The sequence below is a fragment of the Marmota monax genome, unplaced genomic scaffold, assembly GCF_021218885.2.
Source record: "Marmota monax isolate L192 unplaced genomic scaffold, Marmota_monax_Labrador192_F-V1.1 WCK01_AAM20220418_F8-fsc00060, whole genome shotgun sequence".
Classification (NCBI taxonomy): Eukaryota; Metazoa; Chordata; class Mammalia; order Rodentia; family Sciuridae; genus Marmota; species Marmota monax.
Genome location: NW_026692826.1, coordinates 4,376,090 through 4,448,178, shown reverse-complemented (window position 1 = coordinate 4,448,178; position 72,089 = coordinate 4,376,090).

The following is a 72,089-nucleotide window of genomic DNA, read 5'->3' as shown; positions in this document are numbered from 1 at the left end:
CAACTCCACCCATGTCATAATGTGTGTCCTGTTTCCTAACATTACTCTTGGATACCACACAGCAGGTCCATGGAATTACAGTGGTACACCATGCCCCATGGAACGGTGACATCCGTTAAAGGTTCATGGAATCCCATGTTTCTGATGAGGCCTCCGAGTCCCTCATAATCTGGACTAGAATGGTTTCTCAGGTGGGCTTTGTTCTCACTTTGTTGTGGCACGAGTGTTCTATGCATTGGTATTTCCTCAGGTGCTTCCAATGAGTGGTACCAGTCATCGACTTGGCCATATCGACTCGTCTCCAAAGCTCACTTCAAGTATCATCTTATGAAGTGCTTTTAGCCTTGATTTCTTCCATGCCTCCCAGATTCTCCCCCACTACTCAGATCTGTAAAGTACCTTCTTCAATTCCTGGCAGGATACGGACCACATTTTGAGGCTGTTCCTTGCCTAAGTTTGCCAAGACCGAGAAGGAACTGTGACTTGACCCATTTACGAGTTAATCATTTTCCTTGCCGTTTCATGGATGTTGGCAGAAGACATGAGACTCAGTGGTGGGGGTAGCCAGAGCATCAGCACCCATGATTATATTCCAAGCCCCAATTTCTTCAAGGCAATGCCTGCAACAGTAAGCTCAACACCAGGAAAGGAACCCTGAATTCTGGAACCCAGATATTTTCTAAGGGACATTGGGCATGCCCAACCCTTGTCTTATAGGGAAATCTCTCTAACATGCAGAGCAGTAATCAGACTTTCCACTGGTTCCAAGAGAGACAGTAGCCCTGGTGTCTATGGATATTTAGTGTAAACACAGAGGAGGTCATGGTCCTAAGCAAAGACAGCGTCTCTACTCACAAGATCCACAAACAGGTGAGAGATTAATGAGGATCTTCTCCCAAGGAGCGGCTGTTGTCTCCTTTTCAGTGCACCCACGGGGTGGTCCTAATTTGCATTGGCCTGAAGAAAGATCCTTAGATGAGGATTCGAGGAGGAGGAGTTTGGGAGAGGTGATGCAGGAGACCACCAGTCTGGAAGTGAACAAGTGAGAAGAGGAGCAGAAAAAGCCAATAAAAGGTGAGTGATCCAACTGTATGCCACTGTAGATAAGGAGAAATTAATAATTAAGGAAAACCAGGGTGACTATGAATAATGAATAAAAGCCGCCTAATTATCCACCTCAGGAAGCAAGTGAGGTACTTATATAGCAACTCCCTCAATCACGATTTGAGAATTGGTGCATGATAATGTCTCAGATGCTCCTGCCTGACCTACTCAGAGACAGAATAGGATCCAGGAGCAAAATAAGAAACCCCACCTCCCACACCCATCAGATTGCAGGAAAGAGGGACTTATTGTGACATGTGTAAGGCCTGCTTAGTATCCGCTCCAAGAACAGAAATCATGTTTTATTCTTTAACACTCATTAACACTGAGTATATCATTGGCATTCAACAATTATTTTTCTTGATGCTGACTGGAAATTTTCAAGCACGTCTTGTGAAACAAGATATCAAAATGCAAAGATAGAGAAGAAAATACAAATTTGACCTTAATTTGACCTTTGAAAAAAGTTTTGTAATAAAGGCCATACGAAATTTGGTATGGAATTAGAAATAACTGAAATATTTAATTTTGCTATTTCACTTGTGGACCACAGAAAAAACTCAACTGCCACTCATGAGATTATAGGTCATTTTGCAAACGCTAGTGGAAACAAGCTTGTACTTTAAAGTTATTCAATCTTATCGTCTACATGCAGTTCGGAACTCAATGAGGCATGCTGCAGATAATGCCTGATTCATTTGCAAATATCATATCTAACACTAAAGCCTTTTACCTCTTGCTATCATTCATTCTGTAAATTAGAAAGTCTGAAGTAAAACACTTGACAGAAATAATATTTTGAATAATCTATTCCAAACAAAAGAATTATATTCTCAATGTGTGCCTTGCCATAGATTGGACCCTGATGCTTCTGTGGAGGTCAAAACTAGCTCTCATTTTGACATATGAAATTGTTTAAAATTGTCCTTATTCTCCCTGGCACTTAAAGAGTATTTCTGGGAAGATTTTGCCAAATGGATCAGGAGCTTTATGCATTAAGGAGCCATCTTCAGTTTAAATATCAATAAAATTATTGGCTGCACTGAGTTTTCTGATTCTTCTTTCAGAGGCTATGGAAATGTTGTTGAACCCCGATTCCTGCCCATTAGCGGCCCTGTCCAAAGCAACAGTAGGACAAGCCTTCAGCTGGGTTGGAATGCCATCAACCAAAGTTACATCATTATTATTATTATTATCATCATCATCATCATCATCATCGGTAGTAGCAGCAGGAGGAGGAGGAGGAGAACCATTCACAAATGTCTTGATTTTGCTTCTTGGCCACTTAGCCTCTCCTAAAACAATAGAGAAGCTAAGAAGCCCAATTGTTCCTAATTGTCTCAGTCTGGTGGTTAGAAGGGACACCGGGGTAAATGACTTTACTTCCCAAGAAGTGGGCTCTGTGTGGTGCTCCTGGCCTGGCGTCCTCCAGCTCTGCTCTGCTACCTCCATGTAAGGCGGTATGCTCAGGGGAGGTTTGCTTTCCTACTGTGAGTCAAACTTTAGTTTTCACTATTAAACTTTAAGTTTAATCTGAAGCGAAGAAAAGGAAGCACAATCCCAACCCATTAATCCTGGAAGACAAGCCTCTCCCTTGTTCCCTGTTGTGCTGTTCCGGAAGTCATCCGTCAGGGGCATTTAGGCTAGACTTCCTCCCTGCTCATCACCAGCCTCCCCAGGATCCCCTGAAAGTTCTCTGCATTTCCAAGTATCTATTTAGAAATATTAAAACTCTTGATAATTCTGTGTAGGGTACGACAACTTGCCTCATCAAATACTTTTTAGCATACAATGGAAATTCAGTTTACACACTTTATACTTACAATTCACTTGTAGTTATAAATTCAGATTTTTTGAACAGGAAATATCCAAAATATTTAAATAATTGTATATGGATAACAGGACATGTTTATAGATCTATAAACAAATATTTGTAAATATTGCCATTCCCTTCTGCATATAAATAATATAATTACATTAATCATCAATGAATGAAAACAATCAGCAAATCTCACCAAGGGCCTACCATACCCTAATATCCTTATCTGTATTTTAGATCAATATGATTTTTCTTCTTTATTTTAAATTCATCATTGAAACCAAGATATTTCTTAAGTGAAAGAGACAAAGAATAAGCTGAAAATTCTCAAAAGTATTTTTTCCGAGGGAAGAATAAGGAGTGTGGAAGGGAGATCTGAGGCTTTTGTTGATATGTGCAGGAAATCTGGAAACTGTAGGGCTAACATACCACCTGTGGAATACAGCTAGTGGACACAGCCAACACTGAACTCCAACATACACTTACCATAGTCAAGGGGTTAGGAGACAATGTGAAGTTCTGGAAAGTTTCCTTCCATCCTTTGTCTCCAGGTTTTTTCATACACAATAAAAACCCCAAAGTACTCAACCACAGAATATAACTGGACATGAGATGAGCAGCTTCTGCATCATCCACCAAAGCAGCAGCTGCTCTCCCTGGTAGCCAGTTCAGGCCAGTATCCACCACAGCAAAACATCAACTCAACCTTGTACCCTGGGTACGGCAGAGCTACAGGATGGGAGGACTGTGGCCCTAGGCAGGGCCCTTGTCAGTTGGGACCACCCACAGCCAGGCTGTTCCCTACACAAGCTGCATTTAGTGTTGCTCTGCTACACCAGCATGGGCATCACTCTTCCTGAAGCATCAAGTACCTGAACTCTGGACTTCCTTCACCTGTTTTTCCTTTGTTATGTCACTGATGTGCCATGCCTGTTGGTGTAGTTGGAGAAGGAGCTTTTTAAATCTAATCTGATTGTCTCTGTGCTACAACTTTTGTAAACAGTGTGCATGTATCTTCCGGGAAATGCAGAAATGCAGGCTCATGGTAGGGAGACTGCTTTTTGACTTTTTATATCTCACAAAAGCACGCACCACACTGGATGATGTATGTTCTTTGAGTGTAAATTTATGATACATTTTTCAAGGCATTCACTGTCAATCCAGCTACATTGCTATTTTGGACTGTTTTATAACTGCCATTTTTCTCAGTCTGACACTCCAGTGGGTACACACACACACACACACACACACACACAGTGGGGAAGCCTAAACACTAAAGAAATACAGACTATCAATCAAGCAACACTTACTGAGTACCTACAAGGAGCAAGTCACTTCTATAGGTGAGGATGTTAGAGAGAAGTAAAGCACAGTCCTGGTAGTGAAAGAAAGGGACTAGCACAAGTGTGCCCAACTGTACACACACAGAGACACAGTATTACTAGAAAGTACATGATAATTGCCACCAAGTTCAGATGAAAGGTTGTGTGGAAATGTAAGGTAAAATTGATACGAACATTGAAATACGCTCTCTGCTCTGTCGATACACCCCAGTATCCTCTTCACTCTGTTCTGATTCTGTTCCAGTTATCTCTGGCTCTGTTCCATATATCTGCACCCAATTCCTTAAATATACTCTTGGTTACTCTGGTCCCCATGTTATGGATTTTCATATATAAGAATTAAGAGTAACGAAGTCTTTTGCTTTGAATTTTTTAATTTTTTCCTTCCATAGTTTGATTTTTCCGACTCAAGCAGATGTGAACCCTAATAGTTTTGATATATACACAATCACACGTGCAGTGATAACTCATGTAAAATGTTATCAGGAAATCCAAAGTGCGATAGCCTAAAGGAGACTAGTGGTCCAGGGCGTCTTGTGATAGTTCTGCATTGCTGCCACACCTTCAGAAGTGTTTCTCATCACAAGGAATTGCAGAAAGACTTTTCAGAATTTGCTTATCTTGGACTTGCCTGGAGTTTGACAATAAAAAGCACTTGTACGAGATTTGAAACAGAGAAAAGATAGGGAGCCACTATTATCTGGAGGAAGTTACAGGCAGAAGTGTAGATGCTCATGGAATATCTAGTGTGGTCCAGGAGACCGCTGGGCAAGTGCAAGCTTCACTGTTGCAAACTGAGGTATTTGGTGGATTCCTAGAGCTTTGGTCAAACGGTCACCGTTTCTCAGCAAGTACTGAGAACCACCTGCTTCCCAGCTGCTGGCCGAGGTCTCTGAGCACTCCTGAACTTCCCTCTTGACCTCAGGTCTTCCCATTTCTGCCTCCATGGTGTGAGCCCCATTCCTTTCCTAGGCCTGCTATCCCCGGGATGCAGACAGTAGCTTATGCAGACACCTGCGGAACACTGATGCCTCAGGTGGGAATCCTCAGGTAAGGGAGATGATGATGAAAGGAAAGTGCTTGCTGTCGGGTTCCCCTTCACTGCAGAAAAACACTCAACAATGCAGGGCTTTAGCAGGGAGAGAGAAATCAAATGTGAGACTTCACCTAATGGGATATTATGGTTTGGATACTTCGTGTCCCCCAAAGACACCTTTGTTATAGGCTTGTGCAAGGCAGCAATGTTCAGAGGTGGAGCTCCTGGGGAGCAATGGGATGAAGCGGGCTGGGACCTCCTCAGTGGATTAGCTCAGCATAGCAGAGCAACTACTAGGAGGTAATGAAACTCCAGGAGGTGGGTGTGGTTGGAGGAAGTAGGCCACTGGGGGGGGCGTGCCCCAAAGGTATTTCTTGTCCCCAGGCCTCCTCTTTGCCTGTTCCCCCCTCCCTGCTGCCATAAAGTGAGCACCGTTGCTCCGCCCTGCCCTTCCACCATGATGCCGAGATGAGCCTCAGACCTGAAACATCGGAGCCCCCTGATCGTGGACTGAAACCCCACTGAACCCGATAACACTCACAATCCTTTCATCAAGCTGTTCTTCTCAGGTATTTTGGTCACAACAGACAGACAACTAAGGCCTGAGAGTAAAATACAAAGGTTGCCGTTTCCAGGACTCAAACCAGAAGTCAACTGGAGTGGTAGACAGAAGCACCGATTTGGCAGAGGCAAGGGAAACAGCCTGAGAGGAAAAAGAAAAACCAGAGAAAACACCCCTGGAAGATCACAGAGGATATGCACAAATCTAGGAAGAAGGCAGAAAATTAAAATAAAATTAATTAAAATTAAAATCAGGGGTAAGGGCAATCCACTCGGCTAAAGAAACGAGTTCACTTTGCAGAAACCAGAGTAAATATAGTCTCAGGTAGAAGAGTACCAAGTACCTGGCAGGGTTTTAAACAGCCGTGTGGCCGGTGGGGAAGGGAGAGCTTCCTGTCCAGGCTCCCGTGCTGAGGAGCTTCACCTCCAGGGTCAACATCTCAGCTTCCATTGAACTGCCCTCATTCCTTTCCTATTGTCTTCCTTACGTCATCTTTTAAAAATATCAAAGCCCGAGCTGTACTGTCATGGGATTCACCCAAACGTTGCAGTGAGCTGGGTTTTAAACACCCTCAGTGCAGAGGGAAGGGCGGAACTCACCATCATGGCAGGCATCTTAGACAACACAGCCTTCTCCAGACACACTGCACCCTTCCCTGCCACGCCTGGCCTGCCAAGCACACGCAGGACATCCAGGTTTATGAACCCTAGGATCCCCGGAACAGTATCCAATTAACCTTAAGTGAAAAGAACCTATGAAAAGGGAGAAAGCATTTCCAAATTGTACCTGATAAGGCATCAGCATAGAAACTATGTGAAGAACACCCACAGCCTGACCACAACACAAGAACCACAAAATCAAACAACCCAATTTGAAAACAAGAAAAATACTTGAATAGACATTTTTCTCCCTAAGGGAATGATATACAATTAGCCCACAAGATATGAAAAGATGCTCAGCATCACTAATCAGAATACTGAAAATCAAAATTATACTGAGATGTCACCTTATCCCCACTGGAAAGACTACTATGAAATAAGGAACACAAAGTACTGGTGAGGATGTGGAGACCCTGGGACTCATGCACTCTTGGGGGACTGTAACATGGTGAGACCACCATAGAGAACAATACGGAAGTTCCTCAAGAAGTCACAGATTGTGCTTCCCAGTACACAGCAACCTCACTTCTGAGCATGATCCAAAAGAATGAAAACTAGGATCTCAAGGAAGCATCTGCCCACTGGTGTTCATTGAAGCACTACTCACCATCTCTGCAAGGTGACAGCAGCCAGTACCTCCCTGGACAGATGAAGCTGTCAACAATGTGGCACATGCAATCAAAGGACTATTAGTCAGTCTTGCAAAAGAAGGGCCTCTTGCCATGTGCTGCATCATGGGAAAAAGAAAAAAAAAGATGTTGTGCCAAGTGACATCAACAAAGACAAACACCACATGATTCCACTCCCAGGAGGTCGAAAGTAGTCAAATTCAGATAAACAGAATGTCTAGGGATGATTACCAGTGACTGTCAGGGCGGAGATTAAAAATTTCTGTGAAACAGAACCAGATTCGTTTCACAATACAAATGTACTTACATTGCTGAACTGTACACTTAGAGCAGTTAAGATGACAACTTGTGTATTTTATGCTTTTACCACACTAAATGAAAGCAGATTAAAAGTTACCTCTAAGAGCATCCTAGGAAAGACTTTGTGCACAACAGGAACATAGCTCCTACCAGACTGGAAGGATGTGACACTCTGGTCACGTTTACTGAAGGTTATTCTTTTCTCTCCAAGCCATCATCAGTTCAAACATTGACCACAGACTTGCTGAGAACCTTCATTGTTCCTAGTGCTCAGTGCATAAAGATGGAGATCATACAGTCCTTACCATCCACTAAGTGAGCAGATAATTATAAATCCATAAATGCAGAGCAAATGAAAACAAGTCTAGGTGAGAAGTTCAGTGAAAAAGTGCACAGGTGACCTGATCAGGAGGTTTTTAACCGGCAGAGTACACAAGGAAGCGTTGGAGAGGACATAAAGCCAATGGAACTTACCAGGGAGATGGGAGGGAGGGCAGGGGATAAGGGATCCTAAAGCACCAACGAGGAACAAAACAGGCAGTGTGCTAGAAACCATGAGTCCTCCTGCACCGCTAGACTTGGCAGTGCAAGAGGGAGACGAGAAAAGAGAAGTTTGCAGCAAAAAGTAGGACAAGGTAATGAGGGACCTTGCAACTCATGCTTTGAAAGTTGGATTTTCCACTGTTAGTAGCAGAAATACTTTGGGAATTTACTTTAGAGTGGAGAGCTATAGGCTCATGTGATGTAGAGAATTGTAATATCTAATGTTTATTTGAGAAAAGCCACAGTGGTAAGAGGATGAATTATGGTCTGGGGAATGCAAGGCTATGAGAGAGAACAGTATCAATTGGAATAATATTTAATTATTCCTGATGAAGTATTTTTAAAAACCAATTTAAAGGAAATAGGCATGTAGCCCTGGAAGGGTTGGAGGGTTGAGAAACCTTTATAAAATAAAATTTACAGGATGTGATATTTAGTTTGGTGAATTGGATAAAGGAAACGAGAATGCTAGGGTGCCTCATTGGTTCCCTACTTCAGCTCCCTCCTCAGACAAAAGTAATATAGGAGAAATAACTTATAGAATGGGGATGAGGAAGTACCAGAGGTCAGAAAACAAGCAAATAATACATTGAGTTTTGGCACCTGATGGAGCTTCCTCTGGAGCATGCAGATAGATGCATGAGGCACTTGAGCACATTATTCTGGATCTTAAAGGTAAGACTGGGCCTGGGGATAAAGATTTGAGATTCATGTACCTAATAAGTGACATTCCCTGAGGAAGAGAGTAGAAAAAGTTGAAATGTACAGAAAAGCATATATCCTGAATATTTAGAATTTTAGAAAGGCCTAGTAAAGATCATAATAATGTATGAACAAAAGTTTATAACATTCTCAGTGTCATAAAATTATCTGGCTTAATGGAAACAATTCATTTGTAGAACTAGTGTGAATCTCTCCTCTGTATGTGGAAAAGGAGCCATGGATTGTATATAAATTTATTGGATAAAAGACAGGTGGAGGAAGGAAAGGGTGTTACTGGTGGTTGGTTTAAGATCTGGTGAGCACTGAAGGTTACGGGTATATCACTCATCATTCTGTATCTGGAATATCAATTGCCTTGGGCTCTTCCACCTCCTTCTGTCTGTGTTCAGCATATAGGCTCTTATTTATCTGATGTCTTACATGTTCCATTGGCTTTTAAACATTCAGCACATAAGCCTAACAGGGTTTATGAGTCTCGTCTTCTCTACTTAGCATAAATAGTTTTTAGTAGTTTCATTCACCCCACTTATTTTCCCTTCATTGCTAGCATAATTGTAGATACTAAATTAAAGAAAAAAAATTCACTAATATTTGGTTAAAATAATCAGGCATGTTATCCATAGGTCCTTGGAAGATTTGATTAGATTAAAAAATGAAAACTTCTGGTTTCAAATAAATCACATTTCATGTGTTTACTGTTCAAAGACTTACAGACCTTAATATCCTAATGCACTTTCTCTCAGAGTCCTCAGACATACAATGCTGAAAATACATGGTAAAATACTAACTGGCTACACTTCTGGTAAGCAAGTGTTTGCTCAATAAGATACTGTGAGTGAACTTCACACCCTGCCCCCCCCCATTTTTTCTTAAAAGAATGAGTAAAAATGGAGTCTAATGATATTTTTATTCATTAAACTAATAATATCACTAAATTATTCTATTGTCTTAAGAAAATATTTCTAAATAACTCAGAAGAGTTTAAACTACCACCATGTTTCCAGAAATATCTTCTCCAACAGTCATAATTTCCCCCTTGAAATCTCCTCCTGGCTTCAGTTTGCTGTGTGAACAGCCATTATTTCCTTATAAAATAAAAACATTCCTTGGAAGCCATATGGTTTCACACATTTATTAATTTGTATGGTACAAAACAGACCCAAAGAGCAACAATCTAAAATAACTTTTTTGTGAAGTCAAAGGATATCACCTCATTAGAGAAAGAAATGTAGAAAAATACAACAGTTCATGGTGTTCATGTTAACACTATTTACTATACCAGGCCTTGTGAAAATTGATAAAAATTCCAAGACATCAAATAAAAAAGTGTTATAGCATCCCCAAAGTGTATTCATTTATTCTTTTAGTATTATCCTGTTGATTCAAAATAGAGTAGGATTTTTTGTTCTCTTTTTCAACTATTATTTCATCAAATCAAGAAACTTAGAAAATTCTAGTTAAAATTGTGTGACCTCCTAAAGGTATATTCACAAACTTTAAAAGAATTGTATTTATCCAAAATAAAATATATCAACTCTTGTAGTAGTAGTAGTAGTAGTAGTAATAATAATAATAATAATAATAATAATAATAAAAGATAATTTGCTTTAAGTAATTTTGCCCCTTGTCAAAAATACACATGTTGATAACAGTTTAGGGGTCAGAGATGTCTTACAGCATGAATTCTAAAACTACGCTCAAGGAGAAAACCCAGAAGCCACCCAAGTAAAATCAATGAGGTGTGGCAACTAGAGATTGTGGGGATGTTATCATAAAATTGAAGTGACACAGGGACATAAATGATAAATATAAAGTGATAGACAACCAAGCCATCACAGAGCCATGTGGACATCAGTTACCTTCAGGACAGACATCGGTGACCTTCCCAGACCTTATAGTCCCGCCTTGAATACCAGACCCCAGGAAGTCTGAATAATCCAGATTTAGGCAGGGAAAGTACAGGGAACACTTCTCTCAAGTCCATCCAACACATGAAACACACAGACACACAACTATTTGTCTCCTGTTTTTCTAAGGCCTAGAGTCTCCTTGAGTAGTAAATATTCTAAATAAGTACTATTCATGGTGGGTGTGTGGCAGGGTGATTCTGCTTCTAAATTCCCTGCGTAATTTGGAAGTGCATAGTGATCAATTACCATTAATGGTCTTCTAACTTGCATTTCAAAATACAGACCTCAAAATATCCAGTAAGGGTGTGGTTTCATCATTTTATCTTTAGGTGTAGATGGAAAGACAATCCCTCCCCCCCATGTACAGCTATTTCAAATTGCTTAAAGAACCTTATAATATTGCATTACCAACAGAATAGGTGAGGCTCTGGGGACACAGATAAGCAATGCTCTTGTCTCCACAATACCACCAGCGAAGGGAAACATTCAGAACACAAGCTTTAGCATTTGTTTTCTACTTTAATGGTACACCTGCAAGGTCAGTTCTCCTAGGCATCTTTCACAGAGACAAGTGAAGAAGCAGCCACAGGCTGTGGATAAAGAATAAAAATCCCTTCAACTAAACATTTGGTTATAGAGAACTATTCTGCCAAGAATAGGAACTACGCTGCTAAACAGAGGGAACCATTGTGCATCTAGAGAGAAAATTCATGTAGTGTCTCAGATATAACCCTACTACCAGGCTCAAAGATAATTCATTTTCTAACATACAGAAGACTCAAAAGTAAATAGTATGAATGATCCTGGAAGAGGTAGGTGCCATGAAAGGAGATAAAAGAGAAGGAAAACAGGAACATAATCCTAAAAATTAAATTAAATTCTTAAAACGTGACTTAAAAAAAAGACTAGAAATAACCCAGAGCAGTTGAGAGTTAAAAGGACTGGCACAAGAGGCAAGGGGTATCCTAACCATACAGCCCAATCTCATATCATTTGAATCAATTAATAGCGAATGTGGAAATTGGAGGCTTTGTGGCCAGGAGGGAAATGTTGGAAAATGTCTTATTGATCCGCCCTGTGCTTCTCATCCAGAGGAGATTAATGCACTGACACTCCGGAGAGGAGGTGGCTGTGTTGTTTGGGTTGATTTTTGTCTGAACCCCATCTGAGGAGACTAAAAGGTAGAAGGTGGTTGGCAGCACCAGTGATTAACCGTCTGCCCTTCTGCTATAGTCTTGTCACTTTTTCAGATTTGTGTAAAAAAATGAGATTTATATACAGTCTAACTAATCTAACCACACATACACAAAGGCTGAACTCGCTTCGACAGGTAGCCATTTTAGGCTTTAATTTCTTTGTGATAATGTGAAGAATATAGAAGTTTATCATCAAGTTACAGATATCTGTTTCAATAAGTTGATTCAGTTTCTTTGGAGGAAAAAAAATTGAAACAGAACCTAGACAGACTCGGTAAATGGTCATAAAAGCCATTTTTAAGTCAGGTAAGGACAGAATGCCTCCTCTTTCTTTGAATTGCACCTGAAAAGAATTTTTTTCCTGAAGTAATGATGGAGACGTTAGACTTAATTCTTTCATGCTGCAGAATACAAAATCTGCCATCTACCAGCCAGACTTTAGATCCTACTTGATACAATTTGCATTAAGTGTAGAGGTTCACATTTCCCAGGCAAATGGTATCAAAACCTAATATAAAAAAGTTTTCTAGAGAGAAAGTGAAGTAGCATTGATATGGGAATTGATTTCCACCCACCACAAAGCAATGTCAAAACAATCAGCAAAGCCTGGATCCAACTAACTGAGGAGAGACTCTCTAATATGCTCTTAGTGAATGACAAAGAAAAGTTCAGTACTGAATGCTATTTTTAAACTAATGACATCTCTTTTTGTTATTTTGCCACTTATTTGGTGTAGAAAAATTTAGCAATCACCTATTTTACATGTATTTGTATTTTTATAATTTATTTTTAAGAAGAAATTTAGCAGCATAAATAGGTACTACTCTAAAAATTAAAGATCAAAGGCGGGGGGCATGGTGGCAAGAAGACCTCATTAATAGGGGCATGTTTCAATGTGATCTTTTAATTCTAAAAGAAAATCAAATTAAAGTCATTTGATATGCATATATATGGATATACTACAGTCTATAATTTTGACTTGAAAAATACAGAGATTACTTTCTACTTCTGTCTTTACATGATTTAAAGTAATTTCTGATGAAAATAAATAAATCTCATATTTTGTGGACCAGTAGGGTAATCAGCTCCGTGCCATCTGCCACTCCTGCCTTACGAGGGGTTGGACTCGGCTGTGTGCTCCACATAAGGTTCAAAACTGTGAGCCGGGACCTCCCTGGAACCCGGTTAGGGCAGACCTTGGAAATCAGTTCCCAGGGACACATGCCCCCTAGCTGGCAGGAGATGAAGTAGAAAGGAATTGATTTTACTTCTTTTCTGGGGAAGCTCTGAGGAGACATGAGAGCCCTGAAGCCACTTTTCTTTTTAGAATGAACATTGGGCAAGATAAAGCGAGATGACAAATTTGGAGACAGATGGCAAACAGAATCTGCCCAAAGCAAGCACAACCAACTAAGGTTTGATTCTTTAATGGTCCATTCTCTATGGGGAAAGGAAAGCTCCGAGATGGAAACTGTTTCCTGTGAGAACAACAGTCCATATTAAGAGGATGGTAATAGATTAGCAGCAGCCATTGAATTATACTTGAAATTTGAGATTTCTTGGCTTGACACTTGGGATTACTACTTGCTACACATCTTTTAGTGACATATCATTACATATTCTTTAAAAAAATTTTTTTTTAGTTGTTGATGGACCTTTATTTTTATTTATTTGTATGTGGTGCTGAGAATCAAACCCAGTGCCTCACGCAGGCTAGGCAAGCGCTCTACCACTGAGCCACAACCCCAGTCCCTCATTACATATTCTTTAAACACAAAGCAAGACTTGCATGTGAACTGCTTCCCCAAGAGAGGGGGAAACTGCATTAGCACAGCATGTGTAAGTTCTGCTGAGCTTCTCTCAGGTAAGGTGCTGCATAATATTAAGTCATTGCATGGAAGTGATTGGATCTTGGCAAATAGAGCATTTAATGATGTTTAAATAGGAGACAAGTGAGAATTTATAAACTAAGATTAAAATGTGCAGTATGTAAGTAAAATATGTAACAGTCTTCTCTGTAAACAAAACCAAACACAGTTTTGTTTTGTTTTTTATCCATAACTATAATGTCATTTGGAAAGTACCATGTTTCTCAGGGACCATCAATACCGGCACTACATCCATCTTTGTCGATGTCTTAGAAGAGTCATTAGTGAAATGTCACCTTCTGAATCTTTCACAACTTGTGTAGAAAAAGTTACTACATTTAAAAATAGCAACAACAATAAAAATAACACATGACAGAGCCTGAATTAGAACACTGCCATAAAAACCTCAATTATAGAAATCATCGTCACTACTGGTACCAGTATAGGATTGTTACTGAAACCTTACCTCAGTGATTATCTCTTCAATGAGATAATATCAGAAAATTTCCCAAGCATGAAGAATAAATTGGGAAACCAAATACAAGAGCCTTACAGGACACCAAATGTACAAAATTAACAATAGATCTATACCAAGGCACATTATAATAAAAACCCTTAGCATACAAAATAAGGATAGAATCTTAAAAGCCACAAGAGAGGAGTCAGATCACATATAGGTGGAGACCAATTAGTACCTCAGATTTTTCAACCAAGACCCTTAAAGCCAGGAGATCATGGAACAACAAATACCAAGCTCTGAAAGAAAATGGATGCCAACCAAGAATCTTATATTCAGCAAAATTAAGCTTTAGATGTGATGAAATAAAAATCTTCCATGATAAACAAAAGATTTTACAACTAAAAGCCTGCACTACAGAACATGCTCAGATAAAATATTCCAAGAGGAAGAAATGAAAAACAATGATGAAAATCTGCAGAGGGAGGTATCACACTAAAGGAAAAATTAATCAGAGGAGGAACCAAGTCAAGTTAAATACCAAAAATAAACAAAAATGGCTGGGAATACAAATCATGTCTCAATAATAACCCTGAATATTAATGGCCTAAACTCACCAATCAAAAGGCAGACTAGCAAATTGGATCCAAACAAAAAAAAAAAGACCCAACAATATGCTGCCTCCAAGAGATTCATCTCATAGGAAAAGGCCTCCACAAACTAAAGGTGAAGGGTTGAGAAAAATCATACCACTCACATGGACTGCAGAAATGAGCAGGGGTTTATCATCATCAAATAAAGTAGACTCCAAGCTAAAGTCAATTAAAAGGGATAAAGAAGGACACTACTACATTCTGCTCAAGAGAACCCTACACCAATAAGACTTAACAATTATAAATGCCCCAAACAATGGAGCAGCTATGTTTATCAAACAAACTCTCCAAGTTCAAGAGTCACACAGACAACAACACAATAATTTTGGGTGACTTTAACGCTGGATAGATCTTCCAAAAAAAAAAAAAAAAACTGAACAAAGAAACTATAGAACTCAATAATACAATCAATAACAGACTTGACATATATAGAATATTTCATCCTTAAAGTAGTGAATACAATTTCTCAGCAGCACATGAATCCTTCTCTAAAATAGACCATATATTATGCCACAAATCAACTCTTAGCAAATATTAAAAAGTAGAGATACTACTCTGCTTTCTATCAGATCACAATGGAGTGAAATTAGAAATCATTGATCAAATAATAAAAGCTACTCGAACACTTGGAGACAAAATAATATGCTACAGAATGAACAATGGGTTGTAAATGACATCAATGAGGAGATGAAAAAAATTTTTAGATATAAATGAGATCACAGATACAACATATTAAAATCTGTGTGTCACTATGAAGGCAATTCTAAGAGGAAAGTTCATTGCATGGAGTTCATTCCTTAAAATAAAAAGTCAACAAATAAATGACCTCACACTACATCTCAAAGCCTTAGAAAAATAAGAACAAATCTACAACCAAAAGCAGGAAAAGAAATCAATGAAATTGGAACAAAATAAACTGAAAAAATTGACAAAACAAAAAAGACTTTTTGAAAAAAATAAACAGACCCTTATCCATGCTAACCAAGAGGAGGAGAGAAAAAAACTCAAATTACTAAATAAGTGATGAAAAAGGAAATATTACAACAGACACTACAGAAATACAGAGGATAATTAGAAATTATTTTGAAAAACTGTACTCCAATAAAATAGAAAACACCAAAGACATCGACAAATTTCTAGAGTCATATGATTTGTCCAAACTGAATCAGGATGATATACACAATTTAAACAGATAATTTTCAAGTGATGAAATAGAAGATGCCATCAGAAGCCTCCCAACCAAGGAAAGCCCAGGACCTGACAAATACATAGCCGAGTTCTATGAGACCTTTAAAGAAGAACCAATACCAGATAATTGTAATTTTGTGGGTTAGTTGCTGTGTCTTCTATTCAGTACCATTGGTCTTCTGCTCTGTTTTGGTGTCAATACCATGCTGACTTTGTCACTACTGCTCTGTAGTACAGGTTAAGGTCTGATATAGTGATGCCACCTGCTTCACTCTTCCTCTAAGGATTGCTTTAGCTATTCTGGGTCTCTTATTTTTTCCAGATGAATTTCATGATTGCTTTTTCTTTATCTATGAGGAGTGCCATTGGGATTTTGATCGGATTTGCATTAAATCTGTATAGTGCTTTTGTAATATGGTCATTTTGATAGTATTAATTCTGCCTATCCAAGAGCAAGATAGGTCTTTCCATCTTCTCAGGCCTTCTTTGATTTCTTTCTTTAGGGTTTTGTCATTTTCATTGTATAGATCTTTCATCTCTTTTGTTGATTCCCAAGTGTATTATTTTTTTGAAGCTATTGTAAATGGGGTAGTTTTCCTCATTTCCCTCTCAGAGGATTTTTCACTGATATACAGAAATGCCTTTGATTTTTGGATGTTGATTTTATATCCTGCTACTAAAAACATTCATCGGAGAAAAGATACCATCTTCAACAAATGGTGCTGGGAAAACTGGAAATCCATATGCAACAAAATGAAATTAAACCCCTATCTCTCACCATGTAGAAAACTCAAAGTAGAACAAGGCCCTAGGAATTAAAACAGACTGTCTAATATAAGAAAAACTAGGCCCTAATCTTCATCATGTGGGATTAGGCCCCAACTTCTTTAATAAGACTCCTATTCAACAAATGGGATGGACTCAAACTAAAAAGTTACTTCTCAGCAAAATAAATAATCTGAGATAAATAGAAAGCCTATATATTGGGAGCAAATTTTTACCCCTCACACATCCTATAGAGCACTAAGCTTTTTGAGTTCTTTATATACACTAGAGATAAGTACAAAAAAAAAATTACCTAATCAATAAATGGTCCAAGGACCTCAACAGACTTCTCAGAAAAGGATATACAATCAACAAATATGAAAAAAAGTTCAACATCTGTAATAATTAGAGAAATGCAAATAAAACTGCTCTAAGATATCATCTCACTCCAGCCAGAATGGCAACTGTTATGCCAATAAGTGTTGGCGAGGATGTGAGGGGAAAAAGGTACAGTCATACATTGCTGATGAGAGTGCAAATTGGTGCAGCCAATCTGGAAAGCAGTATGGAGATTCCTTGGAAAATTGGGAATGGAACCACCATTTGACCCAGCTATCCCTCTCCTCGGACTATACCCAAAGGACTTAAAAACAGCATACTACAGGGACACAGCCACATCTATGTTTGTAGCAGCACAATTCACAATAGCTAAACTGTGGAGCCAATCTAAATGCTCTCCAGTAGATGAATGGATAAAGAATGTGGTATATATACACAATGGAATATTACTCAGCAATAAGAATAAAATCATGGTATTTTCAGGTAAATGAATGGAATTAGAGAAGATAATGCTAAGTGAAATTAGCCAATCCCCCAAACCAAACGCCAAATGATTTCTCTGATTTAAGGATGCTATCCATCATATGCTGCGGGAGGGAGGAAGGGAGGGGATGGGAAGATTAACTGAACTCTAGATAGGGCAAAGGGAAAAAGGTGAAGGAGGGGAAGGGAGGAGGCATAGGGCTAGGAAAGATGGTGGAATGTGATGGTCATCATTACCCTGAGTACATGTATGATGATACGAATGGTGTGGCTCTACTTTTCGTACAACCAGAGATGAAAAATTGTGCTCTATATGTGTAATATGACTTGTAATACATTCTGTTGTCATATATAACAAATTAAAAATAAAAAAGATAAAAATAAATTAATTTCATAGAATTTGTGAGTAGAATGTTAGTTACCACTGTTTGAGGAGAGCAGGAGGATGAGGGACAGATTGGTAGAGGTTGATCACTGGGTACTAGTCTAGAGTGAGATACGTTAAGAATTTTTGATGTGCTATCCACATAAAAGGGTGACACCACAGGATAACATTGTATATTTCAAAAAAAGTAAAAAGATTTTTTAATGTATTCACTATAAAGAAATGCTGAATGCTCAAGGTGATAGTTAAATGGTTAAAAAGGACAAATATGTCCATGTATGCATGATTCAAAACATTACATAACATAAATGTATCATAAAACACATTTTATGTTGTTAATTAAAAATAAAATTAATTTAAATGGAAAGGAAAAAAATAGCAACAATAAAAATAACACATGACAGAAAGAGCCTGCATTAGAACAGTGCCATAAAAACTTGCAATTACAGAAATCGTCATCACTACTGGCACTATTATATTATTGTTACTAAAAACCTACCTCAGATTCTCCTCCCCATTTGTAACTCTGAGAATACTGTGCCATAGCAAATGCAAACTAGAGATAACTGTCATGGGAACAAGACAATACCACATAACTTTCTAACTTTAATAATCTTTCTAACTGAAAGATTATTTTATCACTGTTTACAAGTAGGAATTTGATAAATAAATTTACAGAGGCTATCATTTGCCATAATTGTATACAATGGGACAATAAGGAGTGAGATTAGGTGTTGAATGACTTTGAGGCAACCTTAGCAAAGTCCAGATATCTGGATTTCCAAATGCCTTGGTGGCTAAATCACTTTACCTGCCAAATATGATGCTAAAGAGATTATTATATGCAATAAGGAGCTAACACCTCGTGTCAATTCCAAATACAGAATTCCCAGGTTGTACTAATTACAGATGGAAAACTAATTTAATTCTTAAAGAGTAATCTGCACTTTCAAAATATTTTCAATAATTGAATTTCAAATATGTGTTTTTCCTAAAAAGGCATGCCCAATTTCAAATATACTACATTACAGAGTCATAGTAACTAAAACAGCATGATACTGGCATCAAATCAGACATATACACCAGTGGAGCAAAATAGAAGACACGTAGACAAATATGCACAGCTAAAGTCACCTAATTCTTGACAAAGATGCCAAAAACATACATTGAAGAAAAGACAGCCTCTTTAACGAGTGGTTCTGGGAAGACTGGATATCCCCATGTAGAAGAAGGGGGACAAGATCCCTATCTCCACCCTGCATAAAAGTAGACTCAGAAGGGATCAACTAGCTATAAAACCAGAAACTTTGCAACTGTTAGAAGAAAAAATAGGGAAAATATTTCAGCATATATGCTCAGGCAAAATCTTCCTAAATAAAACCCTTACATCTCAGGAAATAAGAGGAACAATCAATAAATAGAATGGCATCAGATTAAAACTATTCTGCACAGCAAAGGAAGCAATTAAGAGAGTGAAGAGACAACCCACAGAAGGGGGAAAATCCTTGCCAACTACTCCTCTGACTGAGGGCCAATATCTAGAACATATAAAGAACTTAAAAAGCTCAACATTAAAAAGAAATCAATAAACAGACAAATGAACCGAACAGATACTTCTCCAAAGAAGTACAAATGGGCAACAATTCTATAAAATTTGATCATCTTTAGCCATCAGAGAAAAGCAAATAATGACACTGGAGTTCCATATCACTTTGATGAAAATGGTGATCCTCAAGAACAGAAATAACAAAAAATGCCAGCAAGGAGACAGGGCAAAGGGAACACACTGGTGGAAATGTAAATTGGTACAGCCACCATGGAAATAGTGTGAAGGTTCCTCAAAAAGCTAGAAATAGATGTAGCACATGAGTCACTTCAATCACTCCTTGGTATTTAGCCAAAAAGATTTAAATTCAGCATATTTTAGAAATACGTGCACACCCATACTTTCTGCAACCCAATTCACAGTAGCCAAGTATGGAATCATCCCAGGTGTCTATCAGCAGATGAAAGGATAAAGAATATACATATTATACAGATATCACATACAAATACATACAGCCGAGTTTTACTCAACTCTAAAGAATGGAGTGAAGCCATTTTCAGGAAAATGGATAGAAGGGCTGAAACATAATTTAAGCAAAATAAACCAGATTCAGAGACAACATGTTTTCTCTCAGGTGGAAGCTAGAGGGAATTTTAAAATGCAACAAAAACGAAAGGCAGCATGAATTAGAAGGAAACCATTAGGGGAGAGGAAGAGGACCAACGGAGGGAAGAGAAGGTCGGGAGATTGGGGGCGTGAAATTCATCAAATTATATTTTATGTGCCTAAATAGGCCACAATGAAACCCACCACTCTAAAATTAATAATACCAATAAAAAAGCATAAAGCAGGAGAGATGCTATCAGCTCCTATTGCTATTCAATATTTACTTTTAATATTTATAAATAAAATATATATTATGTTGTATATAATGAATCTTATTTTTTAAATTTTTATTGAATATGCTTCCTCTTAGTCTCCTTAGTCATTAATTTGGGGTACAGCTAAGTGGAGGCCTCACAAGACATTGCTTCTGTGTCCCTAGGAAGTTCACATAGCAGCAACCCAAATGCAAAGCTCATTATGAGTACAAGATTTGTTCAGTGGGTCTGGAGCACTACTGTGACAGGAATGAGAGAGTTCCTGGCCTCAAGACTATTAAAATCTCTTTGAAGCAAAGTGTAGCAAATACTAGGATGTTCTCTGGTTGTGACTTACCCTCCATGAGGATGGTATTCCTATTGCTGCTGTAACAAGTCACCACAAGTTTAACAGCTTGCATCAACACGAATTCATTCCCTTACAGTCTGGAACACAGACATCCAAAGCTGGTACTTCATAGAGACTGTGGGGAATCTACTTCAATGCCTTTTCCAGCATCTAGAAGCCACCTATAATCTGTGGTCATGGACCCTTGCTACACCTTCAATACAAATCACATCTCTATTCTCTGGCACTGGTCCACTCTTAAATCCTTCCTTTTTGATTCAGATCCTGTGACCTCCCTAAGAACTTGGGTTTACATTGGATCCACCCAGATATCCAAGATAAGCCTCTTACTTTGAGAACATTAACTGCATCTGAAAATCCCCCTTCCTTGTGAAATAACAAATCCTTAGATTTCAGCAATCAGGGTACAGACATGTTGGGGGAGGGGGGTGCATTATTCAACCTAGCAAAGATACTATGGATAATTTCCTGCATGTATCAAAACTTATGTAGCACATGAGTCACTTTAATCACTCCCTGGTATTTAGCCAAAAGAATTAAATTCAGCATATTTTAGAAATAGGTGCATACCCATATTTGGGGGGAATTTTCAGCAATTTGGGGAATTTTACCAAGACATTTTCTATATGCCAGTCCTGTGCATTTTATGTAATCTGTAGAAATTTGCCAATATTATATAAATGCAAGATTTCTGTAAAAAGAAACCAAATATAAGGTATATAATGGACTATACTATTCATAATGATAATGATTTGGGGCGAAATGATCCACATTAGCTCTTTGAATTTCACCAATGCTATACTCATTCTGGCATTCAACTGCAATAACATATTATTGAACTATATTACCAATCTTGGAAAAAAAATCTACGTGCATGTGCACATACATTTATATATCCTTTCTATCAAAGATAACTAGCGGTGAAACAGCAATAAATGCATTTGTGCTTGATTGGAATATTTAGTGTTTTAGCAGTTAGCAGGAATTCATAATTACTAGATTGATAAGATCCAGGTTTATGAATTTGCCATGGCTTGAAATTTATATAATTCCTTTATTATTGAGGTTGAGCATTGTAATTCTCTTGATAGCATAAATTAATGAAATACTGTAGAGCTCCAATTGATGGATTTCTCAGATTTCTTCATAAACCATTATTGCTATCTGCCTGCAGCAGCTTATAAACTTTGGGAGTTTTGTGGCGTCTTTCCCATCATGAGGCAGATGTTCTGAAATAATTTTCAATTAAATGTCGGTTTTGGTCGAGTCTAAGGTAGATTGGGGAGAGAGAATGGAAAGCAAGATGCAATGCCCTGCCTCCCTGTTAGCAGGCATCTTGCTTTGAATGAATGATTCTCGGATCCTGGAGGCATTTTCTTTTTTCACTGTCCCCCATGGGACACCAGCCCATGACACATGAGCATCTTCTACTAGAAAACAAGCGAATGTCTTTGGTCCGAGGCACTAAACTAGGTATCTTCACGTTTCTTTGTTCAACAAATATTTATTGAATATGTATGTGAAAAATTGTGCACAAGTTGCAAAGGATACAGAGAAAAATAAAATATTCTTTTTGGGGGGACAAATTCAGACCTATGATTGCAGCCCTACGTAATTCATGTTGTGAGAGATGTAAATAGGGCGGACTATGCAAGTACAGAAAGAGCATCTGAATTTAACTTTCGATCTTCTTGCAAATTGAGTTTTGAAGGACAAGCAGGAGCTCGGTAAGGAAGGGAACTGGAAAAGGCATTCCAGGAAGCAGGGCTGATGAAACAGCATGCACACATGGTCCCCGAATAATCCTGGACAGCCCCACAGAGGTGGAAGGAAGGGACCTTCAACAAGGAAGCAGCTGGAGAATAGTCTCAAAATGAAGAATAATAAGTCTTACTCTGAGCTACCTGGAGGAAGGGGATGGAAGCAGGGTACTTTCTTGGTCCTGAGTGTACATCAGAAAGTTATCTCTGGCATCAGGATGGGGGCTATGGCATGAGACTATCAGGTCTGCTCTAAACTTCTCCAGACTGAAGTACCCCGAAAGTCAGATTTGTAAAAAACTCTGTAGCAGAATTCCCTGGGACCTACCGCCTGCTGGGCTCCACCAATAAGAAGCACCACAGAAGGAGAGAGGGAGCAATCGAAGGTTACTGCCTGTGGTCCTCCCAGGTTCTTGCCTGGCTGGTCAGGGAGGCTGCGTCCCTCACCCTAGCTAGCACACCTGTTGGTGGCTCCTTCTAGGGGAACACAGCAGGATCCATGGTAGCTTCCTTGCAGGTTGCCTGTAACTGTTTAAATGCTTCCCCAACTAAACTGCTATAATTCTCTAGAAGAATGAGTGAACAGGCTTTCATTTTGCCCAAGTACTTACTGACAACCACTTTTATACTTAGAACACAAGTTGAATATCATTTCACATCTCTCACAGGTAAAGAGAACTCAACTCTAAGTTAATATAATTTGCAAAGGTTCCAACAGGTGGGAAAGCTGGGAATGCAGGGTCCTGCCTGCTCAGAGGCTGCCCCTTCTCATGCCCTCCCCACAGTGCATGGCATGGCTTCCTCAATGCCCAGGGCACCCTGGACTCGGGGGGTTGACTGACAGGTGCTGCCCCAACATCTCCAGCATTTTCACCCTTTGCAATGGGCACCGTGGTGGGTGTGTAAACTGATGTGATCTCCCACACGTATTGTCCGTTTCAACAAACCATGAGATGGTCACTGCCTCTTTAGCATCAGTGAGTAAGTGGGGGTCTGTGACACTTGCCCCAATTTGCCAAGACCCATGTTATGTATGTTTTTTATATTAAGATGGATTATTGTACTTGTGGCATGCATTACGTACATTTCTCCTTTAACTATTATTCTTCCAAGGAATTGTAAACCCCATGGAACAAAGTGGCTGTAATTTCTGTTCTATCGAATTTATATAAATTTCAGTGCAGAATTCCCCTTTTAGGAGGATGCTAAAATTACAAATACCAATGATACGACAGACATTCTTGCCCTTAATCAAAGTTCATAGCACAGGTGATATGTTTTCTTTTAAAAATAATTTAACTTGTCTACATGATTTTTTTTTTCACATCATACCCTGATATTGAAAAGGGCATTGACAACTTAGTAAAGGAAAAGAGATGTAAAATGCCAAAATGTTCTTCGCCCTAGCAGCTGATGTACCTATTGATCACTTTTTCAGGATCTCATTTACTCTTTCTCCTTATGTCACAGCTCCCGTCTCCTCTGTAGTTGACTTCTAATCTGAGCTCTCCATCAGGTCTTCAAAATATGACTTGAGAAAGTCACTGGCATACTGAATACCTTTACAACAGATACGACGACACCTAGTGGTCCCAAGAAAACAGCACGTCCTTGCTAGAAGCGAAGTAGATTCAATCAATATGCAGAACGGGGAAAATTGAAGGATTTCAATCCTAAAAACAGAAGTGCATGCATTTGCTCCCTATGGATTATGTCTCTCTTATTTAGCTTTACCATCCACAGGGGCAGGTTCTCACAAGTCTTCTATATGCTGACAGAATATATTGAACTTTCAGTATGGGAAAAAAAAAAAAAAAAGATGAGAATTCCATGAACAGGTTAATCTACTTTGGACTAATGAATGAGATATTTCTTAATAGTTCACTCAGTGTTGACGTTAAACATCAGAAAATTTCAAAGAGGCTCTTCACATTTTTGTTTTTCAAGTTCACAGCTGACAGAGCCAAAAGAAGTGCTGCACAGCCTTTCACTGTAATGTTTACAAATAAATAAGCACCACCCTTCTGTACTCCTCAGGGAATGTAAATGACAATGGACCTGAAATGCCAGAGTCTCCAGGATAGTAATTTAGGTGGTGTCAGTTGTTTAAATGATCCCAGTGCCACCACAGAGAGGACTGTTTAATTTCCTACCTGCCATATTCAAATGTCAGCTGTATTATAAGAGCTATTTAGGATGACCCCAAAATTTGATTCTGCTTTCTATTCCAAAAGTAGTTCGGTTCAAGGTACATGCAATATCCACTTTATTGCATTTTTAAGTAGAGAAGATACACATAATATTAAATTTTAGTTTTATCACATAGTCCTCATAGCAAATGGAGAAGTCATCTGACCTTTTGCTGTAGTATATTATTGGAAGTAAAAAAAAAAAAAATCATGGTTTCAGCTCAAAATGAAATTTCATTATGCAAACCCCAGTATGAAGAAAGGGGAAGGCATATTGGGAGCTGGATGTCCTGCAGGCTGACTGTGCCATCCAGCTATGTAGCCTTCTGAGAGAGTCCACACGAGCAATGGTACGGGGTCGGGGGTCTCTATTGTACCTGAAGTTTCTCCTGTGTCTACAATACTCGGTGAATGCTGTCAAACTCAATGAATGAGTTTATTTACCTGATTGGTTCTATAATTATAAAGTTTCCAAAAATCATGTTCTGATTTTCAGCTATTTATTTTCATTAATTATATTATCTTTCCAGATAATAAATCCACCAGGAATAGGACTACTCAAATTTCCTGGAAATACTAAAGCAGAATTTTATTCAATTTAAACATGAAACACAAAGACAACAAGACAGACTTCTGTAAGACCTGTCATACAGGGAAAAAAATAGTCTTCATCCACTTCTAAAATAGCTTCTTGTATGACATCACAATACAATTAGTTACACAGAGTCTTACTGCATATAAGGACAAATTGAGAGGAGGGGGACAGACACCAGTGATCCTTCACTGCACTGGAGCTCATGTAATGGTGAGCAGCAGAGTCCACTCCATCACATTTGTCCAGTTAATAACATACCTCCATTAATTTCCTGGATTCTCAAGGGAATTATATAACACACGTGACCAAACTTCTATATTAAAATCATCTAATGAAACAAAAACACTATTTTTGCATTATAACATATGCCCTCTAGGAAAAAGATGTGAACATGTTCTTTAGGAAGGGCCAACAATCCTCCAAACATCTAAGACAGCCAAAGTGCCCACCTGACCCCTTCAGTGCATTTCATTATAGCTCTCAATCAACAGAAATATCACAGAACCTGCACCAGAGCATGTGCCATATCATTTTAGAGCAGAAGTACACTGGAAGAAATTATGAATTACTTCATATGTAAACATAACTCTTATAAAAATAAGAGGCAAACTCTTGCTCTAAACTCACATCTCAGGATGAGCAATATAAGCAACTTTCCATATCATACTATAATTCAAATATAAATATTTAGAAGAATTGAATTAGTCCCTTTGCTCAAATGTTAAGTTCTAAAGAATAAAATCAGGTAAGTCTATGTATATTCATGTGTTTTAAAAAATGTCTTTCTCAGTATCACTTTAGTAGACATTAATATCTACTTACATGAACATAAAACAAATATATATGACCTAAAATAAATGATACTAAAAGGCTTTATTTCATTATTAATGACAATGTAAATAAAGTCAGAGTATATTATTCTTTAACAAAAAATCAAAATGCAAATATATCCTTATAACTTAAAGTGGCAGTTTATTATTTGTAATAAAGTTGCTAACAAACCTGCTAACCCTAAAGTAATATTAATGAATAAGACTCCAGGTTATGCATTATTCAATCCCAAATTATTTTTTCTGCTCTTTCTAGGTACCACAGTTTTTTCTTCAAAAATAGATCTGGTCAAAGTACCAAGATGTCCATTTTACAGCTGGTTCCAGTAATACCACAGCTTATTAAATAGAAAAGAGTTCTGAGAATGAATTTGTATTCACATCTTGTTTGACTAAAAGCAAATGTGGTAACATGTATTCAATATATTTGATCCACTTGTATTCAACACAAACCTATTTGTCTGAATCTACACAAAGAATACTTGCAAACTATCACTAGCAATTCAAATTCACTGAATAACACTTAAAAACTCTAATATTATATTGGAACTATTATAGAAAAAAGTACAGAATGAATAAAAATTATTTCAGTCTGCATTTTGAATCCCAAAGAACTTGTTAAGAATATTATCAAGTTACATAAAGGAACTACTTGTTTTACAAAAGCCTATTAAATTATTTGATGTTAAAACAACTGACAATCTTTGGTGACTTTTGAAACTATTGAAACAGGTGGATAAAATGCTGTAACTTTTTTATATTCTAGAAATGACTTAACCACTGAACTGTTAGCTACTCTCCAGCACAAGCCATTGTGTGTGCAAGTCCTCGGCTTCATTCCTGGTTTGAGATTCTGCCCTGTGGAACCCTGTAAGCCTCCTGTGTTCTGCCCACTGACCTACTCTTGGGCAAAGACAGCATTTTCTCTCTCTCTGGGACTATGTTTTATCTACAGAATGAGAATAATATCACACAGAATTAAGAAAAGTTACCGCCGATTAATTCATGACTCTAAAGCACTTTTTAGATATTTCACATTCCTCCTGGGGAATGCAGCCAGAGGCAATTTTACCTTTTCAAACAGTCTTACGTAAAGCCTCAAGAATTCTGAACATAGTCTTTTCTCTTTTATTCCTTCCCATCAACTATAATGACTGGTTGTTTCACATTTCTAAAATGCAAAATATTATATCAGAATTTTCTTCCCAGTTTTATAAAGGCAGAAGGTTTCCAGAAACCGAGATTGTTAGGATCATGTGAGATAATTGTCACTTACATATTAAGAGCTACCTTGTTCAAAAATAAAACGACATTGTCCTATGCAGGTGAGGCTTCCCACCTGCCTCTGCTGCCCGCTTCCTTACTTCATTTTGACCTATTCTCTGTTGGAGAAGTCCGAACTGAAAGCCAGTCCACTCACATGGCCCTAGACTTGTGTGGCCTGATGACACGATAGAAAGTTAGTGATATTTAAACAATACCTTCAGTACCTTCTTGACCAGTGTGTCTCAAGATTGCCTATTTCTAATATTTTTTGTATGTTGCCCTCAAATAGAAACATACAAATAAGCAAAAAATATATCACTGAGTACAGCTCCTGTGGTAAAGCTTTATTTCATGAAAAAGTTTGGAACATGAATCACTTGACAATAATGGAGATAAAATTGAGGTAGAAAAACTGGAAGAGAAAATAGAATTTATCTGTAGAAAATGTATCCTGGGCAATACATCTCACTTTTAATACTTTTTTTGCATAATTAAATGTGGCTATGGAGTTGACTGGGATTATCATTATCAGAAATGATATTAAAATGTCTAAAACAGATTGAAAGTTCAAAGGCTGGGCTCTCGAGGACTGAGATTCTGCCTAATTTGTTTTTATTGAGGATATTTGTGTATATCATTAGTAGCCTTGAAATGTATGGTGGTTTGAATAAGGTCAGAGAATCTAATTTATAATTTGTGAAGAAAAAAAAGTTTTCAGACATTACAAATACTTTTGTTTTGAGGGAACATGTGTCATATGTCCATATGTCAGCCTCAAAAGTAGAAAAGAAAACAACGCACTCTACATGCCAGACAGTGGGAAGGCTGTGCTTCCAGGGACCCTGTTACCACCCGCACCCTCCCCCTGCCCCATTCCCTTGCCTTTCTGGAAGCAGATGACTTTTCCTTTCAAGGTCCTCAGAAATCTTCTCAAAATTGGCAGAACAATACAGACCTCACTTAAGCATTGCTCTTTCTGCTTAAGCAAACTGGTTACTTTATTTCTAGACTAATATTGCAGGCTACATTGTAGCCATAAGCAAAGAAGGAACAATGTCAACAACAAAAAAAGAATCTGTCTTGACTAACCATCAATACCTAGAAATTGTGAACAGTTGGGGGCATAAACATTTACCTGGACAAGGAGAGACTACTGCAAGAAAATGAAACAAGATTTGCTTGTATTCCATTGAGAGTTAAGAAAACACCACCAGTGCCTATCATAAAAATATTTATAGGAGCACTTTGTGAGTGAGGCATAACCTAATTTAATCCACACATATTAAATATAATATCATATCCAATCTACACTTCTATTAAATCTTACCGGTTTACTTATGGTGGTACATCCCTGTCCCCCTACCAAGATGGTCTCCTCAGGTGAACCATGCTCTAGTTTTCTTCCTCTGCGTCAAGTTTTCTCAATGCTTACATTACAGGTTGATGGTTTTCACAGCCACGGTGCAGTGAGACTTCTGTGTGACCAATAGGTAGTGGTGGGCATGATGGGGAGCCCCAGGCAGAAAGACTGCATTCTCTGTCACTTCTTACGAATAAACATTCTCAATACACTGCTCACCCTTAGTTGCTTTCAAAAGTGCTGACATGGATCTTTTGACATTTTATCAGACTGAACTCTAGTTTGGGGAGTGAAGATTCACCTCCTCCTGTACACCATCACAAACTGCAAACCATTCACTTGGCTCCTTACTTTGAAATGTAGTTTCCTCTGACAGTAAATGATCAAAGGTTTTAAAAAAAAAAGAACTCTTTTTTTGGGAGGGAAGGTTAAATACTCAGTAAGTTATTTAATTTTTATAAGTTATAAAAGACATTTACCAGGTCAAAGTAGTACTTTACAAACATAATAAGCATACTAAACTGTTGATTCAGTGGAAGTGCAAAAGAATAATCAGTAGTTTATTTGCACAATAAGATTATTCATACAGCTTCTTTCTACTGAGTATTTACATGCATTTAATGAATATGAATTCATAAGTGAAAGCCTAAAATTGTCGTAAATTATCTTTATTAGTTGTTTACCAACTTCTGTTTATGCAGCATTGAAAACAATTTCTATTGCAACAGTCATCTTTACAGATTTTTGTGGTCTCTTAAAGTTTTCATTCTAGATTTAACAGTTGAAATAATTAGAATTTCAGCTTAATCTCAACTATTGCTTTTAAAAATAAAATTACAAATCCTTTTTCTGAATGTATCCCAATGGAGATCTATATAGTCACCATTATCCACATACAATCGTAACTGTGCAGACTCTTAATAACTTGAAATTTTGTATCATTTATCTTTCTCCTTGAATTCTTAATTCTCTACTACTGAGAATTCTACATATACAGAATTTATAAAATGTTAGAATTTTAAGGTATATAGTATATTCTGCTTAGTCATAGCAGCTAAGATCTCTGTGGGAAGATTGGGATTTTTCCATGAGATTTTAATTGTTTTGCATAAAAAATATTTTTCATTGAAATCACAAATACAATTTTTCAAAACAAAATAAGTACAATGAAAATTAGCTGTTTGGAAGAAATTACTAGATAGCCAAGGCTTTTAAAAAAATCTGTTTTTCAGCAAACAGTTCAGGATTCCATGAGTGAATGTCCAGCACATTATCAGTGATTTCTCTCTAATTCTCATGTTTACAGATGCAAACATTAAGAATGAAAGGACATTTTTATAGAACTTAAATAGAAACTAAAGTTTTTATTACAAGAACAATGTGCATTATGTTTGATTCCAAGTTAAATGTAAAGGTTACATGACAATGGTCATCAAAAGCTTTTCTATTATGATGTAGTACTGGGCACATCTATTGGGTGCTTGTAAAGTTTGGTTGAACCTAAAGAACCTCTGAACACCAATTCCACACAATTATTTAGTAACTAGTCATTAAACCTGTTTTCAATTTCCAGAATGATAGTTTCCATTATTTTTTCCTCGGTACAAGGGAAAGGCCCAACAGAGAACTGCAGGCAGGGTAGAAGCATGACCTTCCTGTGTGCACTGGGAGAAGAGAAATGGCAAGATGCAGTGCAAACTAAGGGAGAAGAGAAATGGCAAGACGCAGTGCAAACTAACTGAGGTGGCGCTAACTGAGGGGTGCAGTTTTAGGGAGACCATCTTAGAGAATAAGAATACATGTTTCCACATCATGTCCAGACTGAATCCTAATTAGAACAAGATGTACTCCATATTTGTAGAAACACGTCAAAATATCATCATGTATAATTAAAAAATAAAATAAAAAATAAAATGATAAGTCTGGTAGGGGAAAAGAACATATTGAGTTTTAGGCTCTTGAAATTGATTTCCTATAAATGCCAATGCCCTGTAAGCATGTCATAATGTCATATGCTCAGTGATAACTATAATTTAGTTGTGAGACAATTGATCTCTGTTAAGCCCTAATCATACAGAATAGCCTACAGTAAATAAGTGTGTTTAACTTATTTACTGTAGGCTATTCTGTACAATTTAACATTTAAGCTACATGTGAATAATGAATGGGAATATATCTTCCAATATATATTTTAAAGCTGCAGGCTTAATACATTCACATATAGTAAACTTAAACACATATTAAGAACCAAATGACTTGCAGACACCAACTCCCAAATTTAATTAATGCTAAATAATTTTGACTAAGTTGACCCAGTGACATTCTTTGAGAGTCTTAAACTTAAAGGCATTTCTCTTATAAATAATTTGTTCCTTCGGATTCACATATACGAACTTCGGAGTATGGATCCCCTCCTTATCAATTGTAATGATTCAGAACAAGCAGAAACAGCTAGATTATTTATTCCAAGAAATACCAGCTCCCGGAAAAAAGAATGCCAGCCAACTAGAATAGTTCATGTATTAGGATTAGCAACTTGTTCTCTGCTATTTGTTTCCAAACTTTCGGTTCACTATGCACACTGATCATGAGCCTTAATGAAAAGGCCCTAAACCAAAGGACTTATTAACATCTCATTCAACATTAATCTCTTTAACCTGGAGACAGGCATATTTCAATTAAAGCGACACACATCATACTTGAATTACTGCAAAACTCTCCAGAATCCTGAAAGTCAGGACTCTAAGGAATCTTCCAGAAATGAACAGAACTGAATGACCTAGAGGAGAGAGTTTCTTAGCAAGACTTGATTTCCTTCAGATCAATGACAGCATGAAACAAACATCTTCATCTAAAACCCACAGAAGAAAAGTCAGGAAACTAGACCCTCTCATTGAATTAATACACAGCCATCATATAAAGGTTTTCATCTGTTCAACTATTTTCATTTGCCCTTTCTGGTTTAATATTCTGCATATTAAACATGTAAAAGTAAGATAACTACTTACTTTTTATGTATTTTTCTTTTATATGTTGCTTTTTGTTTGTTTTAGTGTCGGTTTGGTAAGAATTTATAGATTTGCTAGAGAACACTCAGCTAAAACGCAATGACTCCTAGATTGGTAGCACTGTCCTCTAGGTTCATTCAGCTTCCTTTAACACTGATTTCTTGTGGGGCTGGTTTCGTGCATAACTAGACTAAACCGTGGAGAACTGTTTCGATAGCAAACAACACAAAGTATCTCCACCCCCACCTGAAGACAGCACACCTCTGTTTGTGATGGCAAAACCAGAGCTGGTTGTCAAATGAGATTGTAAAAACGTTCTGGTGAGAAACCCATGCCTGGGGAAAGGGTCCGTTCCCCTCCCCTCCCTCAGCCATTTTTCTGGAAGCCCTGTTAACCGCGGTCCCTACCTGTTTTAGTCAGCTTTTTCGCTGCTGTGACTAAAGGATCTGAGGAGAACCACCAGAAGGAGGAAAAGTTGACTTGAGTGCCCACAGTCTCAGAGGTCTCGCTCCACAGGAGGCCGGCTCCATTCCCCGGGGCTCAAGGTGAGAGGTGAGACTGACCGTCTGGCAGGCGAGGCTGGAGGAGGAGAGCAGCTCACACCCAGGAGGCAGAGGAAGAGGCCAGCTCCAGACACACACTATATACCCCTGAGCCACGCCCCCAACTAACCACAATTAGCCATTTGGTCCAGCCAGACCCACCTGCCTCTAGTTACTTACCACCCAGTTAATCCCAGGAGGGATTAATTCACTGATTGGGTGAAGACTCACAGTCCCATCATTTCTCCTCTGAACCTTCGTGCATCATCTCCCACGTGAGCTTTGGGGCCACCACATATCCACACCAGAACATCACTTTTTGGATTGCAAATAACTGCCCTGGGAGTCTGACTACTCCCTCTGGAAATGTGAACACCCCTGGGCCAGGCTTTCAAGGCTAGAGATTTAACAGATGCCTATGAAAAGAGCCCTTTCCTCTGAGCTGGTTCTGTACCATGCTTGTTAGAGGCCCTGCACGAGATCTTAGCCAGGGAGATTGGGATTTTTTTTTTTTTTTTAAGGGGAAAAGGACTCCGATGATAGGATGGGTTTAAGATGACACCAAATAACCAGTCTGTTTCCACAACATGTTTCCAGAAAGATGTGGCTGTTTCCATATGAACAACACCTGGAAACTTTGGTAGGAACTGGACTTTTACATCTAAACCCACACGGAAAGAGAGCTTTAAAAAGGATACAGGAGGGAACAGTAGCTCCCATTTGTAAATCATGGAGCGAACACTACCTGTCCATTGTACTGCTCATCTGAGGAAACCACAAAACCACACTTTTCAGATAAAGGCTTATCTAGTGATCAGTGATTCAGAACTTTCATTAATTGATTTGAGGATTATTCTTGATTAGCAGCAGCAAAAAAAAATCACTCTTTATTGAAAAAACTACTGTTTGGACAAACTACTGTAGTTTGTCCAAAAATCAATCATTGGACGGCTCTGAAAAACTGACAGTAGATTTGTAGTACAGAATTCTTTTGTTTACTCTTTTCAAAGTAAACAGGAATATTTATCCCTTGGAAACTTTTTTGCTGTTTTCGTTTTCAAAGAAATCATTACTCAGGATCCATCTGGTCCATCAATTTCACATTTGAGGGGGAAAAAAAAAACATTGTTTTGTAGTAGAATCCAAGAAGTGGAAATGTTGAGACTTAATTTAATACAAAACACGTACTTAAGTACTCAAAGGACCATCTTGACTATTTCCTTCGATGACTGAGCTTCTTCCTTTCAGACTTTAAAATAAATGTGGGAAGTGGGGAAAGTGTCACTTACCGGTGGTTAGTTAGGACAATGACGTGGAAAATGACATCCTTAGGACCATAGAAATCCTAACCTCAAATTGGAAGTGGCATACCTGGAATTGGCCAGCTTGCAGGAGTTTTGAATTTTACTAAAATATCGTGGAAGCCAAGCAATCGTGAAGCGAGGCACATTTGACTAACAGCTTGTATCTGTGCCCTTAAGCTCGGGCTACTTCCATGGGATCTACTCAATGGGTTTAACCTGGGCAGATTTGACAGCTGATGTAGATACAGACTTAAATTTATAGTCAAATCCTTCCCTTAGTATTCATGTTGCGGGGCTGAAATGTGTGATCATGGAAGACTTAGACATTACCTTACAGCCATCATCAAATCATCTAATGAATGTATTTCACTAACAGAGTGCACAAGAGGGGGAGTGGGAAAAAGGGAAGGAGGGAGAGAGGCAATCTGACTGACGTTTGTAAAGAGTCGAACAACTATGGTCAAAACTCTAGATGAACCAATATTAGAGTAGTGTGGTAGAGGTCTGGATGGCTCTCCCCATCTACTCATAATGATCAGTCTCAGCTTAGTTGAAGAATGCAGAAATGGGGATCTAAAATAGAAGTCAACAAACTTTACTGCCTCTTCGTTAAATACTACTAGATCACATGATCTTTTCTTCTCTAAATAAAGCAGTACTGAGACTGAGCAAAATAATTTGGCTACTAGTTCCAACAATATTTACTCCTGAAAATGATGTTCCTCAGCAGCTCAGAGGGCTGGTTTTTCAGCATTAGCAGTTGGCTCAATTGTTTTGCTTTAACACCTTGCATCCCTGTGTCCACCAGGCTAAAGCCGCGCTGTGCGACACTGTCCGGTCATGACCTTCCCTCTGCCATGAAAGGCTGGCCTTCGAATTACTTCATTTGGGCTGTTAAGCTCTGTCAGTCTGCTCCATGACTTCCCCTCACAAGACACACCTAACACTGGCAGGTGGAGGTCCCGGGCTGTATTAATCCAACAGTCTTGATTCTTTCTGGTGATGTTTGAAAGTTAACAGTTGATGTCATAATATTTTTATCATTATCTATAAAAGTTAAATTTCCTTTGATACTGCTCTCCAACTACGAAGATGTTGTGCTGTATTTTCTAACCAAGCTTTGAATGCTATGGGCAGGAATTATACCTTGTTTCTTTGTTTATAATGTCCCCATGGCAACACATCCAACATTCTAAGCAAATATCATTTAATAATTTCATAAAAATAATTGAGGATTTTAAAAAAATATGCTTACATTAATTAAATTCCTACTGCATACACATCCAAATGTACATACACAGAAAGATATATATACATGTTCATATGGTTTCTCATCGGTGCACATTGTAAGTATACACTGTAAAACACAGATGGTAATCTCTAACACTAAAATCTACATTTTATATGTTTGTGGCCATATAAATATATATGTGAACATATGCACACAATTTTGAGACCATGTATATATATATATATATATATATATACGTATTATGAATTACACATAATATGTATTATATATTATATATTTGTATATATTGTATTTATGAAACAGCATATATTTTATATTTTTATCATTATATAAATAATACACAAAAATATTCAAATAAGCATTTGAAAAAAAATCAAGGCATCTTTCAGAATTTCACAAGCCATTATTTGAACACCAATCTTATGTGAAAGTAAACTTATCATGCATAAAATAAAATGGCAGACTTAATTTGCTTTTTACTCAAAAGCATGAATATGTGATATTAGCCATTGATAATGAAAATTTCCTTATGACTCATCTGATTCCCCAACATAAAAGCTAATACATTTATAATCATCTTTCAAAAGCAAACATGTGTTCTTTTCCACATTTATCCCACACTCAAAGCGATAAATCATTATTTTCTTTTAAACCTCTTGTGATGCTCTGTGCTATGAGACTTATAACAAGCGAATGACTCAACATTTGACGAACAGATTTAAGTTGGAATTTTATTGTTTTGCACCTGTGAGTTTTAAGCCAGTTAACTTTTTGCCCTGAAGAAATAAAATATTCAATTTAATATATTTGTGAAAAAAATGCATGGAAGCCACAAGAAATTCCAATGAGAGTTCTAAATATTCGTGGAGCATATTTCTTAGTCCCTAAGCTATGAACACGTATTAAGATATAGCAGCTTGGTGGAGGCAAGATGCAGCCCTTATTCACATCTGTCAGCTAATAGAAGAGTAAAATGCTACAGCTGCCAGGGTAAATATTAATCACTCGAAAAAAGGGAAATTGTATTAATCTCTTGTGCATGCTATGTTTATATATGAGTGCTATGTATGCACCGTATGCTATGTTTTTGCAAAAATAACCCTGCCCTTGATAAGCCACAGGGAAGTTTTCTGATTGGAAACAAATCATGAATCTACGTGAGTTAAAGCATCAGCATACATTAGGGATAGAGAAAGGCCAGTTTTATTACTAAATGCAGAGAATCACAAATATAATTGAAAATCAAACTTGGCTTTCCTGAAGCAGGATGGTAGAAAGGTATTAAAAAAAAAGATTTTTCAAATATCACTAAACTGTATTTTTACCAAAACCATTATATTGTTGATAAAGAACATACATCTATTATTAAGTATCACACTAGATTTCTTTGTTTTTTTAAACATATAATTGTGGGTAGGTTCTGATCAATTTAATTTCAAATAAAAATTTGGATTTCAATTATATGGGCAGTCTTTTCAATTTAAAGAAAACAATATCTGATGTCTTATAAGTGTAGAGTTTTTCATCCAAACATAACAGAGAGAAGACGCTGGTCTTCCATGCAGTTCCAGAGGGAGAGCAATGTGGGAAATAACTTTCTAATCTCAACTCTAGCATTTAGAATTCATGTCTAGAACTGTCCCTATATATTATTCTTTGAAAGGCTTATTTTTTCTTTCTCAACATTGGAACACATGGGTAAAACCACATTTGATTTTCTTTTCCTAAAACCCCAGTAAGAAATACATTTTAAAAATAAAATTTAAAGCAATGTTGAGGCATAGTGTAAAGGGCCATAGGTAGGAAAGAATCTTGAATAAAGAACTGATGAAAACTTGGTAAAGAACAGGTAAGGTGAGCAAAGGCGCTCACAGGGAGTACGCTATGAAAGGGGAAACAAAGGGAGCATGTAATGACAGCGCCTTTCCCTGGAAAATGGAAGATACAGGACAGTAACTGAGGCTGGTACCGAGGGGTGAACTGAGAGCCCTACAGATGACGGTTTAATGACCTCTAATATCATGAAGCAGAAGAGACAAGACAAGGTTCTAATTTTAAGATTAAGGAAAAAAAAAGTGAAGTGTTCTTTAGAAGATTGAAAGATGTTAGAGAAAAATATGCTTCAGACCTTGTTGAGGTCTTCCAGAGTGATGCACCTGATCATCCTAAAATTCAAGGAGTCACTCGCCTTCCCTGTCACAAGCATAGGGTTCCTGGTGATCTCCTCTGGGCCTCAGTCTTTGTTATGAAGACACAGAATAAAGGATCTACAGTAATAACCTCTGAATATATAGATACAAGTCTTTAACAATGAGACAATAGCCTCAAATTTCTCAGAGACACATACGATTACATCATAGCCAAAATACAAGATGAATGCTAAAAACAGTATATAACCAGAGGATAATTCTTGTTAGAAAATAAAATGTTACTATTGGAAACAAACAGTTAGAGATAGGAAATATGGAACTAAGACACAATAAATGAATAATCAAACCAGAAAATTCAATATTTAATTAATAAAGTTCTAGGGGGAAAAATAAGAAGCATGATAGGACAGATGGGTATAAAAGAAATCATACTATAAGAATGTTACAGAGCTTGTGTACAGGAACCTTGAGATTAAAACAATCGCATCAAAGGTCCAAATTCATGAACAAAAACAACCAACAAGCAAATACAAAAGGTTGATCAAGTTTGTCTTAATATCGCCCTCAGCTAGACTAACATTCAGACAGCATTTTCCTTGACCATAGGGTCCTGACCTCCTTATAGACCTTACTTAGAACTAACTAGCAATTGTAAATTATTTCTCTGCTCCTTTGAGATGTCAATCTCCCACCTTCTTTCCAGTGTTGCTACCCAGGATTTTCACAGGACCTGGAGCCATCTATCTCAAAGGTAAGCACCAAAGTAGACAGTGTCTTTATCTCTCAGTCTCCGGGAAGGACAGAAATCTAATGAGGAGCACCAATTGGCCAACACGCGCAGGTTAATCATAGTGACAGCCACTGCCTCACCTGTCCTCCAGCAATCTCCCATGGGCCCACCACAGTGCTTAGACACTGCCACGCCCTCCGTGACAGGGAATTGAGTTCAGTCTCTCCACCTGCAATAAAGTGCTCCTGGCCTAACTCCCCTCTGCATTTCTGTCATTGGTAGGTGGGTCCTCAGCAATTTCCAGAATATCAGGGTGGGGGAAGAGGATCTGAAACAACTATAGAGAAGGTAAAGAAAGAATTATCAATGTTTCAAATAAAATTTCTATAAACTGGAAGAAAAAAAACAACAGTTCTTTTAAGTTATGAGACAAAAATGAATTTCAACCTAGAACACCAACTTTATGCAATCCATAAATTATTAAGAAATAAAATAAACAGTTCCAAAGACAGAAATGTTTCCTCCATTAAACTTTTAATTTGATCAATAGATTAAAAGGAAAGTGACAGTTTTGAGGTTGGTGGGCTGTGGCTATTATCAGTTAGGATAAACGTGATGTTATTAAATAGGAAACTTCAAAACTGAATTATATTGAAAATTAAAGAAATTAATTTCTATGTTAAATACCAGGTCTGATTTGTGATCAAAAACCCTGAACTTATGATATATTTTTATGTTATCACCCAATGGTATTTAGCTACAAGATAACTGCTGGAGCTCCAGTCATTACATGTTTATTCCAAATAACTGGATGGTGATAAAGAATAGCAGACCTCCTTTCCTTAGGTGATATTCCAAACAATTCACTTAATGGTTCTGCATATAACTAATTGGTTAAATTATTCACACATCCATAGCATAACATAGTTAATAGTAGAAAATGTTGCCCTCCCTTTGGATAGCATTATGAGAAATTTAGTTTTCAAATTTTGAAGAGTAATATTAAAAGGGATAGTGAGGCAAATAGTATCCATCGTAAGATTGCATCCAAAAGGAAAGTTGAAAGGATTTGGAGGCTGGAAAGCCTACAGTGATATGCTAATGGCAGATAGCATAGTAAGGATAAATTGTGAAAATCAGGATGTATTTTAATACTCCACTTTTAAAATTAAACAGGTAAATGGACAAGAGATTAAGATATGAGTTGCGAATACAAAGTGCATTTTGTTTTGCACATAAATATATGAATAGAACGATTCTTATAACCACACATAGAAAACCTGTACATTAGTTTTAAGCAGCAATGAAATACAAAAATTCACCATGTATTTGGCCACAAAGGAAGTCTCACTGACTAATGGGAATATACCTCTTAGATTAAAGCAGAATTCTATTTAAATCCCAGAAAAATCAATGTGGCCCAGACCACATTCTTTTACCATAATAAAATTAAATTAAAATGTATCGATAAGATGGAGTCAATCTTTGGTATTTCAGAAATTAAAAACCATCACTTTGAGATATAGACTTACGTACATTTTTCACCTCAAAAACAAAAGAAAAGCTGCAGATGACTCTAAATACAAATGTATGAACTTGAACTTGGAATGAAAGTGTCCTTCCCTAGTGGAAGTTCCAGGTCTAGGAGGTGAGGAGAAGGACGAGGAGGCGAGAGAAGGCAGCATTTCCACTACGTGGGGGAAGCTGACAAGAGCCCTGGTGTGACCTGAAAAGAAGCCCCAGAGCACTCAGGGAAAGGGGACTGGAGAGCCACTTGTCTCCACGGGAGGGAATTTACACTCGAGGCTCTCTCCACCTCCGCTCTGGGGAAATACACAATAACATTAATCATAACAATGGTAATGCAGCCATACAATAGCACTGATAAGATAGATAATTAGAGCATCTTTTAAAATTATAATCATGGTCCTGATATCATGTGTATCTGGGATTCAAATTTTAAGAACACCATCCTGTAGCAATAAAATACAAAGATAAAGAAACCGGTCTGAAGCCATTTCAGCCAGTGACATCAGCTCATCCAGGGCCAGTTCTCTGTGGGTGTACTCTGACTCCATCAACACATTCTGGGGTTCCTCAGGAAATCCATCTGAGCATGAACTCACAGCACAGGCAATGTCCATGAGCAGGAGAAACAGGACATTGAGCGCAGGAGTTAGGACTGCACACCAAGAGCTGAGCAAGGCTGCCAACAGGTCAGACCTTAGATCACCCAAACAGAGTATCAAGAATGAAACGGAGAAAGGCAAACACTGAAACTAATCAAGCCAAAGGCAATTTCAAAAATGGTCAAACAGCTGGGCATGGTGGTAGACGCCTGCGGTCCCAGTGACTCAGGACACGGAGGCAGGAAGAGCGCAAGATGGAGGCCAGCCTCCGCAACCTACTGAGACCCTCGGTTACTTAGAAAGACCCTGCCTCAAAATAAAAACAAATATGGCTGTGGGTGTGGCTCAGCAGTAAAGTGCCCCAAAGCAGCCTTAGTTCAATCCCCAGTAACCACCCCCCAAAAAATAGACATTTAAAGAAAAATCAATTGTACATAAAATGGGTATTACTAGAACATACATGTGCGCGCACGCACGCACACACACACACACACACACACACACCCCTATGCTGTACATACATTATTGATGTGAAAGTCTAACAGATGTGTGATCACTGATTGAGCCACAGCTGTAAGGATCATTACTGAATGGCCACAGAGTCGTAAGACTCCGCAGCTGGGGCACACAGAAACTAGGTACAAAACTGTGATCATGCCTAAGAACTGAAGGATGGAAGAATGCCTAACAGGTGTCTAACCAGAGCTCTCCAGGAAGGATGTGGGGGCGAAATCTCGAGGAAGGACAGTGGACGAGGGTCATCCAGGAGTAAAGAAAACACAACTCTGATGTGAGGAAGCAGAGTGCCAACAAGTGGAGTGACAGAATCGCCCGGGCTGCCGATTACCAAATGGCAAACACCCAAGACAGGAACATCTCCAGGAGCCCACAGGGAAGACAGAGATGATTTTCAGGGAACATAATAATGAAGTGAAATTTACAGAAATGAAAACAGAAGGCCCAAGTTAGTAGAATCAAATCATGGTGAAGCTACATCTCATGTATACTCACAATTAAGTACTTACAGTTTAAATCATAACAAATGTATTTTTTTAAGGTGGGGGGTACTGGGGATTGAACTCAGGGGCACTCCACCACTGAGCCACACCCCCAGCCCTTTTCTGTATTTTATGACTGACTGACTTAGCGCCTCACTATTTGCTGCAGCTGGCTTTGAACTCACAATCCTCCTGCCTCAGCCTCCCGAGTGGCTGGGATTATAGGCATGCATCACCGTGCCTGGCACAAATGTATTTTAATAGTTATAATGGATAAAAATATTTTCTATCCAAATTAGAGAGAAATGGTAAAAAGTAAAGAGAAATAGGGCGAAAAGTAAAAATTACAAATGAAAATGATATAAAGAAATGCAAATGCAGAAGTGAACAAAACATATACTAATACAATAAACTTGCTGCTATATAGGATGTTTAAGTAATGTTAAAATTAAAATTCCACATTGTTGGGTGGGGGATGACGCTCAGTGGTAGAGCACCTACATAGTGGATTTGAGGCCCTGGGTCTGATCCACAGCACTGCTGAAAAAAGTCTATGTATGTGTGTGTGTGTGTGTGTGTGTGTGCATGACATATTTCCATACGTATGTATGTATAGATACATACATACATGTTATTTTTGAAACTTTTAAAAACATAATAAAAATCAATAGAAGAGTTGAGAGTAAGGGATGGAAAAGACATAATAAGCAATTACAAAACAAATCGTAACTGGCAGAGCTATATTAGCATTAAAAACAAAGCCAATGTACTCTTTTTTTTTGCATTACAATTCTTAAAAGAGTACATGTATAATGGCATAAGTTGGTGTGAACGTACTGTATGTACAGAGATAGGAAAAATAGTGCTCTATCTGTGTAATAAGGATTGTAATGAAAAATAAAAAATAAAAAACAAAAAAGCAAAACCAAGAAAATGGCAAACATCATTGTCAATACAATGAGACATTATTTCAGGACACATTCAAACTCTTCAAGCTAATAAAACAACTCAAAATATGTAAGCACTTTATAGCACAGCCTTAAAATACATAAAGTAAAAAATGAGAGAAGTAAAAAAGAAATAACCAAATCCTCTTCATCTGAGTAAGTTTCAAAACACCTGTGACAGTATAGAACAGAGGTTAGGAATTGTACCGAAAATTTGAAAAATACAAATACAAGACCTATTAACATAAATTTTAAAAACCTTTAACTCAAAAACCACAGGCTAAGTATTTTTGTCAAGCAAACATTGAACATTTTAATAACCGATCTAAATCCATTAAAATACCTGAATACATTTTCAAGAACAGGCATCATACAGATAACTATCGGACCACAATTTAATTGTGAATATCTTTTTTTAATGACGACTTTTAAAAATGGCACATATTTTATTAAAAAAAATTTAAGGAAATATTTTAAATGCCTCACAGTTCATTTGAAAATAAATTCATAAAATGCCTGAACAAATAAAACTATAGAGTAAACTAGATGACTCAAAACCACAGAAATACACCCCACCATAAACAGTTCTGGAGCTGATAATTCAAACTCAACATGCCAGCAGGCCCTGGTCTCCCTGAAGTCTGCAGGGAGAACCTGCTCCCAGCCTTTCTCAGCTCCTGCCGCTGGACACAGTTAGTGGTCCGTGGCTGGTAGACACAGCAGTCTGCTCTGCTGCTGTAATAACATGGAATTTTCTGTGTGTGGATGGTGTGTATTTAGCTCTTCTGATAAAGGTGCCAGACACACAGGCTGAAGGGCCACCGGACACTAGCATAGTGACATATTAACCTACATCTTAATTGTAGCCAAATAATTCAACATATTTGGGGTGCAGAACCCAAACAACAAGGAGCCCCCCACTGTACATATGCCTTTGAACCAGATGCTCAGATTCCAAGTTTGTAAGAATCATTTAGTGAGCCTAATATTCTGAGAAGCCAAAATAGACACAATCACAACTAAGAAACCTGAAACATCTCATAGTCACAAAGAACATCTCAAAGAATATTATCTGTCATTCCTCTGTATTTTATAAGAAAAATGTGCCTCTCAAAAATATTGCTTCTTGCGGAAAATATATTGAAATTGAAACATAAAAATAAGAAAGATCCCATATCAGGTATTACTGCCGGAAATTCAAAATCTGCCTCACCCATCAGTGTCTGAGGAAACAATTGACTTTCGTTAACAAGAGTATAAATCCTGTGAAGTCTGGCTGGTGTGATTGTAGGGAGTGTTTTGCAGCTCCTGATAAGGCAATAGAGCCTCTCGGAGAGACTGCTCTCCACTCAGGAGACTTACATTTACATAAACACAGTTCCATGTGTCCCTGCACAGAGGTACTCGAATCATTTAATTCTAATGCTTATTATAAATGAATAAGAAATTGTTAAGTAAATGCGTTCCCTTGTTTTCAGTAGCAGATGGCACGTCTGCTTGGTATGTGCTGAGGATGTCCTTGTTAAAATTGCAACAACAAGTAAGGACCCCTCACTAGCTGGCTTCTGTTCCCTGCCTGTGTCCAGAATTATCAAAGTAGCCAGTTATGTCCTCCTGGGGGAACCAGGGTCTACTGCCTTCCATGCACTACCCAGCCTGCCCCCATGGCCCCTGAATGGTCACTGGACGCCCCGTGTGGTCCAGGGTGGCCCTGTGAGGCATGGGGTGTCCCTTCAGACTGCGAGTATATGTGCCACCAAACTGCTGCTGGTCTTGCTGTGCAGTGTTGCATGTCACATGTTTGTCCCCTGACACAAAGGCAGGAAAGCCTCCCCTGCCAATATGAAAGCAGAAGGCAGGTGAAACGTAGCTTTGGGTAAACGACTATAAGCGAGGACTCCTCAGAGACTCCGTGCAGCACCCTGTAAGTGTGTAGCACCTGATTGTCCACGGTGCTGGGTCCCTGGGGAGTAAGTCATTTCCCGTGCAGGACCCTCCTTTCCGAGCTGTGGCTACAACAGAACTTGAGCGCTCACCTGCCACCTGCTGGATGGGAAGGTAGCAAGGGGCCACCTGCTCTTGATGGCTTGGAAATAAGGAGCATCCTCCTTAAAGAGACTGTGTTGACCAAACTAGAGGTTAAAACTTGGAGGCTTTGAAAAAAGGAGATGTGACTATGGAAGCCAATGTTGTCCTACTTATCTAGAAAGATTTTTATTTAGAAAAACCTACTTAATTCTTAGCTTCTAGTCTTTTACAAAATGCATCTAGGTTTGCTATTTACACCTTTACAACCTATCACCAAATGCGCCAGAGTCACCAATAAAATCCTCACATGCCCATGTCAGCTCCTGGAGGACTTTCAGTGGCTTTCCATCCCTTAAGATGGTGTCAACTCCTAAATATCACAGGTGAGCCCTCGTGGTCTGATTCCCCGACTCCTTCAGCTGTATCCCTCATTACTCACTGTGGGCTTTTCTCTTTGGGAAAAGAAAGAGCAGAGCAGGTGTGACAGCTGTGGGTGGCCAAGCACAGAGTGGAAGAGGAAGTTAAAGACATGTCAGAGAGGACACGCCCCAGAGCAACGGGGAAGGTCAAAGTGGGCCAGGACGGTGACTGGTGTGCCAATCTTGGCACAATGGAGGTAAGATATGGTTGACTAAAAAATAAAATTAAATACTGGTGGCGGAAGAGAAGAAAGATCATTACCGAAGACTCCAATATTCTCCCTGGATGATGAAAGAGTCAGCTTCCACAGATGAAGGGAGCAGGGATTGAATTAGGGTTTTAAAGAGCAAGTTGGAAATCTTGGGTAGTTGTTCCTCAGACAGGAAGTGGACCTCACTGAGGGCTCACGGAGAGCCCACGCAAACCAAGACCCATCTGAAGGGAGAGGTGTGTCCACTGAACAGAAGTCAGTCTCCCATGGGCTGAAGAATCGCAGGGGAGAAGGTGAATTGTTGCACCAGAGCCATGGATTAACTGAACCCTCCCCCGGGAAAAGTAGATTCCAAGCCAATTTATAAATATTTACAGTGATGAATACAGGAGAAATAGGATCATAAAAGTACATGGCTGAACCAAACAGCAGGGAAGGATGAAGACTGTGACAGTCCTAAGGGTGAGAGGCCTCTCATGTGGAGGCCTGAATGCTGGGAGATCACACATTTTCATTTACAATATATAAGTCATGGAAAAATCTATGACACCCATATAATATTGGCTCAAGCATCTGAAAAGTTTCCAATATTGCTGGCTCCGTGAATAGGCTCAAGTGATATGAAGGTCACACACTTCTGTATCCCTGGGTGCTCCTATGCTGTACTTTGCATGTTGACTCTTGGTCGACTTCCACGGAGAGACAGTCTGTAGCATCTTGGACTTTATGTCATGTCATGTGCATATCCTGCAGGGAAAGTACCTCACACAGAAGCCTGGAGTTCACTGACTCTACTCCGAACACCCTCATCCAGAGGTGTGCGGCACAAGTTGCCCAGACGTGAGCCACGTGCTGTGTTCTTGGAGAAAAGATGGAGCTTGCTCAAACCAGAAGGACGGAGACTGGGGAAGAACAAGACCACCACACAGAAACCCCACTGTTTCAAGAACTAAGGGGAATGAATGATGAAGAAAAAAGTGCTCAAGCCATAGTCACTACAAAGCCCTTCATCCTCAGAAGCAGTATGAGCCTAAAGATATGATGTGGGGTCCTTTAGCCAGTTGTGTGACGACTGTATCACCAACTTCCCTACTCCCAGCCTTGATTCATCCAACTTCATGTTTTACAGCCTGTCACCTTCAAAATCCTACCAAGGTTTCAGTTTGATTTGGGATGATATTAGTTACAAGCAAGAGAAATCAAAACTGTATCCCTCAAGCAAACAGGAAATAAATTTAAAGAAAGTATATATCAACCACTTCTCTCTCTCTCTCTCTCTCTCTCTTTTTTTTTTTTTTTTGGAAGTCTGAAGAACGAGCCTTGAAAACAAGGCATGCACCAAGAGAACTCTGAATGAGGGTTATCAAGAACCCATCTCCACTTTGTCAGGGAAAGAGTGTGGAGTGAGCACCAGTCATTTTCAATGTTTTGTATGACTGGGCTCCAGACGGAAGTCCCAGGAAGAAAGAATGTGATTGGTCTGGCTGGGGTGGTGTACATCTTGGCTAGGAGAGAGGTGGCCACATAAAATTAAAACTCATGTTGGAATGGTCCAAAGACTAAGAAGTGAGGGGCTATATATTCCAAGATACCCCAAACCGTGAAACTGCCAGTACAGGAGGAAATGCAGAAGTCTCCCGAGGAGAATAACAAGAATCCTTTCAAGAATAGGAGAGCCAGGGAGAATAAATAAACAAACAAACAACAACAACAACAAAACCAGACGGGGTACAGGCATGAAGGAATAATGAACATCATGTGTTATTGCTGAGTGTATTAGCGAAGGACATACGGAATGGAAGGTGAAGCCAGGGGAGGAGGGGCAAAAAGAAAATAAAACAAAAGATCACAAAGAGGAAAACAAAGTCTGTGGTGTCTAGGGAGAGAGGTAGTGATCTAGAGAGAGGGAATGGAGAGAGAGTTCTTGGAGGACTAAGAATGACCAAGACTTCAGGGAGCAGGTGTGACTGAGACAGGGTTCTGGGTAAGCCATGCATGCTCCAGTTAGGAGAAAAAATTAAAGACCTCATTCAACCAACAAACGTCTTAGCACATACCCTATAATTGTTCTTGTGGCAGGACATCAGAACATTTAAAAGAAGCATGAGATATACAGAGTTCAGCTCCGTGTGCCCTGATCTCATTACTGGCTGATGGAACTTTCTGCAGTATAACCTCTCGTGTCCACTACGGCCGACGTCAGCCACACCTGGCCACTGGGCACTTGAAATATGGTTACTGTGACTAAAGAACTGGGATTTTAGCTGCATCTTATTATAATTCATTGACTTATGTTTAAATACAAAAAGCCACATGTGACTAATGGCTGTAAGAATGAGAACACAAATCTAGATTATAGTCTCACATGAAATAGATGGTGAAATTTACACGATAAAACAGAGTTGAGTTACATCGTATAAAAGCGTTCCAATTTTGTAAATGAACATGTAAAATTGGTTTGGATTTATACTTACATGAGTAAGAATTAAAATCTGAGTATTAAATTTATCAAAATTTCCAGAAGTGGTTTGGTAAAACTTGATTTATTATGCTTTTTCACATTAGTATCCAGCCAGCTCAGTCTTAAGGTGGAGTCCAAGCAGAGAAGTTAAGGCTCTGATAATCAAGATCAGTTGATTTGGGGGCAACTTAAGCTGAAGATGGGGGTGGGGAAATGCAGCCCATGGAAACCCAAGGCTATTCCACGGACACCGCAGAGAGACCCCTCTGCCAACAACACAGAGATAGGCACTGTGGTGTTCCTCCAAGAACCCTATGGAAACCACTCCTCCAGTATGAACCCCGTCCTTCCAGGCACACCTTGTCTAAGGATTTGACTGTAGGTGAGGGGCCAGACGTAGATGGAATTTCACACTTGTTAACTTAAGATCTTTCAGGTAAAACTGCTTTGTGGGAGATTGCTCCCCCTCCCAACTAAAACAAATCCTAAAACAGGCACCAGATGAAGAACTGAACTAATGTAGTAAGGCTATACAGAAATTATTTTGTTTTCATGTTTTATTCTTTCTTTATCCAGTCGGAAAGAAGATATATTCAATGTTTTTGATTATCGGAACTATAAGGAGAAGAGTATATTAATAAATCACCTGATGTTTATTAAGACCTTGTCATACGTGCTGACCTTTTGCTAAATGGTACTTATAAACACAAGTCATCATTCATGCACCAGTGTGAGGGAGGCTCCATACTATCCCCATTTTATAGAAGAAATAGCACATCAACCAGGCGCACCACAGGCCCAAGCCCAAGACTTGACAGGGCCAAACCAGGACGACTCCGACGGGGTCTCACCTCACTGCTTCCGTCACTGTGCAGACTAGCAAAGGCACACACAGGATGACCCAGTGGGGATCTCAGCTTGTCTTGGGAGGGTACAGAGACTCGCCCAGTCCATCTCTTTGTATGTGCTGTCCTCAGACGGGCTCCATCTCTGCCCTATGCCTTCTTCCTCAGCCCCTAACTGGCCCTTGCCAGGAGCCGGTAGATCAGTCTAGGAGACGATACCTGGGTCATAAAAATCATTTGTGCTGGTGAAGTGTTTCTGCATATAGCATGTATTCTAGAATGAAATTTAAGCAGTGACTTCCAAGAAGGGTTTAAAATAGCAAAATAGAAAAATGCACAGTGAGGCTTGGTCCCAGCCAAGGGCAGCCATGGTGAAGTCTCAGCACCCACCTTTAACAACAGCAGCTGAGACTTTGCCCTGGAGGAACACCACACGCAGTTGCTACCTAAGAATGTATTAAGTGTCCTGCCTCGATTGCAAGGCTGAAATTAAGCTAAGGAATTGGAAACAGGAGCATTCAAACAGCATGTTTACCTTCAGTGGGGTTTTACACATTAAGGAGTAAATGTAAGTGACAACTTTCTGGTTGTCTCTTAAGTCCCCGACTGGTCAGTTTTATAGCCCTGATGCTGAACTAGGGGGAGAATACAGAAGGCATGTATCTTCAGTGATAGTACAGCCAGGTTCTTAATTCTGAAGATGGTGCTGCTGGTTGTGCCCCGTTGTGCATGGCAGAAGGTGTGACTGTGTGGCCAGGTACATGTGGCTTGTTTCTATCAGTGTCCCAGTCACAGCTGAGGAGACATGCTGTTATGTGCTGACTGGGTGCCAGGTCCCATCATAGTAAAGGTGAAACATTAATACCAGGGCCACTGGACCCATTCACCATCTCTGCTCATGTGACCAAAATTAGATCTGCCTGCCATGATCCCACATGATTGGCATCTCTGTTGCAGCCATTGCTGCAATCTTAATTCTTTTTTCCCCATTCTGTTTTTTTTTTAATTCTAGATTAAATGCTCTAAGTGCAGTGGCACTGTTGTGAAATTATCCCTCTATCCCCAATGCCTTGCTGAGAATAACAGCAATTCAATGGCATGTTGACTGGACATCCTCAACTGGCTAGTTAGGTAGGGTTTTTTTCTTAAATCTCCTCAAGCTAAAGGCATTGTGGAAGAATATACATGGTGTTGAAAACATTTTGGAGTAGCTCACTATATGTTAGGTCTTCTGTCAAGGCTTTGAATGCAGAAGACATAACCTCGGTCATTAAGAGAATCTTGTTGGAGAGAAAAAGGGGTAACTAATTATAACATGATTTTTCAATGTTTATGTAAGCAAGGATTATGTCAAAAAAGAATACCTACTTGAGACTCCTACTTGAAAAAGCAGTGACTGATGATTCAGAGAAAAAATAAGACAAAATAAAATGGTTAAACCTTGACTTGAACAGGCATCCTCAAGAGAAGGACTGCAGTGCACATATGGAAAGGGATCTGGAGCATCACCATGTGCTTAGTTCTATACATAAGTCATCCCAACCTGTAAATGTCTGAGCACACAGGCGATGAAGATGAAAGTAGCAGAAAGAGATGAATGGTACAGGCAAAGGTCAAACCCTGAGTTTTTAAATCATTCTCAAAAGTTTGAGCTTTGTACAATTGGCCAATATTTTCCAAACTGTTTATTTAAATAGCATCAAAGCACACTTCAAAAACCTGATAATTCAAAAAGTGCTACATTATATGTCTGCCTGAATAGTCGTAATGTCCATGAAAGGTACTGATTAGTCCTGCAGAGAGAAGCTTAGCTCTGGGTAAATCAGAATTTCATGAAGTTATTTCATTGTAAAATGGATCTGTGAGTTCACACATGTGTTTAAAATCTCATTTGCAGCTTCACAGGACACACTTTATGAATTACTACAATAAGCGGGATTATTTTAGGAATCATTCTCATCATTTCATATTCCAGAAAGGTCACTCTAAAAAGGAAAATATAAAATTGAAAGAAAATTAAGAAAATGATTAAAATACTAAGAGAAATGAGAAATTTTTGAAGTCAGGCAGTAAAAAATGGGAATATGGAAATAGATTTGAGACACCCTCAGGAAAAAGGACTCAGGGAATTGTTAGCTGTGGGAGTTAGAAAGATGGAAGAGTGTGTGTTTCTTGGGTTCTGGATTACATAACTATATTATGGCAGCATCAGCAGGGAAAGAAATGGGCTTTGCTAAAAATAAAACAAATAGCTGGGTGTGGTGGCACACACCTACATTACCAGCAACTTGGGAGGTTGAGGCAGGAGGATCACAAGTTCAAGGCTGGCCTCAGTATCTTAGTGAGAACCTCAGCAACTTAGTGGGACCCTGTCTCAAAATAAAAACATAAAAAAGACCTGGTAATATAGCTCAGTGGTAAGGCACACCTGGGTTCAATCTACAGTACAAAAAAAAAGGTAAAATAAAAAATTAAAAATAAATACACATTTTTCCAAATTAAATTAAAATTTACTATGGGATATTTAACTGGAGCTCTGAAATAGGCAGTTTACCATGCTTGTCTCATTCATACCAGTTCTAGAATGTATAGTTTTATATGTATTTATATAGTCCTTTGTTTAATACCAATTCTCCTATTACATTTAATCTTCTTGAGGCAAACATATAATACAAAATACGTGATTCAAGTTGTGGAAAAAATCAATTTTCATAGGAGGTTTAAACAGTATGAGTCCCTTCAGGGAACAAGGTGGTGCGGCCACATCTCCTGTTTCCGTTGTTCCCACCTTGTGGAAAGGACTAACTCAAGCAGGCATTGCACACACAACACCCAGCCTTCCTGGCCTTGAAGATGGATTCACAGTGATGTTCAGAAGTGGGGAAATGGGATCCCAGCGCTTCCCATCTTCCACAATTCCACCTATAGGATAGAATAGGACTGAAGGGCTCCTTTAGGAAAGACCGCAGCTGGAGGCTAGAAAATCTGGAAGAGTAGCTTCCAAAGTAAAGGAGAAAGACCATCTGTGCCATGCCTGGGTCTTGTTGGGCTGGAGGAGACAGGAGTCACCTTGACTCTCCAGTCTTCTACATTTCCTCCTGGAGTTCTCTAAGCTGGGAAAGGACCACAAAAATGGTAGCAGGTATTTTAAAAGGGTCAGGTGTTTGAGCAGCTAGCAAATGCCCATCAATTCCTGAGCCCTGACAAAAATAATAGACAATATCTGTAGCTGCAGCAAAAGACAGATGCAAGCAAATTCCTGACATTGAGATCTTGGGATGAATCTTCCACACACTAACTGTGTTGACAGCAAAAGGTTTATGAAAATATCAGTTTCTATACTGTCTATATTAGCTATGTCTGCATAAATTATGCAATGAAAATCCATCAGCATAGTAGGTCATCTGTTCAAATCATAATGAATAGCAAATGAGTCTTTAACATCTAGCTAATGCAGTTTATCCTTTTAAGATGCCTTGAGAAACCATTTTCACATTATGTTAAAAAAAAACTTAAAACACTACAGAACAGTCACCCTTTTCAAAAACCTATCCCTAAGTGTCTCCAAGCTTTGTTTTTTTTTTTTTTTTTCAATTCTCAGAGGTACAACTTTAAATAATAGATTGGTCATAAAGTGGTATTGTACTGCAGTTGTTAGCGGGATGTATACCTACATGGCTTCTGCACTATCTTTTCAACATTAGAACATTCTGAATTTGTCTGGCTTCCCAGTGAGCTTAATATCTTCTGATGTTTTCTTCTATTTCATGAATATCTCTTTCAGTTTGAAGAACTTGCAGGACAGGACTGGTGGGGGTAGATTCTCTCAGATTTTCTTGGCCTGGAAACATCTTTCTCTCTTTTCCATTTCTAAAGGATGACTTTTCTGAGCACAGTGTTGCTGGTTGACAGTTTTGTTTTGTTTCCTTCAGTAGCTTGAAAATTTTATGCCATTCTCTCTGGGCCTGTCAGATTTCTGCAGAGAAGTTGCAACAGGCAAATTGGAACACCCTTACATGTGATTTGTTTATTTTTTCTTGCATCCTGAAGAATTTCTTATCTGTTACCTTTGAGAATTTGAGTGTAACAAGTCTTGGGGTAGATTTAGTGGAATTAAATCTGACTGGTAAATATCAACCTTCCTATACCTGAATATCTATAACATTTTCTATTTGAGGGAAGCTTTCTCTTATTATCTTTATGAATAATCTTTCTATTTCTTTAGCATTCTCAAATCCCTCTTGAACCCCAATAACCCAAATATTTACTCTTTTAATATTGTCCCAAAGTTCCCATATGCCTTCTTCATTCCTTTTTGATGTTTTTTTTTTTTTTTTTTTCTTTTCTGGGCTTCAATTGTGTATTTTAAATAACCTGACTTTGAACTCACTAATTCTTTCTTTCTTATGTTAAGATATCCTGCTGTTGGTGCTTTTTATCACATTTTTTATTTTGTCTAGTGTATTTTTCAGCTCAAGGATTTCCATTTGATGATTTAAATCGTTTCTATGTCTGTGATAAGTTTGTTTGTTAAAGTAAATCATTGCCCTTTGTTTTTCAAAGCTTTTTGAGTTTTCTTTAAAATAATTGTCAAATTCTCCAATTAAGCACTCACCCACCACACTGATTACTATCTGTCCATTTTCTAGAATCTTTTCTTGACAGCAAGATCATGGTTTCAAGAATGCTCTTGATGCTTACTGGTGTGTGACATTATCTGAACCTTGAAGATTAAATGTTTATCTCAGTCTTTATAACCTGACTTTATTTAAACCTGTCTATCCAGAAATTCTAATCAGCCTGCTTATTTTCTCAGTGCTTGTTGTTATTCACACTATTTTATCACTAGATAGAGCACTAAGTCTAAGTTTGTCAGGAGTTCACTGTTGGTGTGTTGAAACTTCTTCAATCCTAGAGGGAAATCCAAGTCCAGACTTGTTCCAAATCTGTATTTGGTATGTTGTTCAGTATAAACTAGGGAAGTATCTAAAAAGAATTTTTCCATCTTCCTAAACCTCTCCTTGAAGTTAAGATAATCCCATATGCCTCATCCATGGTTTCTGAACTGTGATTGGATGTTACAGAATTCTGTTGGAGAAAATCATGAAATCACTGTGGAAAGACTAGCTCCAGGCTTCTATGCCACACCTGTGGCTACCAACACTGCAAAGTTACGTCATAGCCTGAGCCTAGAGCCACCAAGATCAGAAGTGGGGTACGATGAGGGTTCACACTGCTATGGGATGCCTATTGCTGAGATAGACATAACCAAGACAGCTTCACTCAGCCACAGATGATACTGGCTGGAAAGTGGTTTGATAGACGGGGGCCTGCATCTTCCCCTGGCATTGGGGATATTCTAGAGTTTTTCTGTTAGAGTCTACTCAGAGGTAGCTTTCATTAACCACTAAGTTCTAGAACAAAATCTAGGACAAAATGCTGAACTTCCCACCCCTTCCTATCCCAAGCAAATGGAGTCTTGCTGAATGCTATGCTACTGAGGTTAGGATTGTGTGGTGAAAGCAGTTCCTTGGTCACTGCAAAGTTACATCACACCCAAAGTTACATCATACCCTAGGTCAATGCTAAATTGGGTTGCACGTGAATCTCACAGTTATAAGGACCCATACAGTCTTGAGAGTTCACTGAAGTGCATGCCACAGCTGGTGGTGATACAGGACAAAACATGAGTCTGACCCACCAGAGCACAGCTCAGTGCATCTTGAGCACGGGGCTAGTGAAGCTGTGCTGTCTGCATGGGAAATGGGTAGTGGAGAAAACCCTTTGGCCACCAAGGGTGATGCTAAACAGGGTAACATCTGAGTCACACACCTATAGTGACCTGCACAGCCTCAGAGAGGGAAGGCATGCCCAGGCCTACAACAAGACTGGCATTATACAGGCCAAAACATTGTACAGCCTTCATACCTGTTCAAGAAGAAGACACCTTCCCTGCTCTGCTCTCTCAGGTTGGAGGAGGAGGAGTGGAGGCAGGCAGCCCCTTGGTAGTAACACAGATTCCTTGGACTTTGTCCTGGGGTGGAAGTCATGGGGCTCTGCGAGCACCTAATTTCCCTGTGGCAGGCCTAACCAAGTTTCAGGTTTTCAAGTCTATGGCCCAGACTTTATTTCTTCTCCGTTCCCAAGAGGGGAGGACTCTCTTTCCATACTGCTTGGAGTCGGAATAAGGCCAGCAACTCTTTCTTTCCTTCCTTTTTCAATGCACCTTTCTTTTTGATTATATGAAAACCAACACTATGGTCTCTCACTTAGCTGCCTTAGCTCTTGAGAAAGTGGTGTGGTGTGCAAACAGCTGTTCAAGCTTGTGTGTCTGTGGGGAGGCAGGCACTGGAAAATCTGACTCAGCTGCCATCTTGATGTGCGTCAGTCGTTCTGTTTTTAATGTGTGAGGACTTCCATACTGTTCTCTTAATGGCTGTGCTAATTTACATTCCCACCAACAGTGTGCAAAGCCTCCTTTTCTCTGCATCCTTGCCAACACTTTTCTTTCATCTTCTTGATGATAACTATTATAACAGGTGTGAGGTGATATCTCAGTGTAGTCTTAATTTGCATTTCTGTGATGATTAATGATGTGGAGTTTCATTTTCATATACCTGTTGGCCATTTTATGTTATTTGAGAAATACACACAAATAAGTCATTTGCCATGTTTTAATCATGTTTTTTGTGTGTGTGTGTTTGAATTTTCTTATGTATTTTGAACATTAATCTCATATCTGCATGATTTGCAAATATTTTCACCCATTCCGTTGACGGTTTCTTCACTCTATTGTTTGCTTTGCTGTACAGAAGCTTTCCATTTTGATGCAATTCTATTTCTCTTTTTGCTTTGATTGCCTTGGAATCATTATCTACACCTATGCAGTAGAGTTTCCCCCCTATGTTTTCTTCTAGTCATTTCACAACTTCAGGTCTTTCTATGTTTAAGTCTTTAATCTAGTTTGAGTTAACTTTGGGGTAGAGTCCTAAATGAGAGTTCAGTTTCGTTATTCTCTTTGTGAATATTCAGAACTATTTATTGAAGAGATAGGCCTCCCCCATTGCATACTTGCCTTCATTGTTAAAAATCAATTGACCATAAACATAAGGATTTGTTTCTGGGATCATTTTGGTCTTTACTCTGCAGGCCTCTTTTTATGACAGTACCATGCTGCTTTGATTACTATAGCTTTGTAGTAGGGAATTTTGGGGAGGGGGGGTTCCGGGGATTGAATACAGGGGAACTCAACTACTGAGCCACATCCCCAGCCCTATTTTGTATTTTATTTAGAAACAGGGTCTCACGGAGTTATATAGCACCTTGCTTTTGCTGAGGCTGGCTTTAAACTTGCAATCCTCCTGCCTCAGCCTCCTGAGCTGCTGGGGTTATAGGTATGCACCCCTGCACCTGCCTTGTAGTAGGTATTAAGATCAGATAGTGTGAGACCTCCAGCTTTGATCATTATCTTCAGGAATGTTTTCTCTACACAGGGTCTTTTATGGCTCCATACAAATTTTAGGATAGTTTTTTCCTTTGTCTTTGGAATGTCATTGGAATTTTGATAGGGATAGTTAGTAGATCACTTTAAGTGCTATGGATATTTTAACAATGTAAGATACTCTGAATGCAGCTACCTTTCCCTTTACTTACATTCTCTCCATTTCTTTAATCAGTGTTTTATGGTTTTTCACATACAGAGCTTCACTTTCTTGGATAAATTTGTTCTAATTTTTTTGCAATTATTGCAAATTGAATTTTTAAAATTTCTTTGAAATAGAAGGAATGTACCTCAACACAAAAAGGCCACACGTGACCAGCCCATAAGTAGCACCACACCTAAAGGAAAATGTTGAAAGACTCTTCTCTTTAACATTGAACACAGGACAAGGGTACCCCCTCTTACCACTTCTATTCAGTATAGATCTGTAATTCCTAACCAGAGCAATTAAACAATTAATAAAAACCATTCAAACTGGGAAGGAAGAGTTTAAATTACCTCTGTAGTCCACATGATCTTACCTGCGGAAATCCCAAAATACTCCACCCCAAATCTACTAGTGCTAAGGAATGAACTCAAGAGAGTTGCAGAATACTACATCAAGATACACAAATCAGTAGGGTTTCTATCCTAATAGTGAACAATCTTCACAGTTTCTTTACAGTTTCGTAATATCCTAAGGAAGCAGGCTGGCTACCTCTCTTAGGAACACATCCTGCAGTTGATTTAGTTCTGCTTACCCTACATCCTTCCTTCTTTGAGTAAGCTTCAAAGTCATGGTCACAAAAATTGCCAATGATAAAATTATTTTTCAAACAGTGAGGTGAACTTCATGAATTTGGGATAATTTATATATTTATTTTATATTATTGGTTCTTCTTTGGGGATAAGTTTAGGAATGAACTTCTTTTGGGTGATATTATTTGATCCCCACATTAATATAATTTTCATTTACAATGCACTTTTTGTTTAAAAAGAAACAGTAGGCAGAAAATAGCTTTAAATCTTCGGTTGCATGTGGCTGGGTTTATAACCCTGAAGGTGAAGAGAACATCATTTATGATGTCATTTTAGGGTTGCTGGAGATTTCCTTCTTTTGAAATGAAGCACTTAGCAATGCAACTTGGGGTGGTGAAACCATTTGTTATTTTATGAGAAAATTGATTTCTCTGGTAATATACTTTAAGAATTACACATGGTGCAGCTAAGCATCCATGAATTTAGACACTATAACCTGGTAATATATTGGATGCTTATTGAAGGAAGAAGAAAATGCTAATCTTGGTAAGCAACTGAATCCATGGCCTTTCACTGCCCCAAGAAGAACTCCCTTGGTAAAAGCCACATGATAAAATTACTCTCAAAACAACATTTATCAAATTTATGCAATGATATTTCTCAGACATTATGAAATATATTTTAATTATTATATTAAGTCATCATCTCACACCGGAGAGAAAATCTGGGTTGGACTCAGTGGCCATCCTTTTGACTTTTTACCAGGTCCTTGAACATATTCTGTTTTTCTTAAGATGGGGCTTGTACACTGGAATACTGGAAAGATTTTACATAATAAAAGAAGAAGTTTGCACTATGTAAAACACACAGAATAACTAAAACGTCAAAAAAAAAAAGAAGTCAGACCCCAAACTGAGGCTGGGTATGATGCACAGCATGAATGAGTGCTCCATTCTCTATGCCTGCAGTGGAAGGTTGAAATGATATCCTTGGCAATTTCCACCATAGACAGGAAATTAGACTGACTCCATAGTGCTCACAGATGACATGAGCGTGTGGAGTTCTTGACAAACCTAAATGACAGAGCAGTGGAAACACAGCGGGAAGTCCTTCTCCTAGCTCTATTCCAAAGGCATGGAATTGGTGACATTTTTTGGCAATGTTAAAACCTTGCATGGGCATTTTACTATGAGGAATAAGCATTGTTATTTCATAGTCGACAATGCTCAGGTAACATCTCAGGCTTAGGCTTTACCTACATGGAGGGTCAGAGATGTGAGACTCAAGTGTGAAGTTTATGATAATAGTAAATTAAGCTTTTACTAAAATATCTTTTTCTAGTAGGGAAGTGAAATGTGGCCAAAAGATCTGCACACTTACCTATCAGTTTTGCACAAAATGCATTCGCCTCTTACCAGTTACACACCCATTTATGCTTGTGCCCACAAGATGTGCTTAACAGCTAAGGTTTTTGTAGGAACACAGGGCTTAGTGTAGGACGTAAGTATAAGTGGGATTCTGACACCAAGAAAAGGCCTTGCACTCACTTCTTTTGTAAGTTCAAATATATTATAAAATTTGAGGAATATCATAAGCTTTCTGATATCTTCATATACCTGTTGGTATTCTTCCTGATTTTGTTTTAAACATTGATGAAGTTTTGCTTCAGGTGGGAAAATTAAGGAGGACTTTTGCCTATTTATTAGTTTTCTACTACTATATAGCAGGTTCCCCCAAATTTAGCAGATTAACATACCAGTTTATGAGCTCCATAAGTCAGAAGTCCAGCTCAGCATGCCTGGATTCTCCGCCCATAGTTTCACAAAACTGAAATAAAGGGGTTGAGGCCTCATCTAGAGACTTGAAGGCAAATCTGCTCCGAGCCGACTGTTTTAGTCCATGTGCAGAGTTCAGTCCTCTGCAGTTAGGGGTCACGTCCTGCTTTCTTGCTGGCTGCTAGATGGAGATATGCAGAGTTCCCCAAGACCACCCTCATTCCCTCCCAAGTAATCCCTCCCTCCACAAGCTGTCAACAGTCTGTCAAATCCTTTCTCACTTTCCCTCTGTGACCAGACATAGGAAGCTTTGCCTTTAAAAGATTCATGGGATTTGGTCAGGTTCAGCTCTGACCTAAATTCTTCCTATTTTAAGGTCAAACAATATGGTGCTTTAATTACAGCTGCAAAACCTTTTCACAGGAATATCTATATCAGTATTGCATCAAACAACTGGAAGCAGACGTGTTCACACTATTGCCAGGAATGCAGGGCCGCCTTCAAATCTTAACCCAGCATATACCTCTACACTCCATCCAGGTATGTTCCCCATATGCTTAGAAGTTTCCATCCTCAGAGATCACCCTGTTTCCCTATGATCTATTAACAGAGGAGCCCTGTGAGGTATGGGAAATCAATCACAGGGTTGAATACATTGGAACAGAGAGTCAGGTTCTAAAGCTGAGCCTCCCTGGTCCTAGATCTGAAAGCCAGTAGAGACTGGCAAAGCGAATGCCTGGGTCATTGTAACTTTTCAGTGAACATGGTCCCCAAATGCCCCAGGTGACATATTTGAGTCTTCTTCATCCCAAGGTAAACATACTCCAGCACAGCAATGTTGAAGAACCTAATTTGCAAGTTTTCTAAACTTTTATATATTTTCTTTTTTTTTTTAAACTTTTATATATTTTCATTGGCTAGTTTAAAAATGTCTGTTCTTAGAAGCAGTCAATAATATTTTACAATATTCTAAAAGCATTTCAATACAATTAATGCTCCTCGACTCCGGGATCTATGTAATCTACACCAGAAATATTTATAAGAAACAAAAATAAAGTACATTTTTAAAGACCTCATGGAAATTCAAGAGACCGATGTTTGATATTTACATGTATTAACATTCAGCAATGTCCTACTGCTTTGTAATTAGAGTTCACTCCCAAGAGGAGCACCATAATTGCTCATTTTGTAGATGTGGCACTTCAGGATCAAGAACTGATTAAAATATTTATATTGCACAGCTTGTTCAATTCACTTATATTATCAGATTAATTTACTCTGATTCTCTATGCATCAATATTTGGACTTTTTTTCTCTAATATGGTACTTGAAAGAAAATAACTTTACTATAGTCTTATTAACATACAGTTGTATATTTGAAATAAATAAAATGATGACAGGTTAATATTGAGCTTCTATTACATTGACATGATGTAAATATGTTTCTATGTATAAGATGTAAAATACAAAAGGGAATAATAGTAAAAAATATTTTAGTAGAACTCCCCAAAAGATAAAATTTGAATTATTAACTTCCTAGTGGTACACAATTCCCATTTCTTTTGTCTATGTTAGGAAACTGTATGATCCAGTTATGATGCAAAACTTAGGGAACAATATAATGACTACATTTATTATTTTAACTTCTAGTGATATAATATAAACATTTTTTTCTATTTCCTTTTCAGTTTCTGTGTTTGTTTATCTTAGAGAATTTAATATCCAAAGTGGAATTTATGGGGATACCTTTCTGACTTCACTAAATCTATTTCTATAGGTTACCTTGGAGTTATAAGTCCTTGATACTGTGTTTGGAAATATTTTAATTATTAGATCTCTGCCCAGTTTAATGAAAGTAGCCCCCAACATCACACTCAGCAAAGATCTATATTTGGAAGTTGGTTTTCAAAGGGCTTCGTTTCAAATTATCTGTGTTATGAGGTCAAAAGCTAGTAAGGAAAATAATTATCCAGAATTGAGAATGCACAGCCACGGCATCATCTCTGGCTGAGAAAATGAGTTCTGGGCACTTCTGCCTTCAGCTAAGCAAAGATGAAGTGAGCGCGAGAGGTTTAATTAAGTGACCAAGGCCCAAAATCTCCTCATAGTAATTTGTATGAAACTACACTACTGAACATCAAATCCGCCTACAATCAGTTCTAAAGTTGTTTTTGAAGTATGTTAAGGAAATGCAGGCTGCAGCCTAGTGACGGTGGAGACCGTGAGTTTCTCTCTTTGAGCCCCTGCCACCCTTGGGAGAGGGACAAAGATGGAGGAACTGTCAGAGCTTGGTGCTCCTATGACTGCTACACATTCACTGCCCGCAGTGTCTGTCAGCATGAAAGAAAATTGGACCCTAATATCTTCTCGACGACATTGTTGTAGTCCCTTAAGCAAAATAGAAAACAAGAATTAAGTTAGGAAAAGAGCCATGCCAACATATGAAAGCACAAGATCAGTCCAGCCAGGGAAAGACCTCTCTGGGCAACATTATTGATTTCACCTGGAGGCAAAATGTTCTTTGCTGTAATGAAATAACCAAAAGAATAATTTTCAAAAGAGAGAGAGAAAAAAAAAAAAGCCTGTAAAAGATGGGAAGTAAGGATCTGGGAATAGCCAGGTAAATGGAGAAGGAATCCAGTGAGGAACTGTGAAAAATCAATAAAACATTTCTGTGGAACAAAGTAACCTGAACTTTTATCACTTTGAATATGCAGCCGCTCATAAAAATAGCAGTAGAGTTAAACATCACTGCAGACGTTGAGAAGCGCAGCCCAGAGACAACTGTAAGGTGACCGTTAGGGTTTCTCTGAATCCCAAGGGCTTCTGCAGGTGGGGCCAGGGCACTAGGGAGCTGCCCAAACCTGAGGGAACTTCGGGATGATACGTGTGCTCCGAGGACATGTGTAGGTGGGTTTCTCTCCACACCCAGGTGTGGGCATGCTCACGCCAGTGCCAGTTCTCAGGAATGGCACAGTCACATCTTGTCATCGCTGTGCCTGTGTCTCTGTTGCTTGGGGAGTCAGCTGGGTGTCGGCCCAGCACACCCACAGGCCACAGTGGCCACCTGCAGCCAGTTACTTCCACCTGCCTCTGCTGTTTCTTCCTGGTCTTGCCTTGAGCCCAGCCACTCTTTCCATGCTGTCACCAGACATTGTAGAAACCTGTAAGTATTCCATAAGGGACTGCAAATAAGCTCTCTTAAGAGGAGTTTCTGGTCTTGGCCACTGACTGATTCCCGTAGTCTAAATGCTCCTCTGTGGCTAATGGCAGGCTGTGGACCTGAAAGCTGCCCCCCTGACAGACCACAGCAGCTCCAACAGGAGTTGGGAAGACATGTCCCCAACATGTGGCCAGCTGTCTCTGGGAGCCAGGGGAGCCAGCTGCAGGGCTCCTGCAGACTAGCAGGAAGCCCATGGAGGGAGCTTCACAATTCACACTGAAGTGAGGACCCCACCCAGCCCCCAGGTGCTGCACTTGGAGCTCCAACAGGGTCTTGGCATCCATTCCTTCAAGTGCTGTGTTTGGTGGGCCTGACGTGAGCCACTTTATTGGAGAGACATTCTCAGACAGGCTCCTCCCCAGGAATCTCTCCAGAATCTCCTTCCTCTGCAGGGAGCTGGCCAGTGTGGACACTGTTGTTGCCGGAGGTCAGCTGAGCATGTTGTTCACTCTTTCATGCCTCCTTCGTGCGTGCCTTGCACTGTTTGAGAAATGCCTGCTTCAAGAAGCAGAATATGTGCTCCTTCGCTTGGAAGCTTTCCTCAATGTACCTAGCAGACTTCTTCACCTCATCTTCCACAGCCTCTTAGAACCATTTTCTGCCTACATTAAAACTTCAAGCACACTGGAACTGTGTGCAGAGGGGACTGGAAGCCGCCGAGGAGTAGGGACGTCTGCTACTCAACTGTATATATGCAAAGTTTAGCCTATAGGCTGGTGCTAAAAGTCCCTGAACAAGGCTACTGAACAAAGGAATCAGCACTCGCTGTCTTAGATCATCCAGAGTGCTACAGCAGAATACTGTAGACTGGATGGCTTATTACAAGTAATAATTTCCACAGTTCTGGAAGCTGTCAGTCCAAGATCAAGGTGCCAGCCGATGTGGTGTTGGTGAGGACCTACTACCTGGTGGGTAGCTACTGCCTTCTCGTGTGCCTCACATGGTACAAAGGGGATGTTGGCTCTGCAGCCCCTTGGGAAGTTGATAATCTCACTTAAGGGTGCTCCATTCTCAAGACCTAACCACCTCCCAGAGGTCCAGCTGCAACTCCGCACAGTGGGGTTGGGATTGCAACATATCGCACAGTCTACAGCACTGACTCTACTTCAGACTCCAGAGATTTATTTATAAAATGAAAAGACAAGTGCACACTTTCAAAGAATACTTTTAATATGAAATGCTTGCTCCCTCAGCCAATTCTCCTACCAGGGATAACAGGAATATCTGCTAAAAATACCTCTTGCAGATCCCAGTAAGCAAATGAAATTGTCACCTGACATGGGAAACAGATCATGTCATGCTCGACGGTCTGTGACTTCAGCGTCCTGCAGCACACACTCGACACAGATGGCACACACAGGGGAGTGACAGTGTGTGAGGGAAAGGATGAGACCACCTTTTATCCCTTAGCCGTTAGCTAACCAACACTTTGTCACCTACAGGTGATTACCAAGCTGAGCATTTTTGGAGCAGCTTTCATTTTTCTACAGCCAGTGGGGGAAAATAAAAAAAACAATCAAGTGAAACTTACCTCTTCTGCTTCCCCCCCAAAAAATAAATAATAACACTGTATTATTTAAATTCTCCTCGTCTTCCTTTTCCTCCTCCTCTTTGTTCTTATCATCCTTATAATTTTACGCTGCCAATGAACCCAGAGCTTCGTGCATGCTAAGCATATGCTTTCTCTCTGAGCTACATGCCCAATTGAACTCAAAGTCAAATTTCAATGAAATATTTAGTGGATATCAGCTAAAACAGTTAATTTGAAGACTAGGACTGGCTAATTTGCCATTTTTAAACACACATATGTCCTTAAGTTTTTAAGCCTGGCTAAAGGTTGCATTGTAATTAACCTTTAAGGAGCTGACACCAGTGGTGTGCTGCTACAACCCCACCCCGACAGGAAGATGCACCTTTCTGACTGGGGCCCTTGCTGTGGCCACCATGTATACATTTCCACCAGTGACAGTTTCATATGACATCTGTTTAATAACCAGCTCTTGAGATTCCTGAGTGTTCAGTGTCTGGCCCTCGTGAGCTGGTGGTAGAAGGGCCCAGCACAGCACTGGCTTTCCACAGGGCCTCATGGCAATTTGCATGTGACTGCGCTGGCCTTCTGTTTCATGATCTTACTCTGCAAGGTGGACTCTGTGAACCAGCCACCGCGGCAAGGCCTGTGACAGGGACTGGCAGCTATCCCCACTCCTCGCCTTTTTGTTGTAAAGGAAGATTTACTGAATAAACCAAGTCCATTCCCTTGTGTATTGCCTATGGCTGAGTTTTCACAGTAATAGCAGAGATGAGCAGACGCTCCTTGGCCCACAAAGCATTAAAGATTTACTATCTGACACCTTATAGGCAAGTTCACTAACCCACAATCTAGAGTCGGGTGGAAATGCAGATGTTCGGGCCCCACCCAGATGTACTGAACAGAATCCCTATTTTCAGGATCCTCACAACTCTCATGCAAATTAAATTTGAAAAGCTTTGCTCCAGAGCAGGTGGAGTTAGCAGGAGAACTAAGAGGACTCCAAGAGTCAGAAGCTTATGACGAGATAGACTACAACCAGAGAAACCAAGGCTGGAAGGAATGCATTGTGGGGCATTGGCTCCCAAGGTGGTGGGAGCGGAAGGCAAGTCCAGCATAATACAGGGCAGGGGTCAGGAAGGGGCACTGGCACTGCGAGGCCTGGGGGAAACACCTATGGAAGGTGGAGAACCCTTATCTCCGGGAATCCTTGTTTCTACTCTTAAGTCTTCTCCACTATTGTATCAGCCTCATCTGTATTACTAGGATAAACTTGTTTCCTTAAAATCAATGATTTTGGACTTTAATCACATCTTCAAAATACCTGCACAACAACTCTGGACCATGCTCCATTGATCAGCTGGAGACTGTAGCCTTGTGAAATGGGTGCAGTGCAGCAGTCTTCATGGCAGAGAAAGAACTTGCATTATAAAAAAGAGCTGAGCAAAGGGGAAGAGTTTGGGCAGAATGCACCAGAGGACAATTGCAGCAGGGGTAATGACTACATATTCCCTAACTCATATTTCAGAGAGACAAATGTGGCCCTATTGGTCTGAAACAGTAAATGAAATTATTTTACCAGTTAATTTTGACATCACAAAATGATTTGGGGGAGAGTGTTCTATAGATTCTAATAAACCTTGGTAACAAGACCCTTTTAAAGACACTAAATGGTAATGTTTTTAAGAAACTAAAGCATCCATGGTCTCTAAAAGAATAATTTTATTTTATATACATGAGGAATGATAGCAACTTTATCTCCCCAGTGGATCAAAATATAAAATATATTTTATTCAAAGAAGACATTGATGGTTGTTAAACTCTGGGGGTTTATCCTTGAAACCAAAGATCATACAAAAAGTTTTCAACTTCCAAAGGCAAAAATCATACAACCACCACAAAAATAACCCAAAATATTTCTGATGAGTTGAAATGATAAAGGTTTCCACTTGTAATGAGATGCTAGTTGAAGCACTCCATAGATTTCTCCTGGGGTATGTACTTGCCAAAGACAGACGTAATATTTTCTCATTATTAGCTCTTCAACAGAAAGGAAACCGCGTAGCATGTTCTTTTCCATCTCGCTGAGGAAAGGACATTTGAACCAGTAATTCAGTGCACCAAAATGAGGGAGAGATGGCTGTGGGACTCACAGTGATGCATAATTATTTCTCTGAAGGAGACGGACTGTGAATACTTGTGTTGATTCTGCTTCAAGAGGCATCTCCTGAGGACTCTGATGTCGGAAGAGGGGAAGCCACTGGAACAGCTCCGTGTCACACAGAAACCTCAGATCTTCCTGCATCTCATGGTGCTCTGATAGGATGTCTTTGTGACCACCCAGAGATGTCACACGGCCCAGGGTGTGTGCAGACATCAGTTACCCTGATACATTTGGCCATGGGATAATCTCCCTATATTTTGTTTTCCTATGAAAATCTACATGGCTTAGCATCACACCTGTGTAATATAAGCTTGGCCCCGGGAACATTCGATGCTCATGGTAAAACAACACGAATCCATCACGTGGGCTACATCTCCTAGAAGAAACTTGGGGAGCTGCAGCAGGGGTTGTCCACTGTGAAAGTCTGACAGAATCTGTGGGACATGGATCCCCTGGACTGCTCAGGCCAGGAGCTTCAGGTGAGGACCTGCAAAGCTCCCTGGCAGGTGTAATGTGGAGTCCAGTGGAGAATCCTTGGGCTGGAAGATTTCATGCCACAGCCTGAAAACCACGGGACGCTCCACTCTCAACCCTTAGTTATAGCTCTTCCCGGGGAATACCAGACATTCTGACTGCCCATTGGCTAAGCAGTGAACGTGCATCATCTCCCCAAGAGAAGCTGGAGTAGGATGGGGTCTTCAGACACAGTGGTCAGGAGCACAGGTGTGGGCAGCCTCCCTTCTCCCCTCAGAACTCTCCCACTGCGTGCTGCCTTCCTCCCTGTAACTGGAGTGCTCTTTTCACAGTGTGAATATGAGCACACGGCAGAGCCTCTACCTCAAGTTCTCCCAGGTCTCCTTACCATTCCTGGACCAAGACCCTCAGCTTGAGCAGGACCTGCAGCTCGTGAGACAGCCAAGGCTCCCTCTCCAGTATGTTTCCTCCCCTCTCGACTCCAGAGCTCCACTTCCCCAATGCTGCCTTTCACCTTCAGCCACATTGCATCCTGTCCTAGGTCAGAGAAAATGCCACACACCCCCTCCCCCTGCACTGGTCCCATTTATTTGGGCAGTGAGTTAGCAAATAAGCATTTCTCCACACGATTTATCAAGGACATTGGACATGGTCCTTTTTACCTGGCTTCCTCTCAGCACCTAATGAACAGGGAGAAGCCACAGTACAAGCGTTGAGTAAGTGAACAGTCCCTAAGACACGTGTTAGGGATAGTGTGCCCAGCAGCTGAAGAGACTCTGGGGTTGCCTCTAGGAAATGTCTTAATCACAATGTGCTGTATTACATACTTGACATGTGGAAATCTTAAAAAAATATATGAAATGGTATGAAGAACTATTCTATGTCAAAGAAAAAATTCTTATCCTGGGCTACTGTCAAAATAAATAGCATTGATATTAAAAGCCTTTATTTGTGATATTTAAAAAAGATTGCTGTAAAATCCCATGGAGACAAACACAGAATTGCAGTTAATTAGCTTTATTGGGTTTCTGGTACTGTATTATCAGGAAAGACTGGAAGAGTTACAGGATATACCACAGTGAAGGGACTGTGTTATCTGAACACTGCGAGCTTCTAACAGAAAAATTAAAAAACTTCTAGAATATCTGTGATTTAAAATGAAGGCAAGGATTCGAGATCCCAACTAAGACTTTTTTTTAAAAAAAAAGGACATGAAATTCAAAAGAATGACTTTCCTGTGATCAACTCTTGGACACTTCCTTTCTCAGGCCTAGTTTCATGCACTTGTCCTGCTGTCTAGGGGCACAGAGTGCTATTGCACCTATGTGCTTCAACAAGGCACTAACTGCCAAGTTCTCGTCAAATTTAAGACCTAAACTGACCTCTTTAAACAGCAGTCAAATGTTGTAAACGTCATTAACACTTAGGGCTTTTTAAAAGCTTATCTAGTTGAAAGAGGTGCGGTAGCTGCCTCTCTCCTGCTTCACTCACAGGAGTGGTACAGAGGAGGATGAATGGCCAAGATGGAGTGACTCCTACCAGCCAATGGCTGTTCTCAACCATTGCTCAGCTGCCACTTCTGTTCTTGTTAGAAGCCCATATCAAGGTCAGGCATCCTGGCTGAATTGAGCTTCACAGACAACAACATGAAGGTTTGTGGCCACCCTGCATAGCCTCTCAGCTGTTTTTCCAATAAAAGGTGTTCATTTCCTGCCTCTGAGTCACATTTGGCAATTCTCATAGTACCTGATACTTTTTTATTAATGTTTCATTATTATGGTGATCTGTGATCAGTGATCTTCGAAGCTACTTGTATAATTGTTTGGGGGCATCACAAACCACACCCACAGAAGAGCAAATTTAATAAATGTAATGCATGCTCTGAATGCTCTGTGGACCAGACCTTTTCCCCATCTCTCTCCCACTCTTGTGGCCTCCCAAGTCCCTGAGACTCACAATTTTGAAATTAGGCCAGTTAATAATCCTACAATGGCCTCTGAGGGTTCAGGTGAAATGAAGAGTTGCACATCCCTCCCCTCAAATCCAAAGCTAGAAATGATTAAGCCAAGCAAGAAAAGGCACGTGGGCAGCCGAGTTGGGCCAAATGCTAGGTCTCCTGTGCAAAGAGTGAGCAAAGCTGCAAACGCAAGATAAGTTCTTGAAGTAAACTACAAGCGCTACTCCTGTGAACACACACATTATAAGGAACGAAACCAGCATATTTGCTGATACCAAGAAAGTTTTAGTGATCTGAGGATCAAACCAGTTGTGCTATTCTCTCAAGCCAAAGTCTCCTGTAGGGCAAACCCCGACTCTCTTCAAGTCTCTGAGGACTGAGAGAGGTGATGAAGTCTTGCAGAAGAAAAGTCTGGAGCTAGCAGAGGTTGGCTCGTGAGGCTTAAGGAAGAAGTCACGTCTAGAACATAAGGGCCAGGTGAAGTGACCAGGGCTAAGGTAGGTGATGCAGGAAGGTGTCCAGAAGGTCAAATTGAGGCAACTGGTGAAGGCGTCTATTCCAAAAGACTTGGATGTAGAAAAAACAGTCATATGTGGGAAGACATCATCTAGGACTTCCATAGCTAGGGAAGTCAATGCCAAGCCCAAACTTCCAAGGCCAGGCTGACCCTCGCGTTAAGGGTTAATACATCTGGTGACCTTCAGTTGAAGCCAATGCTCATTTGCCATTCCTAAGATCCTGTGATAAACAAGAATTATACTAATCGACCATGTCTGTGCTCTGTTAAGGGAACCACAAAACCTGGAGGGCAGCACATCTATAACAACATGGTTTACCAGGTATTTCCAGCACACTGTTGCAACCTACTGCTCAGAAAGAAAGGCTCCTTTCAAAATAGTACTGCTAACATATACAGAAGAAATGATGCAAAAAGAAAAATCACCTCTGACAATAGCCAAAGAAATATTTGTTTTAGAAAAAATCATCACTGGATTCTAAAAGAAGTAGATTAAATTGTGATAAGAAACAGAATATTTGTGTGGCCCCAAACAATCTTCACCCAGAACACTAATTACAAGACAAAAAGTAAATGACATTAGAGAAACCTGGCAGACAACACCTTAACTGAGTGATCAAAACAAGCATCAGGTTTACTTGAATAGATCAAAATCATTTCTCTTCTAGAATGTTCTGAAAAGACAGCATTGTTGTGTGATATTCTTGTCAAAAAATGTATGATGTGGCCAAACCTGGTGGTCACGTCTGTAATCCAGCTGCTTGGAAGGCTGAGACAAGAAGAAAGCAATTTCAAGGCCAGCCAGCACAGTTTAGCAAGACCCTGTCTCAAAATAAAAATTCAAAAAGGGATGGGGATATAGTTCAATGCTTGAACACTTGCCTAGCATGTTCAAGTCCTTGAGTTCAATCCCCAGTACCACCAAAAGAAATTACAATATGAAATTGTTCATAGGAAAACACCACACAATTGCTATATGCGTTCACAATAGCAATGAGAATAAACTGGTTCAGCACTTTGGAAGCTGTTGGGCAATTTCTTGCATAACTAAATGGAGTTTTACCACACAAATGAGCAATGGGTCTCCTTAACTTTTACCCAAATGATTTAAAAAAAAACATGTCCTCAAAAAATTCTACCTGAGGGTTGAGGTTGTGGCTCAGTGGTAGAGCACTTGCCTAACATGTGTGAGGCACTGGGTTCAATTCTCAGTATCACATACAAATAAATGTCCATTAATAACTAATAAAATATTTTTTAAAATCCTACCTGAGAATGCTTACAGCAGCCTCATTCAATTAACTGCAATCAACCAAGATGGACTGGACTAGTTAAAAGAATAAGCAAACAGTGGCATATCTGTGAGCTGGATTATTATTCAGAAATTCTTAAAAATGAGATATTAAGCTTTGAGGAAGCTACATGGTACACAATTGCAACCGTGTGACATTCCAGATGAGATAACTGTAGAAATAGCAAAAAGTTCAGTGTCACCAGTCCTTTGAGGATCAGCTGTTGCCAGTTGTTATGTGGAATAGGTGAAGCACATTTAATTTAATAGTGCAGTAGAACTACTGTTATGATACTTTAATGATGAGTATAAGATCTAAAGAATAAAAACATTATTAATCAAGAAAAGCTCCATATAGTCTCCCCAAGCTAATAACTCAGCCTACTAGTGTGGTGTGCTAATAGCAAAGCCACTAACCATCCAAAGAACTGGATTAATTCAGCAAAATAGAAATGAAATAGCAAATATAGAAAAAAATGTCCCTACATTAAGTATTTGTGAAAACCCACTGAGCTTTACAGTACACAGGGTACACACATTTTGAGAAATCATTTAGGAAGATAGGATATTGCAGGATGGAATGAATAATGCGTCAAAATAATATAAGTGTGTTTTAAAAACAATGCAACAATCTTTCCAGCGTAAGGGAGGGAGAACGGGGCTGACCCAGGTAACAGGAAGTGGGCAGAGTCCGGGGAACCAGAGGAAAAAGGGACTGTTCCTAGCTCTGCTTTCTACTTGAAAGGCTGCTCCCTATGGGTCTGTGCCAATGGTCTAAACCACTCTGCAATACGCTGGAATTGGAAAATCAGAAAATGGACAACTGGATTTCTCACTGATGAGCCTGTGGGTCACAGTGAAGAAAGGGATGGAGGCTGCAATGATCCATCCTGTCATGGACTAGACTCAAAACCTTCACCTTTCATTTAATACAGACACTGATGGGTGTAGAGAGAATATTTATGCATTTGTACATACTCAGGAGTTGCTATAAACTATCTTCCTGGCTCTGTCAGCTGGATGGCCCAGGAAGCAGCAATAACCCGGTATCAAGTAGCCTACGTAGGCAAAAGTCCTGGTTTCCACCAACACGCCACTGAAGGACTAGGCTCTTTGCAGAAATGGTAAGATGTATGTGTGGATCCCATAACGCCAGAAACAAGGAAGGACCCAAAGCCAACAGTGACAGGCAATGTCAAGAGAAACGAGGGCCAACAGAAAAGCTCCCCAGGACCACACTGCAATATGTGGATGCACAAAACAAAGTGTTGTTACACTTTATAGTAATTCAAGTATAAAATAAATATTTCTGAGTTCATAATATTAGGTCATACTGCTAGTCTGAACTTTTGATGTTGTGAGAAGGCACTAAATCAATTTGTGGTTCCTCCCAAAAATACACCACCCCAGTGTAAACATTAGAAAAAAATCAGACAATTACAATTGAGGACAATCTTATGAAATATCTGACCAGTAATTCTCAGACGCTGAAGGTCATCTAAAAAATGTCTGGGAATCATCAAACATGAAGTCTAAGACGCAGTAAAAACCATAAGGTACCCGTGAAAACAAGACCCCCAAATCTAATATAGCACCCTTGTTGGCTCCTGAAGCAGAAAAGGACACTAGGAGAAAAGCAAAGACACCTGAGAGATGCCTGGACTTCTGTTCAAAATGACGCCTCGATACTGGCTTATTGTTCCAGACAAGCCTACTACACCACTGTGAGACGTGCCTAACCGGGAACCCGGGTGTGGGGCATGTGGGAGCTTTCTCTACTCTATTCACAATGATCATGTAAATCTGAAATAGGTTTAAAATTTTAGAAAGATATTTAGAAGGGTGTCAGACCCTTCCTGCTTCAGCAATGACAGGGAATGTCTATTAGCCTTCCAAGACATTTGTCTTTACCAAGAAATAAAATCTACAAAGCAACATGAGTTCATTAAAATTGTATTTGCCTTTTGCATTTGACACATAGCTATTTGTATTAGCTTCTTTTATATATAATATATAAGACATGCATAAGAGCTATGGAAAAGGGGTTTTCCTGAAGTTCCTTAGCAGTGAACGGAGATGACTTTTGACACATGAGGACCCAGGAGAGCTGAGAGCAAGCAGGAGAAGCAGGCTGGGGGTGGGGGTGGTATCAGGATTTGGAGGGTAAGCATATCTGCCAACAGGGGCTGGGTTCCCGTCACAAAGGCTTCATGCCAAGGCAGTCTTCTTTCTTTCTTTTTTGTTTTTTCCTCAAGAGCTGAAGTATGAAAATAAGGCCCCTGGAACAAAGAGAAAGAATGAATAAAATTCCAACTAATGAGATGGTGTAAAAGATAAGATGTGCCTGGATGTGGGCTCTTGGGGAAGTAAAGGTGGATAAGAACATGGTCACTGGATGCCAAGGGACAGAGGAGTTACACTCTGCACTTCCTGAGTCTAGATGCCCTGGAAGCTACATGAAGGTGAGATTTTTGCTACCACATTCAGAAACGTCAGAGGAGGCACGGCCAAGTTGAGATGTACTGGTCAGCACAAGAACAGCTCCCAGGAGTGTGGTGCAGACAACTTGACTGAGGACAGAGGGGTTTCCCATCACCCTCACAGGGGGCTTCAGGATGTTAATGAGATCCAGAGATGGGGCCAGCAGTGGGCAGAAGTTCACACAACAGCACACTTCAAATGTGAAGCACACGACAGTGAAATCCAGCTGCTGGACTAAATAACTAACCCACACTTCCCTTGGGTGTAAAAATACTCAAATAAATCTAAAAAAAAAAAAAAAATGTATGCTTTCCTTCACTTAAAGGAATGTGTAGACCAAGAATCCAAAATATTTTTATAGCAGGTATTCAAAATTAACTAATATAAACTAGATTATATGTCTACCACCAAATTCTCCTTTTCTTTCAGATGCAAATAGAAAGAGATTTTAATTTCAGCTTCACCAAATTCTATGTAACCACAAGAAAATTACTGAAATTTTCTAAGTTTCATCTTTCTGCCCTTAAATAAAAGGGATCATGATAATAATATTTGCTACTTTTTAATTTCTTTTCAAATTTTAATCAAAGTAATTCATGATGTTTAGCAGAGTCTGACCTTAGTAACTATACAATAAATGGAATTAATTTACTGTTTATTAATGTATTTAAATATTT